A 72089-nucleotide genomic window follows, 5' to 3' on the forward strand; every position below is an offset into this window, starting at 1 on the left:
AAATAGACGTCACTGATATAGATATCATTCCTCAGAGTGATGACATCACAGACCATTACCTCATACTGTACACACTACCTGTAGAACAGACTAACTGTGTCTCACCACGTTATCGACTCGGTAGAACTATTATTCTGACCACTAAAGACAGATTCACAAATAATCTGTCTGGACAACTTACTGTACAGTTAAACACAAAATGATCTAGATGTAATGACCAACAGCATAGGTGCTTATTCACTCGCACATTAGACACTGTTGCCCCAATCAGATTAAGGAAGGTTAGAGATAAAACGCTTGCACCGTGGTATAATAGTCATACTCACACCCTCAAGAGAGAGACCCGTAACCTCGAGCGAAAGTGGAGGAAAACTAAATTAGAGGTTTTTAGAATCACGTATAAGGAAAGTATGTCCAGCTCTAAAAGCTGCCAGGGCTCTGAGCACCTGAGCAAACTCATAGGAAATAACCAGAACAATCCCAGGTTTTTATTTAGCACAGTGGCTAGATTAACAAAAAAACAGAAATCAAACTATTCCATCACAGTTCAGTTGTGAGGATTTCATGAGATTCTTCACTGATAAGATTGAAAGTATCAGGAATAAAATAGGTGATGCTCAACATACGAAAGCAACTAATGACCCAACCTCACCTAAGGCTCTAGACATACAACTACAGTGCTTTACAAGTACAGGACAGGGAGAGTTAGATAAGCTTATTACTAGAGCTAAATCAACAACTTGTTCACTAGATCCCATTCCAACTAAACTACTGAAAGAAGTGTTAAATAAAGCCGGTGAGCCTCTTCTTTATATTATTAACTCCTCGTTATCTTTAGGTTACATCCCTAAATCCTTCAAGTTGGCAGTCATTAGGCCACTCATCAAAAAACCTAATTTAGGTCCAAATGAACTATCAAATTACAGACCTATTTCACACCTTCCGTTTATGTCTAAAATACTAGAAAAGGTTGTGTCTGTTCAACTGAGCTCCTTCTTGCAGGAGAACAATATCCTCAAAAGAGTTTCAGTCAGGTTTCAGGCCCCATCATAGCACAGAAACTGCACTTGTTAAAGTTACAAATGACTTGTTCTTAGCTTTGGACCAAGACTGTATGTCACTATTAGTTCTACTTGACCTTAGTGCTGCATTCGACACTATAGATCACAACATTCTCCTAGATCGTTTACAAAATTACACAGGTATTCATGGACAGGCTTTAAGCTGGTTTAAATCCTACCTGTCTGATCGATACCATTTTGTAGAATTAGATGGTGAACCCTCCAGTTTACTACCAGTTAACCATGGGGTCCCTCAAGGATCAGTCCTAGGACCTCTGCTTTTCTTGATATACATGCTTCCATTAGGGAACATTATTAGAAGACATGGGATTAGTTTCCATTGTTATGCTGATGACACACAGTTATATATCTCATCAAAACCAGATGAAATGGCTAAAGTGTCCAAATTAACTCAATGCCTTAAAGAGATAAAAGTAATAAGAATAAAAAAAAAGTAATAAAAGTGAACTGTAATTTTCTGTTGTTAAATTCTGATAAGACAGAAATACTTCTTATAGGTCCAAAAACTAGTACACAGAAACTCTCACAATTTAACTTCCAATTAGAGGGATGTACTGTTACTAGTAGCTCGACAGTGAAAGACCTTCTGTTTATTAGACAGTAACTTGTCTTTTGAAAATCACGTCGCCCAAACCACAAAAACAGCCTTCTTTCACCTTAGAAATATTGCCAAGCTGAGAAACATCCTGTCTGTATCTGATGCTGAGAAGCTAGTTCATGCTTTCATGGCCTCTAGACTGGACTATTGTAATGCATTACTAGGTGGTTGTCCTGCATCTTTAATAAATAGGCTACAGTTAGTCCAAAATGCAGCTGCCAGAGTTCTCACTAGGACAAGAAAGTATGACCATATAACCCCAATTTTATCATCTCTACACTGGCTACCTGTTAAGTTTAGAATTGATTACAAACTGCTGCTACTTACATACAAGGATCTTAACGGTTTAGCTCCCATGTATCTAACTAGTCTTCTAACACGTTACAATCCTTCACGCTCTCTGAGATCACAAAACTCAGGACTTCTGGTAGTTCCCAGAATATCTAAGTCTACTAAAGGTGGTAGAGCGTTTTCTTATTTAGCTCCCAAACTCTGGAATAGTCTTCCTGATAGTGTTCGGGGCTCAGACACACTTTCCCAGTTCAAAAGCAGATTAAAAACTCATCTCTTTAGTCAGGCGTACACAAAATACATCCCATAATCTTGTGCACTATTACATTAGACTTGCACATTTTTATGAACAGCAGATATGTACTGTAGGCATCCAGACATTGTACTGTACCAGCTCCAATTGTCTTCCGTGCGATGAAGATCTTGGACTTCCACTGAGACAAGGCCGACTCTGTGAGAATCCTGAGATATCTACAGATCTACCAGCTCCATTTGGACTCTGTGATACTAAGAGGAGATCTGAACTCCATGTGATCCCTACACCAATACAGCATTTGTTTGACTGTATATTTATAATCACACCCCCAGTGTCACCCATATGAGGATGGGCTCCCCTTTGAGTCTGGTTCCTCTCAAGGTTTCTTCCTTACCAATTTAAAGGAGTCTTGCCATTGCTGCCTGAGTCACCTCAGACTTGCTCATTGGGGATAAATACATATACATACATACATACATACATACACACTGTGAACTATATATATCTTGAATTTTTATTATATTAATTCTTTATACTTCTTATGTTTATGTTCTGTAAAGCTGCTTTGAGACAATGTCCATTGTAAAAAGCACTATACAAATAAACTTGAATTGAACTTGAATTGATATTGTAAAAGGGCCCGAAGCACCAAGGCTCTGTAGAGTTTAAAGCAATAACCCGAGGCAGTGTGGTGTTGTCTAACAGACTGACACAGTGTTTTAAATTTAAGTTTTAAGTCCATGTGCTGTGGCTAAATAGACGGTTGGGTTTTTAATGCAAATAAACCTGATGTCATACATGTTCTAGCATTATACAAAGTCATTAGAAAGACTTTAACTGCATTAACCTCCTACGACCTGGTGTCCACATACTGTACGTGGACATCACTGCATCTAAAATGCAAGGCCAAACCAAAGCTCGGGTCTTAGGAGGTTAAAGGCTGAAAATGAGCAACTGCAATCTAGACTAGATGATGGGATAATCTCTAAAAGAGATTACCAGATTAGTCAAATACTCTGGAAAGAAGAAAGGGTTAGAATGCAGAATGAGATAGAACTAACAACAGCATGCTTAGTTCATCTGTGGAAACATTGTTCAAAGATTTGGAGGAAGCAAAGTCTGCTTGTCAATTCCTGATAAAAAATAGCACAACTGAAACTAGCACCAGTAAGACATATGTGGCATGTGGAGTAATCAAGGTCCTGAAATGCTAAACATGGATTAGAACTCGGAAAAAGATTCTCAGTAAGTCAGAAGTCAACACTCTGACTGTACAGTTAAATTTCCGATGGCTCCAGTTCACTTGACTACAACTATGCGTGCTAGTGAAGGATCGTTGGAACCAATGACCTCTACTATGGTTAGTAGTTAATTTTGGTTTAAACCCAATGAGCTAGAAGCTGTGATTAAAAGTATTGGTAAATTTGATCCTGCCAAACAAGATCCATTAGATTTTCTAAACGTTTTTGAGCAATATGCTGACATTTACAAATTTACAGAGGGTGATGTGTGTGTGTTGTTAACTGTGTGTTTGCCTGACACTTTGTCTGGAGCGTTAAATCAGAAGTCAGAACTAGAACTGCCGATAAGTTAGAGACGAATCAGGCTCTGCTTGAAGTCTTAGGTGTAATGTCAGTTGACTGGGATAAAATATGTGATGTGCACATGAGGAAAGGGGAGCATCCCATGGCATTTTCAGAGCGATTATTGGAGACATTTAAAACTTTCAGTGGCAATCCTGCAATCACTCCAAATGATGTCAGTTTTAAATCAGCTTTGATTAACAAATGTGACTCACTCACCCGTTCTGCTGTGTCGATGTTTGTAACCCATCTCTCTGATTATAATGACATCATTGCTAAAATGACACAGTTTTTGAACAACAATGCTAACTCAAAGAGATCCCATGCTGTGTCAGCAGTAGGTGTTAAAAACCTCAATAAGAATAGAGCCAGCCAGGTTTCCTGGAAAAAAGAAAACTACCCTACTGAAGTTAGAAAGGAAAGACTACCCTCTTGTAACCCTGATAACCTCCTGGTGTGTTATTCATGTTGCAAGGATCGACATATTTCACGGGAATGCAAATTTTCCCTTTAGAGAACAGCCCCCAAAATGGATTTAAACCAGTTACAGGCTACAGTAAACAGACTGAGAAAGGATCAATAATCTGTGTAACTCTGTAAAACCTGTTATTTTTCACCAAGCCACTCAACAAATTTGGCAAAGTCAGAATGCATTCTGGTCAAAATATGCACCATCACAAATTTGAAATTAGTGATGACGTTATGGTAAAGAATTAACAACATGAGGGCCCATGGTCTGCTCACTGGGTGAGACCAGGCAGAGATTCAGTTCACAAGCTCTGCCACAAAACTAAAAACCCGACAACCTGGTAATAGATCGTTCCACATAGATCCATTAATATCATAAAAATCTGTTGGCAGTCATAAGGGCCATGTAAATAGGCAAGATTCTGTTGTATGTGATTCTAATGTTTTTTTGTGTTGTGTTTATAAAAAAAAGGGAAGGGTATAAATTCATTGTGTTTTCAAGTGTTTTTCAGATCAAAAAGAAATAATGATGTGGGGATGGCAGATGGACTAGAATGGCAGATCTTATGACAGCATCAAGGATACAAGAGTGCCCAATGCTGTCCCAAAGTGCTTATCTACAATGGATCCATGTTCCAGTCTTGGTGAACCTTACAGCATGGCATCCAGACACAGTTTTACAGTAACACTGAGAGAGTGTGACAGGAATGTACAGTATAAGGTCTTCTTGACAACAGGGTTCCTGAGATCACAGTTCACAGTGCTGTTGCAACCAGTTCATCACCTCCTCAGAGAACATCTTCAAGTAAATAGTCCCAAGGAACAATTGTTTGAAAGGATTCTAAGCATGGACAATTTGGGAATATTACAGATGTTACGGGGAACTCCGGTTCCACTCGGAGGAGGGGGTACCGGGTCCGGCCCGTTATCCAAGGGAGTAGTGGATAGGAAATCAGACAAGTGGCCAGAGCAGATAGAGAAAGTGTGTTTCTGGGTAGGAAGTGATGACAGGATAGGATCAAAGCAGGGCAAATATAAACGTAATAAGTGAAGGTGGAATGCTTTTGATAGTGGAGAACACCCCAAGCAGGGCTTAATCAACGGAGTCTTTGCTCCCCAAATCATTGGACTGAACCTCTACCGTTATGCCAGGTAGACTGAACCAGCCAGAGATGAGCACAGAAGCAGTTACTCATTACTCAACAATTACCTCTCAGAACGCTATGCGCACTGATACAGATTACCACTCTGAAACAATCAAAATGCTTCTTTTCAAGGCTTTAGTCGCTATATTACCTCTCAGAGTGCTATGTGCTCTGGTACAGATTACCGTGCTGAAATACAAGTGGAAACTTTTTCCTATTTAGCTTATATATTACCTTTCAGAGCACTAAATGCTCTGATACGTATTACCATGCTGACTTTGGCACAGACTATGTCCGCACAGGTGATGTGTACAGGTGTCGCGAGCTGCGCTAATTGCGGCTACATGACTGCGTGCTGGTGGCCGCGAGTTTGCCTGACAGGCAGGACGTTACAGGCCCGGGACTTACAGTACCCCCGCCCCTAGGGACGGCCCATTACGGTCCCAGTCTCGTTGCTCGGTCCCTCCAAAAAGTCCTAACCAACTCCGGGTCCAGGATGTGTCTCACAGAGACCCATGAGCGTTCCTCCGGGCCATAGCCCTCCCAATCAACCAAAAAATAATTAATCAAACCAATGTAGCGTGGTGCCAACTTCTTGGACTCAACACGCAAGGGCAGATCTTTGATCGCCAACCAGACCCTCTGACCTTGGCGGAATGTGGGTGCTGCCCATCTCTTGCGGTTGGCCATGCGGACGCTTCTCTGAGCAGCCATGTGAAGGCACAGGCTCAGATGATGACAGCCAGAATGAGAGCGAACCTGATGACTTCAACCCACAATCTCCAGAACCACCCACACCAGAGTCCCCAGATATACATTTCCCGGTGCCTAGCAGAGGGCTCGGTGCAGAGAAGTTGTGCTGCTCCACCTGGACCTGATGGTATGCCTATATTTCCATCCTGTTAAAGTTCTCAATGGACATTTATCAAACTTGGCATTGATTAACAATAATTTACTGTTTATACTGTAAGCAACGACATGATTATGAAACTTAAAAGGTGGAATTCAGAAAGAAGTTTATATTTTTAATATTTTTTTGCGTCTCTCCAGACATTTCCCAGTTCAGAGCAGATGGTCCAGTGCAACCTGTCCTCAAGGTCTTCCCCAATACACAGCACGGGAACAGAAAGAGAGCATTCATTCATTGAGATTGGTACAAAGACATTACGTGGCTGGAGTATTCTGTCTCTAGAGACTCTGTTTTTTGCTACCCTTGTCACCACTTTTCGCTCCCAAATGCCCCAATGTCTATATTCAGGTCAAAATCAGGGTTCTCTAATTGGAAAAAAGCACTGTGCAGAAATGGTGGCTTTAGAGATCATTGCAAATCAGAACATCACAGAAGTGCTGTGTTTGCTTGGAAACAGCACAAATTAGTCATTGAAAAAAAAACCTCCATGATCGATTCAATAATCAAAGAAAGGGAAAAAAGAGTTAGAGAGAAGCAGATATATATGAAAACCATTGCTCAGGTGCTGCTCTTAACTGCTGTTCAAAAGCGTGGACACATGGAATCTGAAGGCTCGGATAACCCCGGCAATTTCTTAGCCATCTTGGATGCAACTGCACAGCACGATTCATTAATTGAGAAACGCATGAATGAAAAATACATCAGTAAGAACATTCAAAATGAAATTTTAGAAACGCTTGCAGAGATGGTTCAACTTGACATAATCAAGGAAGTTAAACAAAGCGAGGTTTTCAGCATAATCGCAGACGAAACAAAAGACCTGCAAAAGAAAGAGCAGATGTCTTTTGTTGTGAAGTATTATTATAATGGTACCATCAATGAGAGCTTTCTTGACTTTGTGAATGCCAAACAGCTTGAAGCAGCAGGTCTAAGTAGACTGATTATAAAATGCTTGGAAAAACATGGGCTGGAGTATCGTAGCAACCTCGTTGGACAGGGCTACGATGGAGCTGCTGTCATGAGTGGCAAGCACTCTGGCGTTTGCACAAGAATTCAGGAGGTAGGAAAATATGCCTTTTATGTGCATTGTAAGGCTCACTGCTTAAATCTTGTGATTGTGGATAGTGTTAAATTGGTGACTGAGCAGGTTGCTTTTTTCACTCATGCAGAAATTATATAATTTCCTATCAGGATCTTACGTGCACACAAAATGGCATGACATACAGAAAGAGAAGTATGGTGGTCACCAGGTGGGCTTTGGGGTTTGACACCAGGTGGGCTTGCAGATTTTCAGCCTGTCGCAATGTGCTTGATAGACGTCCAGCAGTGTATTGTGTTCTTCAGCAAATTGGGCAGGAAAAGGACGGTGATCGGGCAACAGATGCTCGTGTTTATTACAGTAGCTCAACTTGATGTTAGTTTCATTGGTGTTCTAGTCATATTCAACAAAGTCCTGGGACAGTCCAAATTTTTGTCGGACATGTTACAGTCCCCCTCACTGGATCTAGCAGCAGCAGTCAGTCTTGTAGAATCATTGCTGGACACATTAGAGCAATACAGGAGTGAGGCCTATTTTGAGGAAAGAGGTTGAGGAAATGGCTGTAAAATGTGACCTCAGCTTGGAAAAGACTGAGAAGAGGCAGCTAAGATGAACACACGATTGTGTGATTACATAATAACTGTAGAGTCAATAAAGATGATGGGGAAAGCTTTAAGAGACATGTGTACTACCCGGTGCTTTTTCAATGGCTGGTGAGTTGCAAAGACGGTTCTCTAAACCCAACTGCAAAATTATGAAATTATGAATTCAAATTCACTGTGGGGTCTCCTACTTGCCTGTCGCTCAGTTCGGCGTGCTCGAAGGCGATTATCAATGCGGCTGACGAGCTGGTACAAGGCCTCCAGATCCTGAGGGGAATAGCGAGCCGCTAGCTCGTCCTTCAACTGCTCAGAGAGGCCCTGCACATAGGCCTCCTGGAGGGCCTGGTCATTCCAGCCTGAGCCAGTCACCACAGTTCGGAAGTCAGTGGTGTAGCTGGCTACCGAGCGTGTGCCCTGGCGTATGCGAAGCGGGGATGAGGTCAAAGCCCCTATCCCAAAAGGGTGGTCAAGTGAGTGAGTATACAAGGAGAAAAGATACAGGGAGCTTCAGTAACTCCACTAGTATGGGTTTATTTACCTATCAGTGTGGTGAGTTACATTCAGTTCAATTTATTTATATAGCAGTTTTAACAATGGACATTGTCACAAATCAGCTTTAAAGGAATTCAGGATATAAATAATACATTTTAAAAAGTTGATTCATCCCTAATGAGCAGGTCAGAGGTGACGGTGGTGAGGAAAAACTCTCCAAGATGATAAAAGGAACAGAAGAACTCTTGAGAGGAAACAGACTGTCCTCATCTGGGTGTATAATTATAAATCATTTCCCTTCTTTCATGTACTTTAGGGGTTAAAAGGTGCAGCTGTAACCAAGAGATTCTAGTTATAACATGAAGTCTGTCTTGATGAAGTTATCAAATGTTCACTGATGGAGACTTTTCCAAAACCCCCTGTGTGGTTTCTAGGTGATACCATGTATGTCAAATCTGTCCATGTGGCCCTTCAACAGCAGCAGTGAGCAGCCTCAAGGTGAGGAGACTACAACCTGAAGAAGAAGACTTTATTCTGTCACATCTGCATTAAAGCACAGTGAAATTCTTTCTTCACATATCACAACTTTAGAATCGGAGCACAGGGTCAGACATGATACAGCACCACTGGAGCAGAAAGGGTTAAGGGCCTTGCTCAACTGATTCTCTGATCAACAACCCTGAGCCTTAATCACTTTAGCCACCAGCACCCTAGAAGTAGAGTACCAGAATGGATCAAGCAGGTTCTGAGAGCAAAAAGGTTCAGGACCACTGATGTTCTAGTGAGAGAGAGAGAGAGAGAGAGAGAGAGAGAAAGAGAGAAGGCAGGTATGCTTATTATTGTGTAAAGAAGAAGAAAGGTGAAATGTTAGAATGTGACCCACTGTCTTGTCCTGTTCCTCATGCTGCACTAAATCATAATTATGTGAATTGAACTGTACTGAGCACAACATACACACGCACATCATCTGTATGGACTGCACAGACCTACACCAAACACTCACACTGACACATCAAATTGTTTACATGCTGCTTACATCCATCAAACTGTTTACATGCTGTTTTGCACGCTATTTTGCGATTTTGCACAAACTGTCCAACATTTCAGTCGTTTTGCACATATTGTACAATATTTCAGTCGTTTGCTGTTTTTGCACAATTCTATACATTGTCTCAGGGACCTGCTTCTTAGAAACTGTGTTCATTCTAGTATTCATTCATTCATTCGTTCATTCATCTTCTACCGCTTATCCGAACTACCTCGGGTCACGGGGAGCCTGTGCCTATCTCAGGCGTCATCGGGCATCAAGGCAGGATACACCCTGGACGGAGTGCCAACCCATCACAGGGCACACACACACACACTCTCACATTCACTCACGCAATCACACACTAGGGACAATTTTCCAGAGATGCCAATCAACCTACCATGCATGTCTTTGGACCGGGGGAGGAAACCGGAGTACCCGGAGGAAACCCCCGAGGCACGGGGAGAACATGCAAACTCCACACACACAAGGCGGAGGCGGGAATCGAACCCCGACCCTGGAGGTGTGAGGCGAACGTGCTAACCACTAAGCCACCGTGCCCCCTCATTCTAGTATTACCGCAAGAAATATTTTGAACACACAGTATTTACATACAGTATTTACACTCGTCGGTCGGCACTGTTTCTGTTTACTGTTTATTGTCTTTTGTGTATTGTATTTTTTGTACTTTTTGTATTGTCTTTTTTATGCACTGTCTTTTGTCCTGCACTGTCTTGTCTGTCTTGTTTGTCTTGTCCTGCACTGTCTTGTCTGTCTTGTTTGTCTTGTCCTGCACTGTTTGCACCAGGTTGCACAGTTGCACTTTATGTGGCTAAGACTACTTACTAAGTCCTTATAGCCCTGTATTTGTTTTATGTAACACTATGATCCTGGAGAAACGTTGTCTCATTTCACTGTGTACTGCAACAGCTATATATGGTTGAAATGACAATAAAAGCTTCTTGACTTGATTTGACTTGACTTGAATTTTCACGGCTAACTGCATTGAACGGCATTCATGTTTTAACATTGTGACACGTCCTAACTCAGTGTTACACCATGTGAACATCTGAGAATCAGAGCTAAATCAATCCTGAAGAGACTGTGTAGGGTTATAACTGAGAGATTAAAGTGAAATTAAATTAACACTAAACACAGAGCTGAAGAATAACATCTGACTGAATCTTACTTTTATTTGCTATAGAACACTGAGCTTCCTTTAATAATTTCTGAAGTTCAGGAAGTTTAGACATACTAGTGTATGTGGAGACTACAAAATGAAGTCTCTCTCTCACACACACACACACACACACACACACACACACACACAAACACACACAGTGAGTATAATTTGCACTTGAAGGCATTACGCAATATGCGATATAATAAATGAAATAAACCTCTCCTGATGAATGTCTCCTGAACATGATGCTGTAGATGTTTGGTGTTGAATGAATGTTGTTATAAACCAACAAAAACAAAAGAAAGACAGTTACTCAGAATTACAGCAGGTGTCAGTGTTTACACAGGTATGTCTACACACACACACACACACACACACACACACACACACACACAGATGACACTGTGTGGTTCATGATGTACATGTTCATGGTCAGATGAAGACAGAGGAATCACAAAACATGGAGAAAACCTCAACCTGTGACTTGGAAAGGTTACTGATAAATTATTACATTATTTAAATGTGTATAATGACATGGTGTCTATTTGTTCTTTACATGAAGTTATTTACATTTAAAATGTCCAATAGAAGGTAAGATAAAGTCCATTATAACATTATTTCTACACTGAAAGATATAAATAGTCGACCTTCACAGTTTTTAAAGCATTTACACTTGAACTTTGATTAAATCCACAGTTCCATGTGAAACATATATAATAGGAGTATAAAAGGAACCACACCAAGGAGAAAGAAAAATAAAGTTAAGAAGAAGCTGAGAAAGAAGACTGATGTTATGGTTGATCACTCTCACTGGATTTAACTGAGTTGTACATTATTATAGCACAATGCTATAATCCTCTACTGCTTCAGGATCCAGTTCAGTTTCTCTATGATACTCTATAGAGTAGATACTCATACAGTCCCAAATACATCGGGGTGTCATTAACATGTTCTCTGACTATTCTGTACCTTTTTGTGTTACAGGATTAGATCAGACTGTCATGGATGGCTTGGACTATTCCATACCTGACCACCAGAGGGCATCCTGGCAGGCTTTGTTCCTGCCTCTGCACACATGTTCCTAATGTCTCCTTAATTACCTCCTTTATTTATCTCTGTGGGCTTGTGTCTGTATTTGTTACTGAGTTCTCGTTGTTTCTAGGGTTCCTTCTGTCTTGTGCTCTTCATTTTTCTTGTATCCTGTTTTTCCCCCAGATGTTTCCCTGAGTTTGGTTAGTTGTTATTTATTTTAATAAAACCTGTCTGTTTGCAATCCCTGCATGTGGGTCTGGATTTTTTACCCCTCTGAGGTGACAGAATGGGTTTTGTTGCCCTGCTCTGTCTGTGGGCCTTAAGCACACAACCTCCAGGTGCTTTAAACCCAGTCACCTGTCATGATGTTTTGGCCCGTGTCTAAATCACTCACCCATTTTCCCCACATCCAACACTGTGACTATGAGAACTGAGTGTTCACTCTTTAATACCCCAGACCATGGCAGGTGTAGTTCTTATGACATAATCAGTGTTCTCTGGGGCAGGGTAACAAAACCCATCCCATCTGATCCAAACTAACTGATACACCAAAGACAGATTGTTTGTACGTGTAAAACCCACAGGACCCACAGGCAGTAAACTGATTCTGATCCTGATTCTAACTTTGAGTTGTTAATGTTTAGTTTATTTAATGTAAAGTCACTAAAAGTTTGTAAAAACTCACATTTTAACAGAAACTTATTTACGTGAGAGAAATATTTTATGCAGTTTTTTGTAATAAAATACGATAACATTATTTGTTAGTAATAATTTTGTCTATGAAAGAACAATAAAGGGGTTTTTTGTTGTTGTTTTATATTTTATACATAATTTTATATTATTTATAGGTGATTTGTCTATGAGTTATTGAGGCTTGTCATAAGGCCTGATGTTAAAGTCTTGATTTCATAATTATTACCAACATCGGGCAGGAAACAGGAGGCAAATGCAGGTCTGAGTGCAGAAATTTTACTGAAGGAAATATAAAAGGTAAAACATGAGCTATAAACATGAGACAGACCCACAGGAAACAGGGGATTAACCACTGAGGTGCTGGACCAGGACACGTGATGTGCTGGGGCTGATGGGTAACGTAGTTCTACACTGTTACTGACACTAACATGAGATTATCATCCAGGTAAGAGATTAAATTAGCACTGTTCATTAATAAGAAGAATTACAACTAGGTGAAAGAGATAAATCACTCCATCAGTGTGGAAACATGCAGTTTACAGCTTTCTATAATTAAATTAATTTAGTTTAGTTATGTATCACATTTAACAGTGAACATTTATCACACAGAAATCTGGATATACAGTAGATTAAGAGTTAGATCGGAGGTGAGCGAAAACTTGAGAGGAACCAGACAAAGAACTGAACCCTGTCAATCACCATACTGAGTCATTCATGTTGTTTTTTCTAGCATATTTGCATTGGGCATAAAGGCCAAAGGTGTCAGATCTTATCCACACAGGGCAGGTGTGTGTGTGCAGGTATTTCATACCTATAAAGCAGACACACACCTGATTCCATCTGTTTAATCAGCTGATCTTGGCTTTCACTAAACTCAGGTGTGGCTTCTGTTTGGTTAGAATGAAAACCTGCACCAACATCAACACTTTATGGATAAGATTGGACAAAAACTTGCTGACACAGAGAACATGTGCTTCATAATACTGATTAAAATAATAATAAAAGAGATGAAGTTAATATAAAACTCCAGGCACATTCAGGTACAATAGGTCAGCAGAAATCCCCAGAGTTCCAACATAAACACACACACACACACACACACACACACACACACACACTTTCTAAACTTCCTAAAATCAGTGGAAGTGAAAAGGATCATAAAGCTGTTTACTGTTAATTGCGTCTCACTGTAGAAATAAAACAAGTTATTTAAATTTCTATTGTGTTTTAAATGATATGTTCATGTGTCAGTGATGTCAGAGTCCACATATGACTGAAACAGTGTGGGTAGAGTTCTATAATTTATTTTATTATTTTATATATATATATATATATATATATATATAATGTGTGTGTGTGTGTGTATATATATATATTTTTTTTTCTCTCTTATAAATTGCTCTCTAATTTCTATGTAAAGCACTTTGAATGACCTCTGTGTATGAAATGTGCTATACAAATAAACTTGCCTTGCCTTATTATTTATTTATTTTAATAAGCTAGTAACATGGACAAAGTGACAACCAGAATGAATCCAGAGCATAAAACCTGTTCAGCTTGTGAGCCAATCAGAGCGCAGGATCACTGTTACATATTCAGTATCTGAGGAAAGACATTCTGAACAGTCACATGTACTGAATTATGTTTAAGTGTATTTAATGATTTATGATCCTTAACATTATTAACATTATTATTTATACCTGTTTCCACCATCCTGAAGCCTGTAAACTGCTTCTGATTAATTATAAGCTTTTTGTACTGTATGACATCAGAACAAAGCTAACGCTCGTATTTAATTCTGTTAATTAATTCTATGTCACTTTACTGAGTGATTCTACAGTTAATATATAAGAAATATTTATTGTGCAGGATTTCGGTTAAATTTCTGCTCTTTCAGTATAAATGATATATTTATTATATATTATATATTATATATATATGAGTTTATTCCTTCAGAAAGTGTCCCAGCAGGTTAGAAGTGTGGAGTCTCCTTGTGTAGAGTTAGACACGTGATACACAGACTTGACAAACTGCATAGATTTTGCTCTGTGTTTTAGTGTCAATAATAAAATCTGCTGAAATAAATTAGTCTTCTATTTTTTTAATCCCAAAACAATGACAAATAGAAATAAAAACATTAAACAGCCTTTAACTAAGTGTCAAATCTAATACATTACAAGTCAATTTAATAATAAAATAAATAATAATAATAATAATAATAATAATAATCATTAAAACTGGGGGGGTCACGGTGGCTTAGTGTTTAGCACGTTCGCCTCACACCTCCAGGGTCGGGGTTCGATTCCCACCTCCACCTTGTGTGTGTGGAGTTTGCATGTTCTCCCCGTGCCTCGGGGGTTTCCTCCGGGTACTCCGGTTTCCTCCCCCGGTCCAAAGACATGCATGGTAGGTTGATTGGCATCTCTGGAAAATTGTCCCTAGTGTGTGATTGTGTGAGTGAATGAGAGTGTGTGTGTGTGCCCTGTGATGGGTTGGCACTCCGTCCAGGGTGTATCCTGCCTTGATGCCCAATGACGCCTGAGATAGGCACAGGCTCCCCGTGACCCGAGGTAGTTCGGATAAGCGGTAGAAGATGAATGAATGAATGAATTAAAACGTGATTGAAATGCAAATAAATAGAAACAGAAACCAGCAAATAAATACTGGTTTATACAGTAAAACTTCAGACACTTGGGGAAAAACTCTGCTTGTTAAATCTTTTAGTTAAAATGTAGAAAGTTTAGATGCAAATTTTCACATTTATTGTTAAAACATTAAAATAGTAAAATACTTTCCCAGAATATGAAGAAAGGAAGCGAACAACATGTCGACGTCTTAACTTAACACAGAAGATCCACAGACCTTTAACACCTGTCTCCAGATGTTAAAATGTTCAGTGTTAACTCTGAGTCTGAGGACTGATTAAATAATCACATGTGGAAGATTAACATCAGGAGCATTCTGTATCTGTATCTGTGTTTCATCTCATTAATACGATTTTCTGTCTGAAACTAATGAAGAGAAATGAGTGTGTTTTAATTTCTGCCGATATTCTGATGATGTAATCTGGTCTGGAGGAGACGGTTTTTATTCTAATCCACACACATCTGAGGTGGAACATGTGAACTAGACAGTTTACTAAATGATGATGAAACCAAACAGTTAGTTAGAAGGTCTTATGATGAATATTTACTTTATCACATTTAAGATGATGTCAGAAGAAGAACTTCTGAGTAGGACTGAGAGTTTAAAATCATCTCCATTAAACACACACAATAGAAAAGTCTCTAAATTCCTGAAGACACTTTCACACATGAACCATTTACAGCGCAGGAACATTATGATGTCATCAGTAACCAGAGGAAGACATTATTGAAAGAACTGGAACAAAACATGAGCTCTGTTCAAGATTTAGGAGAAAAATCAGTAAAATCTTACAGTTAAATAAAATTAGATGGTGAAACACAGCGCAGTTTATCTCCTGTATACAAGAAGAACTTTTATATTTACAGAAGACAGAAATAAATAATTAAATCATCACTAGTAACTCAGTATGTAAAGTTAATTAGATAAATCTGTACTAAATTCCATCCATTGGTTTATGTTTTATATCATCATATTAGCCCGATGCTAACACACAGTATAACAGTTAGCAGTGTGATGATCTGATACCGAGCAGCCAGAGGACACTGAAAGATCACGAGCTCTGAGTCTTTATTACTTTATTTAAATCTGATGTCTCATTACGTGATGTTACGAACTCTGTTTAATTTATTTAGATAAAACAAGTCAGACTTTTACTGCAGTAAGAACCAGACACTGAAATCCCTTTACACCCTCATGTACTGTATGTGTATGTAAATGTCATGGTCCAGTTCACATGGAACGTCTCCTACGTCTGGAGTCTGGTGTGTGTTTGGTGTCTGGAGTCTGATGACTGGGTCACACTGGTTCATGTTCTGAACAGAATGGAGACATGGAGAGATCTTCAGGTGTGATGTTATGGGTGTGATCATCAGTACAAGGCTGAGGGTCTTCATTTAGATGGAAATATGGAAGGATTCATGTTTTTTTTAGAGAAATGTAGAGCAGGAGATAAAGGACGAGTCAGAACCAGTGACGGGACTGGTGTTGATCAGTGGGTGAAGCTGTGGGTTCAAGTCCCAAAGCTACCTATCTATCTATCTATCTATCTATCTGTCTGTCTGTCTGTCTGTCTGTCTGTCTGTCTGTCTGTCTGTCTGTCTGTCTGTCTTGTCTGTCTGTCTTGTCTGTCTGTCTGTCTGTCTGTCTATCTATCTATCTATCTCTTTACATGTTACCTGCTTGACAGGAAGTCAGTGTCGGTCTGTAAATATATCTGTTCATCTGTTTATCTCTCCTTCATGTTGTGTCTCACTCGTTTACTTCAATTAACGGTTTCTACCAAAATAATAAATATTCTGTAATACAAGAAAATAAATCGAATCATTGTGTTGATCCTCTGGTGCTGAAGGTCACAAAGACGTTTAGAAGCAAATTAATTCAAATGATTAAAATAATTTAATAAAGTCTCAATGATCTCAATTATTATTATTATTATTATTATTATTATTATTATTATTATTATTATTAATAGCTCTTTTGTTCTGAACCTCAGACTCATCTGATTCTCACACAATAAAATAATTAGGATGAAATGTTGACTAATAAAATCTGACATTATTTCAGCTGTAGAATTGATGCAAAGTGAAATCTGTTGAAAGTTTTTCATGTATTCAGATTTATTTAATTCAGTTTTAAAGATTCAGCAAACAAACAGAATCAAAAACAATTCAAATGAAACTGAAGTGACTGATGATCAGAAACAGAAAAGTACAGATGAGTGTTAGTATAAACTGATAATAAACAGTCACTAAACCTGTAGAAGTGAGTCAGAGTTAAACAGACTGTAGGGGGCGCTAAAGATTTAATAATGAAAAGTTTCAGGTTCATTTTAAAACCTTCATTTCTACATGTTCTGAAATCTGGATGTGTCTAAACTCAGTTTGTTTATTTTCTACTGAATAATTTTTATAAAGCTTAAAATCAAGATATTTAACACGAGTTTTATTAAAGTCTTAAAAGCTAAAAGTAAGTGATAACAAACAGAAGAACACATTAATGTCTCAGTAAGATCTCACTGTTAGGAATAAAGCAGGTGTTTATCTGATGAGGTTCCAGTAAACACTCCAGTGTTCCTCCTCCTGAAGACCTGAGAAGATGAAGATTCATGTGTAAGATATTAGTGTAGCTGAAGATAAACACAGAGCATTCTGGGTAAATAAATATAAACTAACTCCAGACTCGTACCTGTGTTTATGTCGGGACCAGGATCCGTCCTGAGAACAACAAACAGACAGATGAAGATCAGACATCAGGTTCAATGGTTTATTATTAATAGATTTTATTTATGATCTAATCCACAGATGTTCTAGATGATTCCTTGAGGTTCAGTCACTGACCTGAGGATTTCTTCCTGTAGTAGATGAATCCAGCAGCTGAAAGCACGACCCCCAGAACCAGACCTGACGCTCCGATAGCAATCTTACTCTTATCAGGTTCAGACATGGACGGATCTGAGACATCCACAGGGATTTAATTAATATAAAACAGAAATATATTATTATTACTGATGTAACATCAGGGCTTATTTTTCTGATGACTTGTTAAAAGTCAATTTCTCAGTTTTGTGGACTTAGACATGTAGATCAGACTGTAGATCAGATTGTTGACCAGACTGTAGACCAGACTGTAGATCGGACTGTAGATCAGACAGTGCTGATGAGACTCACCCCATTTATAGCTCATGGGTTTTTTGAAGCTGGCGTGTTCCACCACACAGGAGATCTCCTCTCCAGACTCAGGTGTGTACTCCAGGTGTGAGTGGATCTGATAGTACCAGTCTCCATCAGCCATCTCCTCAGTGGACGTCTGACCTCCTTTAACCTCCTTACCGTTCCTCAGCCAGGTCACTTTGATGAGTGGAGGATAAAATCTGTAAGCGCTGCACATCAACACAGCAGGATGAGAGCCGTCTGATTTCTTCACCAACTTCACTTTAACTTTGGGCTCAACTGCAGAAATAAACCAAAGCAACATTCACTTAAAAATACAAAATAAACTAAAATAAAATAAAATAATACAGTATGTAACTGGTTACAGATGAGCAGCTCAGTGATTAAATTTTATTTATTTTAATGTGTAAAATTAAACATGAGATAATAGTGTAAATATTACAGAATGAAAGTTTTTATGTTAGTAAAATAATCTCACCTGTTTTACTCAGAACATCGCTGGAGTAAATCTCAGCATTATATTTACAGAAATTTTCTAAATCAGCTTTTCGTCTTTGCAGCACTGCAGTGTCTTTGTTCAGTCTATCTGCGTTACTGATGCCTAACTTTGTGTATCCCACATACTTCCCCAGAGTGCTGTTAAACTCAAAGTAGTTAATCTTGTTGAAGATGTAAGACAGTATGAGCTCTGCATCACTGAGATCATCTTTATTCCAGTAACACCGAAATGGCGTTGACATCACATGTCCATCTGAGAGAAAATAACAACAAAACATTCACACTGCTGAAACAAAGTAAACCAGCTTTATTTAACATTTAACGCTAAATCTGTCTTTAAATCTGCCTTTTTAACAAAAGTATAAATAAATAAATAAATCTCAGCTTCTGTAAAAGTTTCAGTGTTAAATGTAATTAACACAATTTACTTCTAAACATTCATTTCTATCACGCTGTTTGTTTGAGGTTCTTTATTTAAACAGAGCTGTAATGTTTTTCATTCTATTCTGAACATTGATTCATTCATCTTCTACCGCTTATCCGAACTACCTCGGGTCACGGGGAGCCTGTGCCTATCTCAGGCGTCATAGGGCATCAAGACAGGATACACCCTGGACGGAGTGCCAACCCATCACAGGGCACACACACACACACTCTCATTCACTCACGCAATCACACACTACGGACAATTTTCCAGAGATGCCAATCAACCTACCATGCATGTCTTTGGACCGGGGGAGGAAACCGGAGTACCCGGAGGAAACCCCCGAGGCACGGGGAGAACATGCAAACTCCACACACACAAGGTGGAGGCGGGAATCGAACCCCCAACCCTGGAGGTGTGAGGCGAACGTGCTAACCACTAAGACACCGTGCCCCCCATTCTGAACATAAACAAAGTAAAAATATTATTTCATTAACATTATTACAGTAAGATTATTTCATTAACATTATTACAGTAAACACTCACTGGCTGTGTTCAGGACCGCAAACTGGACGATGGACAGAATCAGCAGCCTGAACATTGTTTCTTCTCTGAGTCTCAGATCTGACTGAGGAAAGTACAGAAGATCTACTGTAATACACACACACACACACACACACACACACACCAATCCTACACCACACACGCCCACACAGTCACATGTTACCAGGCAGAATTTATACCAATTTTATTCTCTCTAAAAACTGCACAGGGGCAAAAGTGTGACAAATAAACAACAAGAACAACAACAACTATTATTATTATTATTATTATTATTATTATATTTATTTAATATTTATATTTATTTATTATTATTATTATTATATGTATTTAATAAAAAAGTTTAAATTAGAATTAAATGTTTATGTTCACAAAATTTGAGTTTTCTACATATTCATATATTTTTTACATTTACACACACACACACACACACACACACACACACACACACAGTAGAAACATAATTTCAAAAAACCTGAAAAATTGTGTTAATCATTTAATTAACATTTAATTTTATATTTTATTTATTTAATGTAATCTGCAGTGTGTAATAAATAGTTGTAAAATATTATCACATTTCTCAACCACCCTTTCTGTTTATTTTATTATATATGTTGTATATTTGCTCTATTTAACTATGTGCTATTTCTAATAGCCACGATGCTAAAGGACTTTTATGTCTCTAATAAAACTGTTATAATGTTCTCAGCTCTAATACAGCAGTGTTTGGGTCTAAACACTACAGAAAGCTGGAAAAGCAAAGAAATAAACACAAATATGCTGATTCAGTTTCATGTTTGTTGATTAATTTATAAAGAAGACAAGAAAAAAAAAATGAAAAGCTGTATTCAACCTGAACACAACAAACCTTTTATTAAGTCACTACTGTGTAAAATTAGTGTTCAGCCTGCAGATAAATCCACAGGGTGAAACATTTATATTAATATTTATGTTAACTTTGTAGAAGCCAACATTCTGTTTTCCTATTTAAGCTTAGACAAAAATTTATCAAGAGTAACTCCTCCTATGACGTTTCTAAGCGATCCGAGTACCAGTACTTCCGGTACTGGGTCTCAAAGTGGCCTTTTTTCCCATAGACTCCCATTATAAACTTTGGAGGTTTATAACTCAGCAAGCTTTCGAACTCTCTACACCAAACTCGACCAGCTCCTTTAGGGTGATACTCTGAACAAACTTTTACATTGGTGTACCGACTGGCCTTTGAGTTGTCCCGCAGCCCCGCCCCCAAAATATGCAAAATCAAAAAACCTTTTACAGCATGGACATGTGACATATCAAAACACTCAGAACAATGAGGGGAACTTCCTCACAGGTATTCTGATGATGTCACGTGATGTCACATTATGTCACGTGAAAGTTAAAAATTAGCACAACATGGAAAAGTGACATATCAAAACACTCAGCCCAATGAGGGGAACTTCCTCAGGAGTATTTGGATGATGTCACCTGCTTGACTCCACTTGCCTCCAAATGTTTTGGCACCCTATCTTTTTGTCCACTTGCCTACAAAAGTAACACTAACCATTATGTCCACTTGCCTCCAAAAAGCACCATCCTTTTGCGAATACTTGCATCGTCAAAGCCAACATTAAAGTTTGTCGCAACGAACTTTACAAATCTAGTTTACACTCAAACTTATTCTGATTTGATGAGACACTGTTCAATGCAAGAGAACAAGCTCAAGAATCTTAGACATGAATAAAAATAATAATATACAGAATAAAAACATTAGACATTTTGTTGTTTGCTCTAAACTCAAGTATTTGTTTGTCTATTCAGAGAAAATCTGCAGTCTAATGCTGTGTCTGTTCCTCTGAGGTTTACTGTGTTAAAGTAGAACTGGTCTCTAAGAGAAAATATGAGGACATAAGATCACTGATTGATCATTTTATTTAGTAGCTGAAGGTGTTTACATGATTAGATTTATAACTTTCAAAACTTTACAAAAATTTTAAATCACATTAACAGTATAAGAGTTTTATATCCTTCTGTTTCACACATGCAGCTCGTGTGTTTTTATTTTCAGGATTAGTTTATTTTCACATTTTATTATTTTTTTTTTTTCATGTGTATTTTTCTCACATGGATAATTGTTTTGTTTTATATATAAAGGTTAAATGTGTGTCTTTTGCATTTTGCATGTGATCACATTATTCACATAAAACATATTACATGTGATGTGTGATGTACAAGTCTTCATATGTGTTATTGTTCAACCTGGTGCAGCTTGATACTGAATGTAGCCTCTGTGTAAAAAAATCACCCGATTGTTTATAAAGTTCATTTCTTTTATTATTTTAAGCACTCATATTCCTGTTCATTTGCATTTTCTCATCTAACATCAATTTTTGGAAAATAAATTTAATAGATTTGTGCAGTAAGTAAAGAAAGTGTACAGTGGAACAGATAAACATTTCAGTGCTCTAACAGATGAAATACACTATGAGTTAATGTACAGTTTATTTTGTGAAATGAAAAATTTTCTTCTCAGGAATCTGATGCGTCTCTTCACCTCTGTCTGAAACACAGAGACAGGTTTGTGTCAGCGCTGTACACTTTATCAGATATAATACATGTGATGTTTAATTGTTTCAGTTACCTGAAGCTTCAGTTACACTGGTTTCCTTTAACCAGGAAGAAAGTTCCAGTAGCGACTCCGAGCAAACCTACAAACAGACCAACACCACAAAACACAGACGGACCAACACTGGGAAGTTCAACATTCACCTCTACACACACACACACACACACACACACACACATACAGATACACACACACAAACACAGATACACATACATACACACAGATATACACACACACACACACGCACGCATATACACACACACACACACACACACACACACACACACACACAGAGGGTTATGTCTGTTCTTAATAAAGACAGAATCAGTATTAAACACTCCTCATGTCTCACCCCATGTCCTGGTGTCAGGTGAATCCAGCGCCTTGTGCTCCACTGTGCAGGTGTAAATGTCTCCTTCCTGTGGGGTGAAGGACAGGTGAGAGAACTGGTTGAAGGTGTTGTCCTTATTCAGGTAGAACTGACTGAGTGTGGATTTGTCCGACACGTCTTCACCGTTCTTGGTCCAGCGCACAGTAACATGTGGAGGGAAGAAACGCATGAAGTGACAGATGAGTGTGTTCTGTGCTCCCAGCTGTACATCATCTCTAGTATAGATGGAGTTCTGTGGGGCATCTGGGCAGAAATATAAACCACACAATCATCAGTGTAACTGTGTTTATTATTTAACTTCTAATCACTAATAGATCTGGAATATTTTAAACATAATGTGTTTTAAGGACATCTTTCTTACAGGTTTATTATTATTAATTATTTATTGACAAATCAACACTTCTGATTGTGTTCAGTACTCAGTAATGTGTTAAGTGTTCTCACTGACTCTGAGCAAAAAGTCTCAACATCTTGCAAACTCTAGACTAGACACTAAACTCTACTGTTAGTAGTGTCAGTGTTTATTCTGTAGGTTTCAGTATATTAATGTCTTTATGATGTAATTATTAAAGTTTACTGACACTTTAAATACTCAGGAACTTCAGAACAGTCAAATCTACAACAAATATAAGAGATTTATGTAAATTATTTTATATTAAAGGTATAAAAGCTCCTTTGTGTACAGTGAGTTACTCACCCTGAGGCACAGGCTGGTCTTTAAAGGCTTTTGTCATCACGTCTAAGTTGTGTTTACAGATGTCCATGGCACCCTTGGCGAACTCGTATCCTGTGGGGTATTCGATAGGATCAGAGAATTGAGGCATCATATTCACTAACTTCTTCTGTTTAAAATCTGCATAAAACACCTCCTCTCCATTCACCCCAAACATTACCTCCTCATCAGTGTCTGAACAAGCGGTTATTCTCAGATGGTTGTGTTTAACTGAAATTCACACCGAAACAGAATCATGTTTAAACATCAGATTATTACAGATTCATTAAACTTTATCATTTATAAAACATTGTGATCTGAAACAACGTGTTTAATATAAATCCAGTTAAAACTCCGACATTATGATGATTTAATATCATTAATAAATATTTACATGAATAAACTGACTTACAGCCTGCTTCAGTGTCCGTCACACACATGAGTGTGAAGAAGATCAACAATAACTTCATCCTGGATTGTGAGTAAATCAGCAGCTCAGATGAACCTCACTGAACACTGACTGAACACTCAGACTGAATACAGACAGAAATACAGAGGAGTGAAGAGTCAAGCAGAATTCATCCAATCACAGCGTCCCATCACTCACACGTCATCAGTGTCCAGGCAGAGACTCAGATGAGTTTTACACACTGAGGAGGACTGATGTCTAAAACACAAACAGGGAAAGAACAGAAATGTTGTGAGAAAAAACAAACAAACAAACTGTTACACAACAGGTCCTCACAGACCCGCTGTCAGGCGTGACTGGGTTTCCAAAGGAAAATAACAAAGAAAAATGATGGCAATACTCGCAAGGATGGAAAAGTGTAAAAGTGCTGTTTAATTTACAGTGCCTTAGAGGTGAAAACCGACCCAACACTATTTACAAAAATAACCAAGGAAACACCCGAAAAAAAAACAAAAAGGAAAGAAAATATAAATATATATAAAGTCCACTACTTTCAGACAGAATAAATCGCTTACGGCACCACACTTGCACGCTCGCTAGCCAGGTAAACTGACCCAGATCTCTCTCTGGGGCACCTTCTTATAGGCCAAGCCCCGCCCCTTTTTGGACCATCATTCACACCGGAGGTAAGTAAACAGGTAAGTATTTACATTCACCCCACACAACATAATTATATATATAGACATATACCAACTAAAAAGTTCTAGAACCCAAAATCAAAAGGTAATCAAAATAAACACAAAAGATAAACAATAATAATAAAAACACAGAACATTAATATCAAACTTAATTATTCCCCCTGTAGCAAACAGTATAATGGTCAAGCCGGCTTCCGGCTGCCCCACGCCGACACGCCCACTCACAGCGGATCCGGCGCTATTTATCCAGGCCGCTGGTGGCGCTCGGGTTCGACCGGCCGATGATGTAGAGGCAACGCGGAAGACCGGCAACACAGACGCTGACAAACACTCACAACAGGTAAGAAGAGGCACAACAACAGGACAAAACATCGAACGAAAAACAAAGCTAATGTGTGTGTGTGTGTGTGTGTGTGTGTGTGTGTGTGTGCTGCACGGACCAACGGGCATAGGGATAGGTCACTCTGTCACACAAACAAACAAACAAACAGATTGTTTTTAATGAAAGCAGGAAAATGAACTCTAACATTAATTGAAGAACAAGAGAGAAGGCAATGAATTACTTACAATTTACTAAATATTCTTTAAATGAACATAATATTTAAAAAAGTTTAAGAAAATAAAGGTTTTATAGAAATAAGCAATTCCTAAAATTTTGCTCAGTGTTTTTCTTTTTTTTTGTTCTTGATATAAAAATGGCGTCTAAAGAAAAAAAGTCGTGTCATATTTTATGTTTTTATTATTAATTTTATGCAGAAATATTCTAATAAGATTAAAATCTAAGGATGTATTTATTCTATAAGCGACAGATTTAAGTAGTTTATCAGTAAACACGTCTCTGTGTCTCTTTTCCTGTGGATTAATCTAACTGTGTTCTATAACATTCACCTGAGATCTAAAGCACATGTCGTGTGTCACAGCCGTGTAGTTTAACTATGGCAGGTTTTTATTTATTTATAATCTGCAAATTAAAGCATTTTAAATTTCCCCAAAAGTATAAAATGACATTTAGTTATTTAACTCCACTGAAGGACTGATGAGGTCCAATCAGACGACGACATCCTCCATGATGTAAACATGATGTAAACAGTGTCTGTGTGATCCTGAGAAGAGTCGACTGAATCAGAACACAGTGAGTCCAGAAAATCCCATAATGCAGTGCGTCAGAGTTCTGACCCTTCTGACTCCAACAGATTTAATATTTAAGAATTATTTGTGATGGTTTGTAAATTGTTTGCAGTTGTTTGTTGCTAAAATCAGCAAGCTAATACAGAATCATTTATATACTAGTGCAGCTAATTAATAGTGTGTCAATCGAGTGTCAATCAGCCTTCATAAAGGGTAGAAATATACATAACCATACTAGGTTATTACTAGACATGCTTGATTATCGAGACTTTATTAATACTGATGCTTTTATTTTATTTCTTGACTTTTACAAGGCATTTGATAGTGTTGAACATACATTTTTTATACTGACATATATAATTCTGTATCCCTGAATCCTAGTATAACTCCTAGGTTTGAAGTGCTCCACGGTATTAGGCAGGGATGCCCAATTTCTCCCAAACTGTTTATTCTAGCCACTCAATCACTTATATCGCTCATTAATCATAATCCCAATTTGCATGGGATCTCAATATTTGACAAGGAATTTAAAATTAGTCAATTTGCAGATGACACAGCAATCCTTTTAAAGAATAAATTCATGGTTGATGTTGCCCTAAATTCAGTCTTGATTTTCTCTAAAGCTTCAGGATTAACTCTCAATATTAAAAAATGTGAGCTACTTCCCATTCACTCATCAATGGACTCTATCATCTCTTCAATTAAAGTTAAAGTCGAAGTGAAATATTTAGGAATAATTTTATCTAAAAATGCTATTAGAAGAGAAGACGTTAACTTTTCTAACCGGTTAATAGATATGAGGAAATCTTTGAGCCGCTGGCTTACCAGAGATTTTTGGTAGAGTCACTCTGTCTAAATCGGAGGGTATTTCCAAAATAATCTATCCATGCCTCTCCCTGTATGTTTCTACAGATAATGTTAAGAAAGCTAATTCGATTGTTTTCCAATTTCTGTGGAAAAACAAAACTCATTATATTAAGAAATCACAGCTGGTGATATGGGTGGTATTAAAGCATTGGATTTTGAAGCAATGTTTGGGACATTTAAGATTAACTGGTTGAAAACATATCTATCACAACCAGATTCTATGTGGTTTCACATACCTAAAAATCTATTTAAACAAGTAGGAGGGCTTGATTTTCTTTTGCATTGTGTTTTTGAGGTGACCAAAATTCTTGTTAAGTTGTCAAAATTCCACAAACAAGTTTTTCTGCGTGAGCATGGCAAAAGACTGAAATGAGTGACTGTCACTCTCAAAGTGTGACACCTGACAGCCCTGTGTTGTATATTTGCTGTATTTAACTATGTGCTAATTCTAATAGTTACAATGCTAAATGACTTTTATGTCTCTAATAAAACTGTTATAATGTTCTCAGCTCTGATACAGCAGTGTTTGAGTCTAAACACTACAGAAAGTTGACAAAAACAAAGAAATAAACACAAATATGCTGATTAAATGTAAGTTGATTCAGTTTCATGTTTGTTGACTAATTTACAAAGAAGACAAGAGGAATGAAAAGCCGTGTTTAACTTGAACACAATCCTGTCATTAACTCACTACTGTGTAAAATTAGTGTTCAGCCTGCAGTTAAATCCACAGGTTGAAACATTTATATTAACATTTTACACTCAGACTTATTCTGATTTGATGAGACACTGTTTAAAGTAAGAGAATGAGCACAAGAACCCTGGACATGAATAAAAATAATAATATACAGAATAAAAACATTCCACATTTTGTTGTTTGCTTTACAGAGAGCAGGTCGTCTAAACTCGTCTGTTTGTCTAATCAGAGAAAATCTCCAGACTAATGCTGTGTCTGTTCCTCTGAGGTTTACTGTGTTAAAGTCTCTAAGAGAAAAGGTCCGTGTATCTTTTGGTCATTCGACTTTCCATTTAGAAACGGGTATTAAAAAACAAAAAAAAGTGGCTATTTGATTTTCGTTTTAAAATACAAAAATTACAATTGAAATACAACACGTTTTTCTTTTTCATGGTCAAAAACGGATGAGTAAAATTTTAAAAATGGTTTGATTTTCATTTTAGATTTCGAATAACAAAAAAATAAAATCACCAGAAAACAGAAACGAAAAAGGCCCGTTTTTTTATATTCCGAGACCGGATGTGGTCATTTACATGACAAGAGCGCCAAATTTGAGATTGTGCCAATGTTGCTTTAGCCCAGACTAAAATGTCTTTGGAACCGTACTCAGTTATGATATTAGATATGGCAAAACAAGGCCTGTCATCTGCAGAAATCTTTGTGCGGATATCACACGAAAGTGGGGGAGCAAGAGGATGTTCTGCAAGAAATGTGAGGAGATTTTGTGCTGAAAATGGCTTAAGTTTGATGGGACTTCCCGACGCGCATTTGGAGTTAGAGGTGGCAAAAGCTATAACCGAGGTATATCTCCCCGTTTTTAGTGTGTGTGTGTGTGTGTGAAAGAAAGAGTGTGAGAACTAACATGTAGGCCTATATGCACACACATATGTCCTGCATCCCCAAAGGGTCTTCAACTGGCATCTTGTATGCCCGGTTATTACAAATAGTAAATAAATCACACTAAATAGCCTCAGCCTACCATTATTTGTAAGTAATCGCTGTCAACATAATCCTTACAACACTGACAAATCCCTTAACACAGACATACACATGCTGCACTGTCTAATGGCATGATAAACATATATCAGCTGGTATGATTTTGGAAACTGGAAATCATGTTAATTTGTTATAATCTAGACGGGACCTACATATGGAAGAAGGATGATAAGGGGGTATCTCGACATGAAAGGAGTGCATGCTGCAGAGACTCGAATTGGAACAGTGCGTAGAACTATGCATCATTCTTACCATGAAGCAAGACATTAGGTATGTATTGTCTCAACATTAATATTTTACATGATCAAAATTCCAATTTATGTTTAACTATGAGCTAATGTGTATTTTTATATGGTTGTTTAGCTGCAGATACTTAAAAAAAAACTTACACAATTTTATAGTATAATCAAACCAAATACCCTAATTTTTATTGTATTTATTCATTATAATTATTTATATTAATTTATTTGACAGGGACAACACAAATAGGCATCGTTACATTTATAAATCCTGCAACCGATGCAGTGTATAAAGGACTAATGGGATTTTGTATATGAAATAGCTTCAGTACATTGTTTATCTATTTTTTTTTCAGGGTGCCCACAATCTCAACCCCATACCATATCAAGCTGGTTACATGGGCCATAAGATACATATGGACCAAAACAAAAAACTGGCTATGTTTGGGGTCACCCATGTTTTAGCCATTGATGGCTTCAGCAAAAAGGTTGTTGCTCATTCTACAATGCCTATAAAAAACAACCTTGCCATCTATGAAGATGTTTTCAGGTCTTGTTGTGGACACTAAAGGGATTGCATACACACGGCTAAGAACGTGACTAACCTGTTGAACACCTACATTGTTATGAACCATATTATACAGAAAATAACTGATTTGGAACAGTTACGTTTAAAAAGTTTATTAAAATTGACTTTTTCATCCAATAGGCCTGCAGTACTTGAATATGGTATATGGGACCAGGTGCGAGTAGATCATGGCAAGGAGTTTTATTTGACACTCTTCATGCAGGGAGCTACTGACATCTCATCGCCATAATCAGGAGAGAAGGCCTTATTTACAGACTTCATCCACAAGGGTACAGTTCAGTAGTTTTTGTGGATGCTTCAGCTGCACACTACTTGTATGCCTGCTTTTATTATTACTATTATTGTTTGCTTCAGCAGAATACTGTTTACTTGCATACATGACATAAACTGTCTTTACATTTCTATGCTTTCTGAATTTTAGGGTAAACATCCCATTAAGTTAAAATCAAAATTAACCTTGGCCAATAACAGATTTTTTTTTAATCTGGTTACATCTTAACATTAAACAACTGCTGAAAGAAAAAAAAACACTGGACTTTATTCAGTACTTTAAATTCTAGTTACATTGTTTTTTTAATGTTACATTCCATTTGGGAAAATGGTCCTTAAGCAGAGGACCAGGTGTAAATGTGCATAATGACTGCTGGGTTGATACATTTACAGATTTACTGTGAATTCTGCATAATTATTTTTCCCCAAATGGGTCATAACATATTTTTCATTAACCACCACAACAGATTGACTGATGAACCTTTGTTGCAAATTCAGAATCATATAGTTGAACGAATCTGGCCTGAAGTCAACAGTCGTGTCAACTATCCACTGAAGACAGCTCTTCTTCAGTTGGTGGATCAAGTCAAGTCAAGTCAAGAAGCTTTTATTGTCATTTCAACCATATATAGCTGTTGCAGTACACAGTGAAATGAGAACGTTTCTCCAGGATCAAGGTGCTACATAAAACCAAGACAGGGCTAAAGACTTGTAAGTAGTCTTAGCCACATAAAGTGCAACTGTGCAACCTGGTGCAAACATTGCAGGACAAGACAGACAAGACAGTGCAGGACAAAAGACAGTACAGGACAAAAGACAGTGCAGGACAAGAGACAGTGCAGGACAAGAGACAGTGCAGACACAAAGTTACAAGACAATACAAAAAGTACAAAAAATGCAATACACAAAGGATAATAAATAGTAAACAGTAACAGAAACAGCGCTGACCGAATGGTGTATATACTGTATGTGAACGCTGAATGTTCAAACAATATTTCGTGCAGTAACATTAGAATGAACACAGTTTCTTAGCAGCAGGTCCTTGGGATAATATATAGAATTGTGCAAAAAACAGCAAGTGTCTGAAATATTATATAGTATGTGCGAAATGGCTGAGATATTGTACAACATGTGCAAAAACGGCTGAAATGTTGGGACAGTTTGTGCAAGAACAGCAGAAAAGGTGTGCAAAGCAGCATGTAAACAGTTTGCTGGATTGTAAGCAGCATGTAAACAGCATGTTGTGTCAGTGTGTGTGTTTTGTGAGGGTCTATGCAGTCCATACAGATGATGTGTGTGTATGTTGTGCTCAGTGCAGTACAGTTCAGTTGTTGAGAAGTCTGATGGCTTGTGGGAAGAAACTGTTACACAGTCTGGTCGTGAGGGCCCGAATGCTTCGGTACCTTTTTCCAGATGGCAGGAGGGTGAAGAGTGTGTGTGAGGGGTGTGTGGGGTCATCCACAATGCTGTTGGCTTTGCGGATGCAGCGTGTGGTGTAAGTGACTGTGATAGAGGGAAGAGAGACTCCAATGATCTTCTCCGCTGTCCTCACAATCCGCTGCAGGGTCTTGCGATCTGAGATGGTGCAGTTCCCGAACCAGACAGTGATGCAGCTGCTCAGGATGCTCTCAATGGTCCCTCTGGGGAACATGGTCAGGATGGGGGGAGGGAGATGTGCCTTTCTCAGCCTTCGTAGGAAGTAGAGACGCTGCAGGGCTTTCCTGGTGATGGCGCTGGTGTTGAGTGACCAGGTGAGGTTCTCCGCTAGATGAACACCAAGAAATTTGGTGCTCTTGACGATCTCTACAGATGATCCGTCGATGTTCAGCAGAGAGTAGTCACTCTGTGCTCTCCTGAAGTCCACAACCATCTTCAGTTTTATCCACATTCAGAGAAAGGTTGTTGGCTCTACACCAGGCAGTTAGTTGTTGCACCTCCTCCCTGTATGCTGACTCGTCGTTCTTGTTGATGAGACCCACCATGGTCGTGTCATCGGCGAACTTGATAATATAATTTGATCTGTGCGTTGCTGCACAGTCATGAGTCAGCAAGGTGAACAGCAGTGGACTGAGCATGCAGCCCTGAGGGGCTCCAGTGTTCAGTGTGGTGGTGCTGGAGATGCTGTTCCCGATCCGGACTGACTGAGGTCTCCCAGTCAGGAAGTCCAGGATCCAGTTGCAGAGGGAGGTGTTTAGTCCCAGCAGGCTCAGCTTCCCAATCAGGTGCTGAGGGATGATTGTATTGAATGCTGAACTAAAGTCTATGAACAGCTTTCGTACATAAGTGTCTTTATTGTCCAGGTGGGTGAGGGCTAAGTGGAGGGCTGTGGCAATGGCATCGTCTGTCGAGCGGTTTGGACGATACACGAACTGTAAGGGGTCCAGTGAGGGTGGTAGCTGGGTCTTGATGTGCCTCATGACGAGCTTCTCGAAGCACTTCATAACTATGGGTGTGAGTGCAACGGGACGATAGTCATTGAGGCAGGACACTGTAGACTTCTTTGGGACAGGAACAATGGTGGTAGTTTTGAGGCACGTAGGAACAACGGCGCTGCTCAGGGAAATGTTGAAGATGTCCGTAAAGACATCCGCTAGCTGTTCTGCACATTCTCTGAGCACCCTGCCAGGAATGTTGTCTGGTCCAGCAGCCTTCCGTGGGTTAACTCTGCATAGAGATCTCCTCATGTCGGCCGTGGATATACAGAGTACCTGGTCGTCGGGGGGAGGGATGGACTTCCTCGGCGTTACGTTGTTCTGTACCTCGAACCGAGCGTAGAAATCGTTCAACGCGTCTGGGAGGGAGGCATCGCTATCACAAGCAGGTGAAGCTGTCTTGTAGTTTGTGATCGCCTGTATGCCCTGCCATATGCGCCGGGTGTCTCCGCTGTCCTGGAAGTGGCTGTGGATTGTCTGGGCATGTGCGCGCTTTGCCTCTCTGATGGCTCGGGACAGTTTGGCCCTTGCTGTTCTTAGGGCCGCCCTGTCCCCTGTTCTGAAGGCTAGGTCTCTAGTCCTCAGCAGAGCACGCACATTAGCAGTCATCCACGGCTGTAGTGATGGTCTTGGAGATGGTCACGTCATCAATGCACTTGCCGATGTAACTGGTCACTGATGACGCGTACTCCTCCAGGTTGACAGAGTCACCGTTGGTTGCAGCCTCCCTGAAGATATTCCAGTCAGTGCACTCAAAGCAGTCCTGAAGAGCAGAGGTGGCTCCTGCTGGCCAGGTTTTCACCTGCTTCATAACCGGTTTTGAGCGTCTGACGAGTGGTCTGTATGCTGGAATTAGCATAACAGTGATGTGGTCTGAGTAGCCGAGGTGGGGGCGGGGCTCCGCACGGTACGCGCCGGGAATGTTTGTGTAAACAAGATCCAGCGTGTTTTCACCTCTCGTAGCAAAGTCCACATGTTGATGGAATTTAAGGAGCACTGACTTGAGATTTGCATGGTTGAAATCTCCGGCGATGATAAAAAGTCCGCTGGGGTGAACATTCTGTAGGTCGCTAATAGCTCCGTATAGCTCACTTAGCGCCTCTTTAGCATTAGCGCTAGGAGGAATGTAAACTCTGACAATGTAAACAGTAGTAAATTCCCGTGGTAAATAAAATGGTCTGCATCTAACAGTCACAAACTCCACTGATGATGAGCAGTAAGTAGAAACAAGCACAGAGTTCTTGCACCAATCCGTGTTGATATAAACACACACACCACCACCGCGAGTCTTACCGCACAGAGCTGCATTTCTGTCGGCTCTAAATGAAGTTAGCCCGTCCAGTTGAACGGCGGCGTCCGGAACTCTGTCGCTGAGCCACGTCTCCGTGAAAACAAACACGCAGCGATTTCTAATCTCTCTCCGTGTAGAGCGTTCGAGTCGAATGTAGTCCAGTTTATCGTCCAGGGAGCAAACGTTGGCTAGTAGAATGGAGAGCCGGCCGGCTAGGGTTTGTTTTTAGCCTAGCACGGACACCCGCCCGCTTACCGCGCTTCCGCTTCTTCGCGCACCGCTTTCGGCGTCCCCTCTCCTGATCTCTGGTATCAGGCAGTACCGGGGACTGGAGGCCTGGTCCCCGCAGCAAGCCGAGTTCACGTAGCCTATACAGTACATCATCGTGCAGGTTGGTTGTTACACGATTTCTGTACTTTATTAGGTCCTGATGGTTGTATACATGAACACCGCTGTCCCTGGGATCCAGGTAGAAGCAACGGTCGGGCTAAAAACCGTAAATAAAAACTTTGCGTGCTACTGCCACGCCGCCATCTTGGATTGGAGAAAGAGGAAATAGACATGAACGACAGCCTTGTGAGATACTGTGTGTCAAACCTGACTGGCCAGTTGTGCCAGATTGGTCTTACAAGGCTGGTGGAGTCATGGAATGCTCACCGAATTCCAGGTGAAATAAAACAGTGTTGCAAAGATTACAATAATCACAATAAGCATTCATAAGTTAAGACCAACAGTCTGTTCTTTATTTTACAGGTAAAGGTGTACCAAATGACTTGGCTGGCTGTGGATGTCCCAAAAAAATCCCACAGGAGCTGCTGCCTCATTCAGTTGATGCAGCAGACCTTTACAGCCAACAGCTGGGATCCTTACTGACCACACATTCAACTTTTGGAGTTGATCCATTTTCAACTGAACAGGACAAACTTAGAGTTGAGAATCAGTTTGCTGAGCAATATTCAGACATTTCAGACTTGTTCTCTAGAGCAGTGAACAGTGACTTGGCTCCGTACAAACAGGCATTGCTCTGTCTTATAACCACAACTCAGCGCAATGTGTGAAAAGCAGATTGCTCTGTTTGAACAGAATGTAAATTTGTAACAAGAACAATGAACACCAATCACATCAACCAGCCTAAACATGTAAATAAATTAACATTACAAATGAATTTTTGAATCAATAAAACAAAGTCAAATACAACATGCCTATTTGTGAGTATAAAAGTGCAAAATGCTACTCCTCTTCAAAAAGAGATCTCAGAACAGAAAATGCTTCTGACAAACCAGTCATTTCAAATATGTTGTTGCCTGTGGTGTTCCCTCTACATTTTGCACAGTACACAGAGGTCTCCTGCCACTGTTCCACACATGTTTTGCAGCCAATAATGCTCCTTTTATATCTGAATCCCACTGATGTTGCCATATTTTCAGAATATTATTTTTGATTATTGATTTAATTTCGTTCTATGGCCTTTTTGCTAAAACATCTGCCTTTTCATTTCCTCTTAAGCCAATGAGCCGGAAGCCACAAAAACTCGACTTTTATATTATTTTGATTCAGTGAATATAATTCTTGAATAATCTCTATTACCAAGTCTTGTCTAGTTTCTGACTTCTGCTCATTCAGACCTATTAAGACTGAACTAGAATCTGAACATATAATTGCCTTGGATATTTTAACTTCACTAATCCACTTTATTGCCATAATTATTGCAAACATCTCCCCCGGTCCAAAGACATGCATGGTAGGTTGATTGGCATCTCTGGAAAATTGTCCCTAGTGTGTGAGTGCGTGAGTGAATGAGTGTGTGTGTGTGTGCCCTGTGATGGGTTGGCACTCCGTCCAGGGTGTATCCTGCCTTGATGCCCGATGACGCCTGAGATAGGCACAGGCTCCCCGTGACCCGAGGTAGTTCAGATAAGCGGTAGAAGATGAGTGAATGAATGAATGAATAGTCGTATGTTAGCCTATATTAAACTGATTAATGATAATATACTAAACCATCCTTTAATATATTGGCAGTAGCCTATTCCACCTTAAGCTCGCGCATAAAGCAATTGCCTCAAAGTACCAGCAAATTGATTATGAATGCGTCAGGGGAAAAGACATTTTAATTATTTATTAAGTGCTTTCTGAGTGACGATCGGCTGAAAAGATGAAGATGCCGAATGCCGACGCTGACTCGCCATGGGACGTGCACATTTTCATACAGACTAGCCTAAATAATTAGAGAATATTACCAAATCGAGTGAGCGAGTTTTATTTTATTATTCATATTAAAAAAATAATAACCTGTATATTAATCCCCCTCAGCACCTCCCATCAAAATTCTCTGGCACCGCCCCTGTGCTCTTGTCATATAAATGACCACATCCGGTCTCGGAATATAAAAAACGGGCCTTTTTTCGTTTCTGTTTTCTGGTGATTTTATTTTTTTGTTATTCGAAATCTAAAATGAAAATCAAACCATTTTTAAAATTTTACTCATCCGTTTTTGACCATGAAAAAGAAAAATGCGTTGTATTTCAATTGTAATTTTTGTATTTTAAAACGAAAAGCCACTCTTTTTTTGTTTTTTAATACCCGTTTCTAAATGGAAAGTCGAATGACCAAAAGACACACGGACCAGAAAAAATAAGGACATAAAATCCCTGATTAATCATTTTATTTAGTAGTTGAAGGTGTTTACAGGATTAGACATAACTTCTTTACAAAACTGAAAAATCACCATTTCAACGGAGTTTCAGTGAGTTTATAGTAACTTCACCTGTGAAGAATCATATGGAACATTAACAGCTTAAGAGTTTTATATCCTCCTGTTTCACACATGTAGCTCATGTGTTTTTATTTTCAGGATTAGTTTATTTTCACATTTTTATTTTTATTTTTTTTAGGTGTATTTTTCCCACATGGATAATTGTTTTGTTTTATACATAAGATTAATTGTGTGTCTTGTGCATTTTGCATGTGATCACATTATTCACATCTGAAAAACATATTACATGTGACGTGTGATGCACATGTCATCATATGTGTTATTGTTCAAACTGGTGCAGCTTGATACTGAATGTAGCCTGTGTAAAAAAAATCACCTGATTGTTTATAAAGCTAACATCAATTTTTGGAAAATTAATTTAATAGATTTGTGCAGTAAGTAAAGAAAAACACACAGTTGTACAGAGGAACAGATAAACACTTCAGTGCTCTAACAGATGACTGAAACTTTAGTTGATGGCAGGAATCTAATGCGTCTCTTCACCTCTGTCTGAAACACAGAGACAGGTTTGTGTCAGCGCTGTACACTTTATCAGATATAATACATGTGATGTTTAATTGTTTCAGTTACCTGAAGCTTCAGTTACACTGGTTTCCTTTAACCGGGAAGAAAGTTCCAGTAGCGACTCCGAGCAAACCTACAAACAGACCAACACCACAAAACACAGACAGACCAACACTGGGAAGTTCAACATTCACCTCTACACACACACACACACACACACACACACACACACACACACACGGTTATTTCTGTACTTAATAAAGACAGAATCAGTATTAAACACTCCTCACGTCTCACCCCATGTCCTGGTGTCAGGTGAATCCAGCGCCTTGTGCTCCACTGTGCAGGCGTAAATGTCTCCTTCCTGTGGGGTGAAGGACAGGTGAGAGAACTGGTTGAAAGTTTTGTCTTCATTCGGGTAGAACTGACTGAGTGTGGATTTGTCCGTCACGTCTACACCGTTCTTGGTCCAGTGCACAGTAACATGTGGAGGGAAGAAACGTGTGAAGTGACAGATGAGTGTGTTCTGTGCACCCATCTGTACATCATCACTAGTATAGATGGAGTTCTGTGGGGCATCTGGACAGAAATATAAACCACACAGTGTTATAACTCTGTTTATTATTTTACTATTATTTAACTTCTAATCACTAATAGATCTTGAATATTTAGATCTTGAATATGTTTTAAGGACATCTTTATTACAGGTTTATTATTATTAATTATTTATTGACAAATCAACACTTCTGATTGTGTTCAGTACTCAGTAATGTGTTAAGTGTTCTCACTGACTCTAAGCAAAAAGTCTCATCATCTCACAAACACTAGACTAGGCACTAAACTCTACTGTTAGCAGTATAACTCATACTGCAGTGTGTGTGTGTGTGTGTGTGTGTGTGTGTGTGTGTGTGTGTGTGTGTGTGTGTGAGAGAGAGAGAGAGAGAGAGAGAGAGAGAATCATGTTTGAAAGTCTATTTATTTTTAGACATCAGTTCTCTGTCAGTTTAAACTACATTTCTCTATAAATAAATCTAATTAAATAAATATTTGATGTTCCAGATCAGATAACTGTATTAATGATGTGATTCACTGTGTGATGTTTTATTAAAGACTAAACTGAATATAAACCCTGTACTATAACTGTACTGTAGTGTCAGTGTTTATTCTGTAGGTTTCAGTATATTAATGTCTTTATGATGTAATTATTAAAGTTTACCGACAGTTTAAATACTCAGGAACTTCACAACAGTCAAATCTACAACAAATATAAGAGATTTATGTAAATTATTTTATATTAAATGTATAAAAGCTCCTTTGTGTACACTGAGTTACTCACCCTGAGGCACAGGCTGGTCTTTAAAGGCTTTTTTTACACAAGTCTAAGTTGTTTTTACAGATGTCCATGTTACCCTCGGCGCCCGCGTACGCTCCGGGGAATTCGTAAGGATCAGCGAATGGAGGCAGCGCTTTCTCTAACTTCTTCTGTTTAAAATCTGCATAAAACGCCTCCTCTCCATCGAACCCCCACATTACCTCCTCATCAGTGTCTGAACAAGCGGTTATTTGCAGATCCTGGTGTGTAACTGAAATTCACACAGAAACAGAATCATGTTTAAACATCAGATTATTAACAGATTCATTAAACTTTATCATCATTTATAAAACATTGTTGTAATGAACACGGAACAGAAGCGGACCCAAACGCAGGATAGCATAAATAAACAGGGTTTAATGACCGAACACAAAACAGGAACACAGACTCGAGACGGGACTAAACAGAACTAAGACCACAGTAGATGCCGCACTGCACGAGGCAACGCGGCACAGTTAAATACAAAAAAGCACAATGACACAATAAGGATCAGGTGTGACGACAGGGAGGAGCAGACGAAGGCGGGGCAGACACGTGACGAGAAACGTAAACAAACGCATGTGGCCAGAGTCCGGGCAGAGTCCTTACAATTGTGATGATCTGAAACAACGTGTTTAATATAAATCCAGTTAAAACACCGACATTATGATGATTTAATATCATTAATAAATATTTACATGAATAAACTCTGACTTACAGCCTGCTTCAGTGTCCGTCACACACATGAGTGTGAAGAAGATCAACAATAACTTCATCCAGATTTGTGAGTAAATCAGCAGCTCAGATGAACCTCACTGAACACTGACTGAACACTCAGACTGAATACAGACAGAAATACAGAGGAGTGAAGAGTCAAGCAGAAATCATCCAATCACAGCGTCCCATCACTCACACGTCATCAGTGTCCAGGCAGAGACTCAGATGAGTTTTACACACTGAGGAGAATGATGACTAAAACACAAACAGGAAAGAACAGAAATGTTGTGAGAAAAAACAAACAAACAAACAAACAAACAAACAGATTGTTTTTACTGAAAGCAGGAAAATGAACTCTAACATTAATTGAAGAACAAGAGAGAAGGCAATGAATTAGTTACAATTTACTAAATATTCTTTAAATTAACATAATATTTAAAAAAGTTTAAGAAAATAAAGGTTTTATAGAAATAAGCAATTCCTAAAATTTTGCTCAGTGTTTTTCTTTTTTTTTGTTCTTGATATAAAAATGGCGTCTAAAGAAAAAAAATCGTGTCATATTTTATGTTTTTATTATTAATTTTATGCAGAAATATTCTAATAAGATTAAAATCTAAGGATGTATTTATTCTATAAGCGACAGATTTAAGTAGTTTATCAGTAAACACGTCTCTGTGTCTCTTTTCCTGTGGATTAATCTAACTGTGTTCTATAACAATCACCTGAGATCTAAAGCACATGTCGTGTGTCACAGCCCTGTAGTTTAACTATGGCATGTTTTTATTTATTTATAATCTGCAAATTAAAGCATTTTAAATTTCCCCAAAAGTATAAAATGACATTTAGTTATTTAACTCCACTGAAGGACTGATGAGGTCCAATCAGACGACGACATCCTCCATGATGTAAACATGATGTAAACAGTGTCTGTGTGATCCTGAGAAGAGTCGACTGAATCAGAACACCGTGTCTCATGTGTCCTGAAAATCCCATAATGCAGTGCGTCAGAGTTCTGACCCTTCTGACTCCAACAGATTTAATATTTAAGAATTATTTGTGATGGTTTGTAAATTGTCTGCAGTTGTTTGTTGCTAAAATCAGCGAGCTAATACAGAATCATTTATATACTAGTGCAGCTAATTAATAGCCAGTGAGCTAACAGATAATCTCTTTAATGTGGTGGATTTTTATAACTTTGACCTGTGAGTGTACGACAGCATGAATTAATACAGACAAACATACGGCTGCTGAAGTCTCTCATTGTTACTACTCCAATAATTTAGTATATATTAAAGAGTGATTACATAAGAACACATATATTATGTCTGTTTATTTTTTGTTGTTTATTTGTTTGTTTTTCCTTTAATGGTTTGTTCCATAGATGTTTGTTATATGTGGAAAAGCAATAAAAATTTGATCACAAAAAACGTGGATGTATTTTATTTTAACTGTCCTGAGTTCAGTGTCTGTGTTTTATCTCGTGAACAGTTTATTACAGTGCTGAAGATAAGAGGGCTCTCAAGTTTTGAAGACAGGCAAGAGTGCCATATTTTAAATATGTCTAGCCCCCTGGCACCATCTCAGGGCCCCCAGATTGAGAACTACTGGCCTAGACTACTTGTTCTGAGCAGGTGTCAGTGAACCGGGCCCCTTGGCACCATCTCTGCTTTTTTTATTGGTTGTTGCGTCAAAAGACCGAAATGAGTGACTGTCGCGCTCAATGTGTGATACTTGAGAGCTCTGCTAGTAAAGTTAATTAGATAAATCTTTAATAAATTCCATCCATTGGTTTATGTTTTATATCATCATATTAGCCCGACGCTAACACACAGTATAACAGTTAGCAGTGTGATGATCTGATACCGAGCAGCCAGAGGACACTGAAAGATCTCGAGCTCTGAGTCTTTATTACTTTATTTAAATCTGATGTCTCATTACGTGATGTTACGAACTCTGTTTAATTTATTTAGATGAAACGAGTCAGACTTTTACTGCAATAAGAAACAGACACTGAAATCCCTTTACACCCTCATGTACTGTATGTGTATGTAAATGTCATGGTCCAGTTCACATGGAACGTCTCCTACGTCTGGAGTCTGGTGTGTGTTTGGTGTCTGGAGTCTGATGACTGGGTCACACTGGTTCATGTTCTGAACAGAATGGAGACATGGAGAGATCTTCAGGTGTGATGTTATGGGTGTGATCATCAGTACAAGGCTGAGGGTCTTCATTTAGATGGAAATATGGAAGGATTCATGTTTTTTTAGATTTTGAGAAATATTTAGAGAAATGTAGAGCAGGAGATAAAGGACGAGTCAGAACCAGAGACGGGACTGGTGTTGATCAGTGGGTGAAGCTGTGGGTTCAAGTCCCAAATCTATCTATCTATCTATCTATCTATCTATCTATCTATCTATCTATCTATCTATCTATCTATCTACTTGTTTATTAATGTCACATCTCTTTTTTTCTCAAAGCCTAAAGAATTTGTAGATTTTATAGATTTTATCTGATCTGAAGGTTATGAGATCAAATCCCACAGCTGAGTGGAAGTCAGTGTCGGTCTGTAAATATATCTGTTTATCTGTTCATCTCTCCTTCATGTTGTGTCTCACTCGTTTACTTCAATTAACGGTTTCTACCAAAATAATAAATATTCTGTAATACAAGAGAAAATAAATCGATTCATTGTGTTGATCCTCTGGTGCTGAAGGTCACAAAGACGTTTAGAAGCAAATTAAATCAAATGATTAAAATAATTTAATAAAGTCTCAATGATCTCAATTATTATTGTTATGATGTTGATGATGATGATGATGATGATTATTATTATTATTATTATTATTATTATTATTATTATTATTATTATTAATAGCTCTTTTGTTCTGAACCTCAGACTCATCTGATTCTCCACACAATAAAATAATTCGGATGAAATGTTGACTAATAAAATCTGACATTATTTCAGCTGTAGAATTGATGCAAAGTGAAATCTGTCTAAAGTTTTTCATGTATTCAGATTTATTTAATTCAGTTTTAAAGATTCAGCAAACAAACAGAATCAAAAACAATTTAAATTAAACTGAAGTGACTGATGATCAGAAACAGAAATGTACAGATGAGTGTTAGTATAAACTGATAATAAACAGTCACTAAACCTGTAGAAGTGAGTCAGAGTTAAACAGACTGTAGGGGGCGCTAAAGATTTAATACTGAAAACTTCATTTCTAAACACAGGTACAACTCCAGACTCGTACCTGTGTTTATGTCGGGACCAGGATCCGTCCTGAGAACAACAACCAGACAGATGAAGATCAGACATCAGGTTCAATGGTTTATTATTAATAGATTTTATTTATGATCTGATCCACAGATGTTCTAGATGATTCCTGGAGGTTCAGTCACTGACCTGAGGATTTCTTCCTGTAGTAGATGAATCCAGCAGCTGAAAGCACGACCCCCAGAACCAGACCTGACGCTCCGATAGCAATCTTACTCTTATCAGGTTCAGATCTGAGACATCCACAGGGATTTAATTAATATATAACAGAAATATATTATTATTACTGATATAACATCAGGTCTTATTTTTCTGATGACTTGTTAAAAGTCAATTTCTCAGATTCGTGGACATGTAGATCGGACTGTAGATCAGACTGTAGATCAGACTGTAGATTAGACTGTAGATCAGACTGTAGATCAGACAGTGGTAATGAGACACCCCATTTATAGCTCATGGGTTTTTTGAAGCTGGCGTGTTCCACCACACAGGAGATCTCCTCTCCAGACTCAGGTGTGTACTCCAGGTGTGAGTGGATCTGATAGTACCAGTCTCCATCAGCCATCTCCTCAGTGGACGTCTGACCTCCTTTAACCTCCTTACCGTTCCTCAGCCAGGTCACTTTAATGAGTGGAGGGTAGAAGCTGTAAGCGCTGCACATCAACACAGCAGGATGAGAGCCGTCTGGTTTCTTCACCTGTATCACTTCAACCTGCGGCTCAACTGTAGAAATAAACCACAGATAATAATAATAATAATAATAATAATAATAATAATAATAATAATAATAATAATAATAATAATAATAGTGTGACTGATCACCAGTTGTATTAGTATATAAGAAGCTACAGATGAGCAGCTCAGTGAATAAAATCTATTTATTTTAATGTGTGAAATTAATCAATTGTAAAATAAAGATAAATGTGTTTCAGGGATACAGAAAGAGGAAATAGTGTAAATATTACAGAATAAAAGTTTTTATGGTTGTAAAATAATCTCACTTGTTTTACTCAGAACAGCACTGTAGTAAATCTGCCGCTCTGACACCAGTCTCAGTGTATCCCACAAACTTCTCCAGAGTGCTGTTAAACTCAGCGTATTTAATCTTGTTCATGATGTAGCGATTTTGGCTCGCGAACAAGGTAAATATTTATAAGTAATTATAACATGTTATAGTGACTCCTAAATATTTTAACCTTTAAGTTGAAATTGACGGTAATGGAATTAAAGTTACACTTATTTGGAACAGACCGTGTAATCTTTATAAAATCTATGAAGGAGGTGTCTTCCCGGCCAAGAAAGATTCACTTCCCTTTTACTTTATACTGTAATTTAAATTAAATTAACTTAATAGAGCATGTAGTTCAGACCAGATGTTGCAGGTACCTTAAGTTTGTGAGCGATACTCAGAGACAATCACTTGTGGAACGAAAATATGGCGTTTAATGAACGAGACAAACACAAGATAAAGCTAACTACACAAACAAACAAAAGAAATAGAGAAAACAAAGATGAAAATAAAACACATAAAAGAAATTGAAATTGGGGAAAGGGAGGAAGAGACTGGAAAAGAAGAAATTAGAAAGGAAGGAAAGGAATGGCAAGCTTAGACTCCAAAATTAATCACACCCTGACTGGGAAATCGTCACAGAAACTTAAATTTACCTTACGATTCAATGCGAGGTTCCTACTTAAAATACGCATCTAAATTGATTGGTAGAGGAAACGGTTACTTGCATTGGCTTGCGGCACAAGAGTCTGGATGTAACGGAGAAATCTCAGTCAGGATGGGGTCAGACATTCTTCCTGAGGATGGTTCTGGGAAGTGGGGCTTGCCTGAAGTTCTATGAAGGAAGATGGAGTCGTCTCTGTTCCCGAAAATCTGACCAAGGATTGGTGGTGTTTGTGATATTTTAAAGGTCCGGAACTCCACCCATCTTTGGGGAGATGGCCAATACTATGGCCCGGATTTCGGAGGGAAAAACTCTCTTTGTTTCAGGTGTCTGTGGGCGTAGTTTAGCTATAAAACTTTCAGATGACTTTAAAGTTTTATCCAAGGTGTATTAAGACGGTATGGCGCCTTTCGTGCTCAAATAAAATACATCATTGTTCGAAAAATGAGTAGCTGATAATTTTGTGGTCATTTGGATACTAAACATGAAGGGGAATGACGGTATAAAGGCAGCGGTACATTACATACACAGATCAGTAATCAAAGTGTAACTGATGTTACTACGATATTGTGTTCTGATAAAGGCAAAGAAACAAAAATGAAACAGAAAACAAAAATGCACTTTCATTAGGGAAGTGAAAAACAGATAATTCTGTATACCTTCTGACATAAGACCTTAAGAGGACATACAGCCTTAGAACAGGTATACATTAACATGCCAGGGTCGGTAATTAAAGTATAACTGATGTTAATACAGTGTTGTGTTCTGACACATGAATAAAATACACCCTTGTCAGGAAAGTAAGGAGCAAATAATTTTAAGTCATGCAAGCCTTAACAGAAGAAACACATTACAACAGGTTACAAGAATAAGAATCTTAGAGTATCATTATAATTGGGGAGGAGATGCATACGAGTATGGGTTAATGCCGTGGGATGTGGGGCATTTTATTTACTCGTTTTATTAGTAAAAGGAATGTCCCATTGTGTTGTGTGTGTGTGTGTGTGTGTGTGTGTGTGTGTGTGTGTGTGTGTGTGTGTATGCGTTTGCAGGTGAGTGTGTGTGTTCTGGTTGAGGGCCCCTATGAGTTCAATCAGAGAAGCGGCATGGGGTTATCTGGTCTTTGTGTAGGATCCAGACCTTCTGGAGCCAGTTGTGTGTGTGTGACACTGTGGAATTCTTCTTCTTCTTTCGGCTTTTCCCTTCAGGGGTCGCCACAGCGAATCATCTCTCTCCACCTATCCCTATCTTCTGCATCCTCAACACTTGCACCCACTAGCTTCAAATCCTCATTCATTACATCCATATACCTCCTCTTTGGCCTTCCTCTTTGCCTCCTGCCTGGCAGCTCCATGTCCAACATTCTCCTACCAATATACTCACTCTCCCTCCTCTGAACATGTCCAAACCATCTTAATCTTGCCTCCCTAACTTTGTCCCCCAAACGTCCAACATGGGCTGTCCCTCTGATGTACTCGTTCCTAATCCTGTCCAATCTTGTCACTCCCAAAGAAAACCTCAACATCTTCAGTTCGGCTACCTCTAGCTCCGACTCCTGTCTCTTCTTCAGTGACACTGTCTCTAAACCATACAGCATGGCCGGTCTCACCACTGTCCTGTACACCTTCCCCTTGATTCTTGCTGACACTTTCCTATCACACAGAACTCCTGACACCTTTCTCCACCCACTCCAACCTGCCTGCACTCGCTTCTTTACTTCTTTCCCACTCTCTCCATTACTCTGGACTGTTGACCCCAAGTACTTAAACTCCTGTACCTTCTTCACCTCTTCACACTGTAACCTTACTGTTCCACTTCCCTCCCGTTCATTCACACACATGTACTCAGTCTTACTACGACTGACTTTCATTCCTCTTCTCTCCAGTGCAAACCTCCACCTCTCCAGGTTTTCCTCCACCTGCTCCCTGCTCTCACTACAGATCACAATGTCATCTGCAAACATCATCGTCCAAGGAGACTCCTGTCTGACCTCCTCTGACAACTGGTCCATCACTGTAGCAAACAGGAAGGGGCTCAGAGCCGATCCCTGATGCAGTCCCACCTCCACTGTGAACTCCTCTGTCTGACCTACAGCACACCTCACCACTGTCCTGCTCCTCTCATACATGTCCTGCACCACTCTGACATACTTCTCTGCTACTCCTGACTTCCTCATACAGGACCACAGCTCTTCTCTTGGCACCCTGTCATACGCTTTCTCTAAGTCTACAAACACACAGTGCAACTCCCTCTGACCATCCCTATACTTCTCCATCAACATTCTCAGAGCAAAAATTGCATCTGTTGTGCTCTTTCTGGGCATGAAGCCATACTGCTGCTCACAAATTTTCACCACCTTCCTTAACCTAGCTTCCACTACTCTTTCCCACAACTTCATTGTATGGCTCATCAACTTTATCCCCCTATATTTACTGCAACTCTGCACGTCACCCTTATTCTTAAAGATCGGCACTAACACACTCCTTCTCCATTCCTCAGGCATCCTCTAACTTTCTAATACCCTGTTGAACAAACTAGTTAAAAATTCCACTGCTGCCTCTCCTAGACACTTCCAGACCTCTACCGGGATGTCGTCAGGACCAACTGCCTTTCCACTTTTCATCCTCTTCAAAGCCTTCCTGACTTCATCCTTTCTAATCTTATCTACTTCCTGTTCCACAGAGTTCACCCCTTCTACTCTTTTTTCCCTCTGATTTTCCTCATTCATCAGCTCCTCAAAGTATTCCTTCCATCTTCTCTGTACACTCTCCTCACTTGTGAGCACCCTTCCATCTCTATCCTTAATAATTCTAACTTGCTGCACATCCTTCCCATCTCGATCCCTCTGTCTAGCTAACCTGTACAAGTCCTTCTCTCCTTCTCTAGTGTCTAACCTAGTGTACAACTCGTCATATGCCTTCTGCTTGGCCTTAGACACTTCCCTCTTCACTCTGCGCTGTAACTCCTTGTATTCCTGTCTATTCTCTTCAGTCCTGTCCATATCCCACTTCTTCTTGGCTAATCTCTTCCTCTGGATACTATCCTGAACTTCCTCATTCCACCACCAAGTCTCCTTATCTTCTTTCCTCCTTCCAGATGACACACCCAGCACCTTTCTCCCTGTCTCCCTGATCACTTCTGCTGTAGTTTCCCAGTCATCTGGCAGCACTACCTGACCACCCAGAGCCTGCCTCAACTTCTGTCTAAATTCCTCACAACATTCCTCCTTTCTCAGCTTCCACCACTTAGTTTTCTTCTCTATCTTTGACCTCTTCCTCTTACAGACCATCAGAGTCATCCTACACACCACCATCCTATGCTGTCTGGCTACACTCTCTCCCACTACCACTTTACAGTCACTAATCTCTTTCAGATTGCCTCTTCTACAAAGGATGTAGTCTACCTGTGTTCTCCTACCTCCACTCTTGTAAGTCACTCTATGTTCCTCCCTCTTCTGAAAATAAGTGTTAACCACAGCCATGTCCATCCTCTTAGCAAAGTCTACTACCATCTGTCCTTCAAGGTTCCTTTCCTTAACTCCAAACTTGCCCATCACTTCCTCATCACCTGTGTTCCCCTCACCAACATGTCCATTAAAATCCGCTCCTATCACCACTCTCTCACCCTTGGGAATACTCTCAATCACCTCATCGAATTCACACCAGAATCTCTCTTTCTCCTCTAACTCACAACCTACCTGTGGGGCATAACCACTAACAACATTCAACATCACCCCTTCAATCTCTAACTTCAGACTCATCACCCTGTCTGACACTCTCTTCACCTCCAGAACATTCCTCACAAACTCCTCCTTCAGGACCACACCTACCCCATTTCTCTTACTATCCACACCATAATAAAACAGCTTGAATCCTGCTCCTATACTACGAGCCTTGCTACCCTTCCACTTGGTCTCCTGTACACACAGTATATCCACCTTCCTTCTCTCCATCATATCAGCCAGCTCTCTACCTTTCCCTGTCATAGTACCAACATTCAGAGTCCCTATTCTCAGTCCTACACTCTTACCTTTCCTCTTCTCTCTCTGTCTGTGCACTCTCCTCCCTCCTCTATTTCTTCGACCAACAGTAGCCCAATTTCCACCGGCGCCCCGTAGGTCAACGGCGCCGATGGCGGTCGTTGTTAACCCGGGCCTCGACCGATCCGGTATGAAATTCTTACTGACAATTCGCATGTTTAGATTTGGCAATGTTTTATGCCGGATGCCCTTCCTGACGCAACCCTCTCTATTTATCCGGGCTTGGGACCGGCACAGAAGTCACTGGACTGTGACCCCCATGGCTAGATTGTGTGACACTGTGGAATGTAGCCCTCAATAAAATCGTAAAACTGGGTTGCTCATCGGTTGAATGAAGAGTAGATGCCGAAGTTTAGGGTGCCTGGGACATGAAATCTAAATGACCTGTACCAGATGCTACAATGATGTAAGGCTCTATTTACTCCATATCACTGAGATCATCTTTATTCCAGTAACACCAACCTGGAACTGACATCTCCATCTGAGAGAAAATAACAACAGAACATTCACACTGCTGAAACAAAGTAAACCAGCTTTATTTAACATTTAACACTAAATCTGTCTTTAAAACTGCCATTAAACACAATTATAAATAAATAAATCTCTGCTTCTGTAAAAGGTTCAGTGTTAAATGTAATTACAGTAATATCAGTTTTCTTCTAAAGATTCAGGTCTTTTAGCAATGTTTGTTTGAGGGTCTTTATTTTAAACAGAGCTGTAAATGTTTTCATTCTTTTCTGAACAATAAACAAAATAAATCATTATTTCATTAACGTTATATCATTAACATTATTACGTTAACATTACTACAGTAAGATCATATCATTAACATTATATAATTGACATTATTACAGTAAGATTATTACATTAACAATATTCCGTAAGATTATTTCATTAACATTATTTCATTAACATTATTACAGCAAACACTCACTGGCTGTGTTCAGGACCGCCGACTGGACGATGAACAGAATCAGGAGCCTGAACATTGTTTCTTCTCTGAGTCTCAGATCTGACTGAGGAAAGTACAGATCTACTGTAATAGACACACACACACACACACACACACACACACACACACACACACACACAGGCACCAATCCTACACCACACACTCACACAGTCACAAAAGTGTAACAAATAAACAACAACAATAATAACTAGATTTGTAAAGTTTGTTGCGACAAACTTTGATGTTGGCTTTGACGATGCAAGTATTCGCAAAGGCCGGTGCTTTTTGGAGGTCTACAACATATCCGAATTTGGTGCATGTGGCTCAAAAGCCCTTGGAGGAGTTACTCTTGATAAATTTTTGTCTAAGCTTAAATAGGAAAACAGAATGTTGGCTTCTACAAAGTCAACATAATTAATTAAATAACAACAACAACAACAACAACAACAACAACAATAATAATAATAATAATGGTGTGATGTTTATGTCCTTGTTAATTGTTAAATTATCAGTAAAAATAGTTTGTATCACAGTTTTTGTGTTTGAATTGTTTTTTCTTTCTTCTTAAGAGTTTCTGCATAACAATAACAGACAGTTTCACACACATGGACATTAAAATAATATCAAATCAATAATCAATGACTTTTATTCTGACACCTGCCCTTTTCCCTCTCACGGACCTTTTTTCCTGTGACCTCACTCCTTCTTATACCTTGGTTTTTGACACAGATATAAGATGAGATCATGACTTACTCTGTGCTCAAAGTGATGCTGAACAATTCCGGGATCTGCTTTTTTTTTCATTGTTTGTTTCGTTACAATAGTGCTATTTTTCCCTCAAGAGAATTCTGAAATGCTTTTCTTTTTCTTATAATCATGTATTCTCCTGTAATAGAGTTGATTAGATTAATATTGTTTATTTTACTGTAAACTTAGATGAAAAAGCTGTTTCTAGTCGTGAAAGCTTATGAAGCCTTCTGTGTATTCGCTGGGAGTAATCTGCACGCGTAGTGTTTTATAGCTTGCTGTCGAATTCCACGTCGAGAGAAAGCTTCAGTCCTGTATAATCACAGTCTGACAAGTTGCAGGAAGTTAACTGCAACCATATAACCATATATAGAAGTGTTAACCTTGAGAATAGAGAAAAAAGACATTAGTAGTGCACACAGAGACACCGGTGAGATATGTTTGGGAAAACAGTAGATGGTAGCCGTCTAGAAGGCACAAAGCCGACCAAACCCAACAGCCAAATCCAACTGGCAACAGTAATTATAAAGAATGTATAAAAGCCCACCTTGAATCACATTGTCTGCATTCTAATGTAGACAGCCTTAGTGCATATTCTTTTTATTTTACATATATTACACACATCTATCTTTATTACACTACTTTTAATAAAAAACAAGGCCTCCCATTGTGAGGATCCTGAAAAGAGAAAAATGTCTAAGTCTGACTCCTTTATTTAAAGATTCAAACAATACATTAGGTAAAAGAACTTGAAGAGGATCCTCTGTTAGAAGACCGATGGACTTTGAAGGACACCTGCGTTCAAGGTAAGACCAACTTTGATAGCTGATCTTGTGTTCCCTTTCGAGGGAACTCGACGCTGCGTCAGTGCTGACGCTATGGGAACGCTTCTGTGAGGAAGTTGTGTCTGAAGCTCTGTGTGCACACACGCCATTTTAATGGCTCGGGAAGGACACGTGACGGAGTGATTACGCGCCAGCAAGTCCATATAAGGGCATCTACGTCACACTACTCCAGCTTCTTTGTCTTCAGGAAGCGCTCTGTGTATGTGTGTCAATTGTTTGTCCTGTCTGTCTAGTACAGGGAGAGAAAAAATTATTTTAGGGAAAGCTAGGCAAGGAAAATAATATGTTGCAAACTAAGCATTTTAAGAGATGCGTGCATCCGTGCCCCCGCTTTGTCACGGGGGACGACGCGCGCTCTCTTTGCGTCGTTTGTTTGGTGGAGAAGCATGCGCGGTCGGCTCTCGAGGGAGCCGGCTGCGTGCATGGTGAGGGATTCCCTCGGCATATTCTCCGTTCTCGCCTAGCTGAGTTAGTGGAGACGGAGCAAGAGACGAGTTCCCTTTCTCTTTCCCTCTCCCCTAACACCCTTCGCTTGGTTTCGGTTTCGGGAGCTCGCGCTGCGATTTCTCCCGACCCGGAAGTGAGCATGCCGCTTTCCGCGTCGAGCTCTGAGGAGCTCGATGTGGGCGTGGGGGAGCTTCCCCTCTCCGAACAGCCGACAAAATCAGCGGCGTTCGGGGAGCTCCTCAAGGCGGTGACGCGCGCTGTGTCTAGATTAAAATTAGATTGGCCGGAAGAGGAAGTTAGTGTCGTCCGTTCTAAGCTAGACGACTACTTTCTGAGTTCAGGCCATAGGCCACCTTCACGCAGGCGGCTGCCATTTTTCACAGACCTCCATGCTGAGGTGTCGAGGTCGTGGAGAAGTCCATTTTCAGCGCGTGTTTTTTCCCCTGCCATGTCTGACCTTTCGGCCATTATAGGGCTTGAAAGCCATGGGTATGGGGCGATGGCAAGTTTGTAGAGACGCTTGCGGGCTATCTCTCACTTACATCAACTGCATGGCGGAAGCCTGCCCTTCCATCCAAGCCATGTAGAACCACTTCAGCCCTTATGGGTAAGGCCTACGTGGCAGCAGGCCAAGCATGTGCGGCCCTGCACACCATGGCGGTTTTGCAGGCCTACCAAGCTGACCTGCTTACAGACCTCGACGGTGGCGAGGGATTGGAACCTCAGGTGGTGTCTGAGCTACCGCCGAGCCACTGACATTGTGCTCCCCCGCCGCTGCGAGCAGCCTGGGCCATCTTCCAAGGCGGGGACCTTAGGTCCATCATCTCGGCCAGGCGGGCTACAAAGGAGCCCTGATGCTTGAGGGCTGGGGTTCCTAGGAGCATCCTATTCAGGAAGGCCCCTCTACTGCCTGCCCCGCCGCCTCTGGCGTTTCGGGGAGCAGTAAGGTCTGTGCCCGCTCCTCTTCCTTGCACAGAGCTCCCTGAGTTGGCACCTGCCAGTTTCAGGGCACTTGGGAGGTCTGCACAAGGTTGACACCACTATCAGACGGCCAGGCAGCGTGAAAACTTCTGCCAGGTGTGTCTCAGTGGGTTCTGGATACCGTAGGAAAAGGCTACAGCATCCGGTCCTCCTCTCGTCCCCCGCGCTTCGAAGGTGTGCTGCCCACGGTTGTTGGCAGGCACCAGGCGGTGTTCCTCCAAGAGGGACGTCTCTCACTTCTGAGGAAAGGGGCCTTAGAGTTTTTTCCCCTCCCAGAGCGGGACTCCGGCTTCTACAGCCGATATTTTGTTGTCCCCAAGGAGGACGGGGGGCTGTGTCCAATTTTGGACCTCCGGGCTCTGAACTGTACTCTGAAGACGTACAAGTTCGGGATGCTCACGCTCAAGGTTATCGTGTCCCAGATCAGGTCCAAAGACTGATTGGTGACGATTGACCTCGTGGACGCTTATTTTTACATAGGTGTCCTGCCAGAGCACAGGAAGTTCCTCGGGTTCACTTTTGGAGGCGAAGTGTACCAGTATTGTGTTCTTCCTTTTGGCCTAGCTCTTTCCACCACACACATTAACAAGGTGCATGGACGCTGCCCGGGCACTGTTTTGTCTCCGGGGCATCCGTGTACTGAATTACCTGGACGACTGGCTCATTCTGGCCCAGTCAAAGGCTGTGGCGGCCAGTCATCGAGATGTTGTGCTTGCCTATATGAGGTCTCTAGGCCTCAGGTTGGACCCAGATAAGGGTGTGCTTTCTCCTTTTAGAGAACCACCTTTCTGGGGCTAGTTTGGTACTCCCCCACGATGCGGGCACATCTGTTTCCCGCTTGGGTGGCTTCCGTCTTACCAACGGTGAAAGCTATTTGGCTAGGCCAGGGCCTCTCTGTCGCTGAGGCGCAGAGGGTGCTCAGCCTCATGTTGGAAGCAGCCAACGTTATCCCTTTGGGTCTGCTTCACATGAGGCCACTCTGGCTCTGGCTCAGGGGTGCGGGCTTTCATCCTCGCGGACATCCCCTGAGGGTTATAAGGGTTACGCGCTGTGGGCTTCATACCCTTCTTATGTGGTAAGACCCCGGTTTCTGGCCTTGGGTCCCACTCTAGGGGCGTGTCACCATCGCAGGACTCTTTCGATGGACGCCTCGCTTTCGGGCTGGGGAGCGGCCTAGGATGGCCAGGGTCTATGGGAGGGCCCTTATCTCTCGTGGCACATAAACTGCCTGGAGATGAGGGCTGTGTTTCTAACAGTTCCTTCCACACCTCAGGGGCTGCCATGTCTTAGTACAGACAGACAGCACTGCGGTGGTTCCCCATATCAATCATCAGGGCGGTCTGCGTTGTGCCCCCGTTTCAGGTTGGCACAGCAGATTCTGCTCTGAGCAGAGACCAGGTTCCTTTCGCTGAGAGCGATTTTCATCCCAGGGCATGTAAATCTGGAGGCAGACTTCCTGTCGAGGCAGGTGCTGCGGCCCGGGGAGGGACGTCTCCACCCCACGCGTTGGAGCGAAATTGGTATGGACGTGGCCGAGGCTCCGCCCGTACGCCTCCCCCCGGTAGCTCTGCTCCCGCAAGTCCTAGCCTGAGTGCGCCACGACCGGGTCAACCTACTCCTAGTTGCCCCTCGTTGGCCCTCTCCAGTTTGATTCACGGTCTTAGCCTCCCTCCTGAACGGCACTCTATGGAGGTTCCCGTCAGGGAGGACCCTCTCTCTCAGGGGCAGGGGGTAATCCCATACCCCCGCCCCGAGATGTGGATGCTTCGGGTCTGGCCCCCGAGGGGGACCAGTTCCTAGAGGCAGCCCTCTTATGAGGTGACCGAGTCTCTACTGAATGCTGGGACTCCCTCCATTAGGAAGCTATATGCTCTGAAGTGGAGGCTTTTTCGCCTCTGGGACGATGAACACTGTCAGGGTCCAGTTCACTGCCTGGTTGGTACAGTGCTGGAGTTTCTGCAGTCCTGCTTTTCTCGGGGCCTGTCCCACCCTACTTTAAAGGTGTACGTGGCCGCCATCGCTGCGAGCCACGAGCCTGTCCTCGGGGCCTCCTGGGTAGGCACCCTCTGGTCTCTCGCTTTCTGCGTGGTGCCAGGCAGCTGAGGCCTTCCTGCAGACCACGTTTTTCTTCCTGGGACCTCTCTGTGGTCCTGGAGGGGCTGCTGGTAGCCCCCTTTGAGCCCAGGGAGTCAGCCTCTGAGTAGTTTCTGGCCCTAAAGTTGGCTCTGCTCCTAGCCTTGGCCTCTCTCGAGAGAGTGGGGGATTCTCAGGCTTTGTCCTGGGGCAGGATATGTCCCTAAGGTGCCCAGGATGGCTGGCTGTCCAGTCATACTGCTGGCCAACTGTCCCTCGCCCCATGAGTCGGCGGGACAGGAGAGGCTGCATTTGCTTTGCCCACTGAGGGCCTTGAGGACTTATGTCCACCGCTCTAGCTCGTGGAGTAACTCCTCCGCCCCTTTTTGTCCGTCCTGGGCCGGAATAAGGGTCATCCGGTTTCCAAGCAGCACCTGGTGTACTGGGTAGTGGAGGCCACTAGCTCAGGCCTATGAGGTGCGCGGTCTTGCCTCGCCTCTCGGCATCAGGGCTAACTCCGCTAGGGGTATTGCCTCATCCAGTGCCTTGGCCAGGGGTGTTCCCTTTGAAGGTGTTTGTGTTGCGGCAGGTTGGTCCTCTCCGCCCACCTTTATCTGGATCTATAACCTGGTCTTGGACCCTACTCCAGGGTCCCAGGTCCTGCAGGGCCTTGATGGTCTGTTCCCAGTCTGCTCGTGCTCTCTCACGGCTTCTGGCACAGTCATCAACCGGTGCGTGGCGACGTGGGTATTGGCGTTCCCATAGCGTCAGCACTGACGCAGCGTCGAGTTCCCTCGAAAGGGAACTACACCAGGTTACGTATGTAACCCGGTTCCCTGAGAAGGGAACGAGACGCTGCGTCGCTGGCCACGCTCCGGGCATCCTCTCGCGCTTCCTTCAGACAAATAGAAGCTGGAGTAGTGTGACGTAGATGCCCTTATATGGACTTGCTGGCGCGTAATCACTCCGTCACGTGTCCTTCCCGAGCCATTAAAATGGCGTGTGTGCACACAGAGCTTCAGACACAACTTCCTCACAGAAGCGTTCCCATAGCGTCAGCACTGACGCAGCGTCTCGTTCCCTTCTCAGGGAACCGGGTTACATACGTAACCTGGTGTAGTTTTCAACACTAACCCGTGCAAACTAGGACACCTCTTAGTGGGAGGGCGGAAGGGTTTCCTACGCAATCCAAAAACATGTGTCACTAAGGGACAAGTACGTCAGTATAATTACTTCAGGGTTATGGTTATGGTTAGGGTTATGGTTAGGGTTATGGTTAGGGTTATGGTTAGGGTTATGGTTAGCCACTGTGCAGAACTTGTATCTGTCCTACCGCAGAGGTTTTTCAGTTTCATTTTCCAACACCAACAGGGACATCTAGTGGAGAAACTGAAGTATCTCCTTCAGGCAATATGTGTACCAGCACAGTACAGGAATAACACAATGGGCAACATTAATAAGTCTTGTAATATAGTTTTGTGTAAATGTTGTTACACACAAGATGAACCAAATATTTCTGTAGATTTACAGAAGATTTGATGTTGCTAAAATCGATCAGTCATAAGTGGATTGAAAGATTTATATTTATTGTCTCTCAAACAAAACTCCATGAAAAACATTGCTCACAAAGTTCTAAAAACAATAAAACAGCAACCGAAATTTAAATCAGATTCTCCCAAGTGTGAGTGTGTGCACTAATCTTCCACTAACGCAGCTCAGCCACTGCAGCACATCAGCTACCTTCGACAAACACTAACTCTCTCCTGTTATAGGATGACATTATTTCCATCCTAATTTAACTGCTTATTATAATTGTCGGTTTATGTAGCATTTTCCTAAATATGTGGAATTTTTAATGAACACTGCATTTCCTGTCTAAACACCCCGGACAATTAATGACAAATAAATTTATTCATATCCAACATGCATTAACTTAAGAAAGAATATAAATAATAGCCATTTTTGACATTTTAGATTTAGACACGGGGGCTTCAGAACTATGTTAAATATATTATATTATTGTTATTAGAAATATATAATATTTAATATCCACTGTTTTGATTGCAGAGACACATTTATACATTTGACACAAGTGTCTTAGCTTTGTGTTTGTTAAAAACAGAAATAACTAGAAGTGAGAATTTAAAACAAGAAGAGTTTTATATTATATATTATATGACTACATAGTAAGCCAAAAGTTATGGTATTATTTAAAATGGCAAAAGTGGACACCAAAATTTTATGCATGATGTAATGATGTCAGTCTTGAATCAGATCAGTTCATGTATGTGTGCATTCTCTACAAACAGTGTGTCCAATGACACTACAGCCACACACACAAATCTGTGTACATTAAGTTCACTACTATAGCAGAAACATGCAGTAGTAGTACAACTTTTTATAAACAAACTTTTACTTGTGGGATGACATAAAATACATCCTCACAATACTGTACATACATTTTAAAAGAAATTGTTTCACTCACTCACTCATTCATCTTCTACCGCTTATCCGAACTACCTCGGGTCACGGGGAGCCTGTGCCTATCTCAGTCGTCATCGGGCATCAAGGCAGGATACACCCTGGACGGAGTGCCAATCCATCGCAGGGCAGGAAATGTCTCCAATTAAATAATGAAAACTACTATAGTGGGCTTATAGTAATATGTTTTCATTTGAAAAACATGCTTTGTGGGAAAAACACACACAAAACACAACCTTGCAAACAATTTGAACACAAATAGCATAACATTGTACAACCTCATGAGTGCCAAATGTGAAAATTCTTTAAAGTTAACAGAGCTGTCAAGTGTCACACATTGAGAGTGAACAGTCACTCATTTGGGTCTTTTGTCACACGCTCCCGCCACACATTGTATTTCTCACGCAGAAAAACTTACTATTTATCATATATTTAATAAGCCGCAGCGCCCAAAATGTATCAGTCCGCACCGCTGTCTCTATGGAACAGGGCAGGAATCAAGCGCGTCTCCTTTGGAGCTCTTAGTCGAGCCTGACACTTATCAGCCAATCAAAAAAAGAGGACACACAACAGCCAATCAGAAAATAGCACTATTGTATCTGGGTAAGATTTAACGCAACAACCAATTAAAAAAAAAACATATTCATTAGAGAGGCTATTTTCGATGGTCGGTTTGAACAAAACTTCAACATGAAACAGTTTGTCTCTGGACGGGACATTGTCCTCAATCATGACCCTAAAAATGTCTGGGCTTGTGCCGAACTGTTTTATATGGGAGCAACATTACACATGATAAAGGAGTCCAAAAAGGCAACAAACACATTTTAAGTACAAGATAAAAGAGTGAGGATGCAATTGTTAAGAGACAGACCTCACTGTAGAAAGGGCAATACAAATTTGCCAGTCCTCAGAAAGCACAAGTTAAAGACTTTTAGCGAGCAAAAAGAGACAGCAGAAGTGGATACAGTTCGACATGCTAAAGACAGAGTAATGTCAAAGAAGAAAATGCAAAGTCACAAAAGCAAAGGTGGCGGAAAGTGTGGAAATAAACATGCACTGAGAAAATGGCCAGCTTTTGGAAAAGACTGCAGAAATTGGATAGATGGATTGATAAAGAGAGACCATGTCATATACAAGGAAATGACAACTCAGAAGAGGAGATAAGAAGAAACTACAGAAGGAATTACTCAGAAATACGAGATAAAAGAATACAAAGAAGTTTTCAAAGAAATAAGAAAATTACCAGGAAAACACAAAATAAAGCTGAAGTAGAATGCAAAACCGGTCATACATCCGGCAAGAAAAGTGCCAGTAGCATTAAAAGAAAGACTGAGAGAGAAAATAGAAGTTCTGATAAAGGAAGGAATAATCAGAAAAATAGAAGAACCTACAGAATGGGTGAATTCTCTCGTACTAGTAGAAAAAACAGATAGAGATCTAAGACTCTGTATAGATCCAAAAGACTTAAACAAGGCGATCCAACGTGAGCGCTACAGACTTCCTACAAAGTCAGACATTACTAGTGCAATAAATTTAACATGTTATTTCTCCTAACTGGATGCTTCGTCGGGATTTTACCAGATAGTGCTAGATGAGGAAAGCTCAAAATTATGCACCTTCAACACACTGTTTGGCATCAGCTCAGCACCAGAAGTATTCCACAAAACTGTGCAACAACTTTTTGATGGAATAGAAGGAGTCGGAGTCTTCATTGATGATGTCGTGAAGGGGTGGCCAACCAGTCAGAGACCAAGAGCCACATTTTTTACCATGTTACCGCAAAGAGCCACATTATACACATTAGCACACATGAACATTGCCTTTTTTCCCGGCCAAATTGTTTACTCAAATGATCTTGTCCTACTGGGACACTTTGAGGTATTTTCATCCCACTCACATGCGCGTTTGACGAAAATACCGTATTGAACTCAAGCGAAGTGAACACGCACATTAAAAAGACACAAATACAAACTTCGATATGAATGTAAGAGCCGCATGAAACTGGGCAAAGAGCCGCGGCTCGTGGTTGGCCACCCCTGATGTAGTGGTATGGGTTATGCATGTGTGTCTGTCTGTGTGTGTATCTGTGTTTGTGTGTGTATCTGTGTGTATACTGTATGTGTGTGTATGTATGTGTGTCTGTGTGTGTGTATCTGTGTGTATATCTGTGTGCGTGTGTGTGTGTATATATGTGTGTGTGTGTGTGTGTGTGTGTGTGTGTAGAGGTGAATGTTGAACTTCCCAGTGTTGGTCCGTCTGTGTTTTGTGGTGTTGGTCTGTTTGTCGGTTTGCTCGGAGTCGCTACTGGAACTTTCTTCCTGGTTAAAGGAAACAGATGTAACTGAAGATTAGAGCTCAATAAATTCCTGCTGAAGAACAACAACAATCTCACTAAAGTTCTGTAATTTTCCTGAACTGTATATAATACAGTTAAAATCTCCATTTTGTGTCTGTTTTTTTCTTTCTATACAAAGTTGTGCTTTCAACTTAGTAACAATAATTTGAGGATGAACCACATGTGGGTCGGTTTGTCAGGTGTCCACATACTAGCCATAAAGACTGAAATAATGTTTCATTAAATTTAATAAATCGTCGCTGTCAGACGGAATCCTCGTATCTCCAAAACCGTTATTTTTCAGGAAATTAAAAAAACGCCGTACCTTATCTGCAGTGCACAGGGTTTAGTCCGCGTTGCAGTGGATTATCTTGCGCTAAATTCCTGTCCTCAGACGAGCACCAGTATTATTTATTTTTACAAGTTTATTTTTACAGTTATTTTTACAAGTTTACAATAACTTGTAAAAATAACAGACCCATAGCACCATAGGGACTGACCAATAGCATCGATATGTGAAAAAATATGAAACTGACCAAATTTGGACATACGAGGTTTCCGCCCGACAGCGACGATATGCAACAAATAGGGAAAGAAGTTCTAGTTGAAGTGTTTCCTGAATAAGTAGGTCTTTGTAAGAAATTACAGATAAATGCACCCAGATTCCACTCCAAGATACACATCGAAAAGAGCTCATTCCAAAAAAGGCTTACGTATCATAACGTAATACGTTTAAAACTCAAAATGAATAAATTTGATTCAATTGTTAGTATATGGGAGCGGCAGCAGGACATCAAGGATCGCCACTAACAAAGGGTCTACGTGGCCGCGATTACCATTTAAAGTGACCATTTGGTTGATAACAATACCAAGCCAAGGTGTACGTGACCATGATTAACATTTAAAGACATCCAGCTAAACAACTAGGTGTATCCCAGCCATTTGGGAGACACTCAGTTCTTACACTCAATACACATTTAAAGCAGAAACTCATTTAAACTACAAAAAGGGAAAACAGTATAAAATGCTTGAACATGATTTGTCCGGGGTTCTTACGGACTCTGATGAACCCAAACTACTTCATGTATTTTGTCACTTCTATGCTGGAATAAACATCTTGTTCTTCATAAGATCTTCACCCTCATCGTTTTATTTTCATGCATTTATTATTTCTTACATTGGTGAGCCACCCAGCGAGGGATTCCAAAAAAAAGTGTGGAAAGGTAAGAAAAGTGGATTTTTTTACGCTGTTTGTGATTCAGGGAACCCCTTCGTTTAAAAAACTTAGCAAAGAAATGTTTTAGTGTATAATAGAAAATAGAGTAGAGTTTATTGATCATAAGCAGGAGGAGTTTGTACATTTTAACGGAACTGAATTAACCCAACGCAGTGTGGTGACAGAGTTGTGTGTGAATCGTTGTTTCTAAAGTAACTGAAGCAAAGTGCTTAAGTTGATAGGTTTCATAGGTGAAACAGTGATAACAGTGAGATCCTCTCAGACCACATCTCCAGGGCGCTGCACACCTACTGACTGGTAAACTACGCTTTAAATCCAATATTCTATAGCCATCCTTCACCTCAACACACTGACACAAATGCACACATCCAATAGAAACTGTGTCCGTTCCCCGAGTAGTGAGATCAAAAAATAAATACGTGAGAAATTCTCAAAATAATCTTACTGCAATCAGACCAGAAAAATACCAAAGAAACATACAAAATCAGTTCCTAAAGTTTGTGCTCCTGAACATTAGACCACTTGCACCCAAAGCCCTTATTGTAAAGGAAATAATCTCTGAAAATAGCCTTACTGCACTCTGCCTTACCGAAACTTGGATTAAGCCAAATGACTACATTGGTCTAAATGAGTCTACACCATCAGGATATATCTATAAGCATGAGCCTCGTCAGACTGGTCGTGGAGGTGGTGTTGCTGCTATCTTCAGTGATTTTCTCACCGTTACTCAGAGAACACAGTATAGATTTAATTCCTTTGAAGTGCTTGTCCTTAATGTTACACTATCGCACATGCACACTAAAAAAATCCCTGATGTCTCTTGCGCTAGTGACCGTGTATAGACCCCCAGGGCCCTACACCGATTTTCTTAGAGAATTCGCAGATTTTCTTTCTGACCTATTGGTTAGCATTGATAAAGCGTTAATTGCAGGAGATTTTAACATTCACGTTGACGACACAAACGATGCGCTAGGACTCACATTTATGGACTTACTAAACTCACTTGGGCTTAAACAAAACATCACTAGAGCAACTCATCATCTTAATCATACACTAGATTTAATAATATCACACAAAATAGACGTCACTGATGTAGATATCATACCTCAAAGTGATGACATCACAGACCATTACCTCATACTGTACACACTACCTGTAGAACAGACTAACTGTGTCTCACCACGTTATCGACTCGGTAGAACTATTATTCTGACCACTAAAGACAGATTCACAAATAACCTGCCTGATCTGTCTGGACAACTTACTGTACAGTTAGACACAAACGATCTAGATGTAATGACCAACAGCATAGGCGCTTCATTCACTAGCACATTAGACACTGTTGCCCCATCAGATTACAGAAGGTTAGAGATAAAACGCTTGCACCGTGGTATAATAGTCATACTCACACCCTCAAGAGAGAGACCCGTAACCTCGAGCGAAAGTGGAGAAAAACTAAATTAGAGGTTTTTAGAATCGTGTATAAGGACAGTATGTCCAGCTCTAAAAGCTGCCAGGGCTCTGAGCACCTGAGCAAACTCATAGGAAATAACCAGAACAATCCCAGGTTTTTATTTAGCACAGTGACTAGATTAACAAAAAAACAGAAATCTGAACAAACTATTCCATCACAGTTCATTTGTGAGGATTTCATGAGATTCTTCACTGATAAGATTGAAAGTATCAGGAATAAAATAGGTGATGCTCAACATACGAAAGCAACTAATGACCCAGCCTCACTTAAGGCTCTAGACACACAACTACAGTGTTTTATAAGCACAGGACAGGGAGAGTTAGATAAACTTATTACTACAGCTAAATCAACAACTTGTTCACTAGATCCCATTCCAACTAAATTACTGAAAGAAGTGTTAAATAAAGCTGGTGAGCCTCTCCTTAATATTATTAACTCCTCGTTATCTTTAGGTTACGTCCCTAAATCCTTCAAGTTTGCAGTCATTAGGCCACTCATCAAAAAACCTAATTTAGATCCTAATGAACTTTCAAATTACAGACCTATTTCACACCTTCCATTTATGTCTAAAATACTAGAAAAGTTTGTGTCTGTTCAACTGAGCTCCTTCCTACAGGAGAACTACATCCTCGAAGAGTTTCAATCAGGTTTCAGGCCCCATCATAGCACAGAAACTGCACTTGTAAAAGTCACAAATGACCTGTTCTTAGCTTTGGACCAAGACTGTATGTCACTATTAGTCCTACTTGACCTTAGTGCTGCATTCGACTCTATAGATCACAACATTCTTCTAGATCGCTTACAAAATCACACAGGTATTCATGGACAAGCTTTAAGTTGGTTTATATCCTACCTGTCTGATCGATACCATTTTGTAGAATTAAATGGTGAATCCTCCAGTTTACTACCAGTTAACCATGGGGTCCCTCAAGGATCAGTTCTAGGACCTCTGCTTTTCTCGATATACATGCTTCCATTAGGGATCATCATTAGAAGACATGGGATTAGTTTCCATTGTTATGCTGACGACACACAGTTATACATCTCAGCAAAACCAGATGAAATAGCTAAAGTGTCCAAATTAACTCAATGCCTTAAAGAGATAAAAGACTGGATGAGCTGCAATTTTCTGTTGTTAAATTCTGATAAGACAGAAATACTAATTATAGGTCCAAAAACCAGTACACAGAAACTCTCACAATTTAACTTCCATTTAGAGGGATGTACTGTTACTAGTAGCTCGACAGTGAAAGACCTGGTGTTTATTAGACAGTAACTTGTCTTTTAAAAATCACATCTCCCATACTACAAAAACAGCCTTCTTCCACCTTAGAAATATCGCCAAGCTGAGAAACATCCTGTCTCTATCTGATGCTGAGAAGCTAGTTCACGCTTTCATGACCTCTAGACTGGACTATTGTAATGCATTACTAGGTGGTTGTCCTGCATCTTTAATAAATAGGCTACAGTTAGTCCAAAATGCAGCTGCCAGAGTTCTCACTAGGACAAGAAAGTATGACCATATAACCCCAATTTTATCATCTCTACACTGGCTACCTGTTAAGTTTAGAATTGATTACAAACTGCTGCTACTTACATACAAGGATCTTAACGGTTTAGCGCCCATGTATCTAACTAGTCTTCTAACACGTTACAATCCTTCACGCTCTCTGAGATCACAAAACTCAGGACTTCTGGTAGTTCCCAGAATATCTAAGTCTACTAAAGGTGGTAGAGCGTTTTCTTATTTAGCTCCCAAACTCTGGAATAGTCTTCCTGATAGTGTTCGGGGCTCAGACACACTTTCCCAGTTCAAAAGCAGATTAAAAACTCATCTCTTTAGTCAGGCGTACACAAAATACATCCCATAATCTTGTGCACTATTACATTAGACTTGCACATTTTTATGAACAGCAGATATGTACTGTAGGCATCCAGACATTGTACTGTACCAGCTCCAATTGTCTTCCGTGCGATGAAGATCTTGGACTTCCACTGAGACAAGGCCGACTCTGTGAGAATCCTGAGATATCTACAGATCTACCAGCTCCATTTGGACTCTGTGATACTAAGAGGAGATCTGAACTCCATGTGATCCCTACACCAATACAGCATTTGTTTGACTGTATATTTATAATCACACCCCCAGTGTCACCCATATGAGGATGGGCTCCCCTTTGAGTCTGGTTCCTCTCAAGGTTTCTTCCTTACCAATTTAAAGGAGTCTTGCCATTGCTGCCTGAGTCACCTCAGACTTGCTCATTGGGGATAAATACATATACATACGTACATACATACATACATACATACATACATACTGTGAACTATATATATCTTGAATTTTTATTATATTAATTCTTTATACTTCTCATGTTTACGTTCTGTAAAGCTGCTTTGAGACAATGTCCATTGTAAAAAGCACTATACAAATAAACTTGAATTGAACTTGAATTGATATTGTAAAAGGGCCCGAAGCACCAAGGCTCTGTAGAGTTTAAAGCAATAACCCGAGACAGTGTGGTGTTGTCTAACAGACTGAGACAGTGTTTTAAATTTAAGTTTTAAGTCCATGTGCTGTGGCTAAATAGACGGTTGGGTTTTTAATGCAAATAAACCTGATGTCATACATGTTCTAGCATTATACAAAGTCATTAGAAAGACTTTAACTGCATTAACCTCCTACGACCTGGTGTCCACATACGTGGACATCACTGCATCTAAAATGCAAGGCCAAACCAAAGCTCGGGTCTTAGGAGGTTAAAGGCTGAAAATGAGCAACTGCAATCTAGACTAGATGATGGGATAATCTCTAAAAGAGATTACCAGATTAGTCAAATACTCTGGAAAGAAGAAAGGGTTAGGATGCAGAATGAGATAGAACTAACAACAGCATGCTTAGTTCATCTGTGGAAATATTGTTCAAAGATTTGGAGGAAGCAAAGTCTGCTTGTCAATTCCTGATAAAAAATGGCATAACTGAAACTAGCACCAGTAAGACATCTGTATGTGGCATGTGGAGTAATCAAGGTCCTGAAATGCTAAACATGGATTAGAACTCAGAAAAAGATTCTCAGTCAGTCAGAAGTCAACATTCTGACTGTACGGTTAAATTTCCTATGGCTCCAGTTCACTTGACTACAACTATGCGTGCTAGTGAAGGAGCGTTGGAACCAATGACCTCTGCTATGGTTAGTAGTTAATTTTGGTTTAAATCCAATGAGCTAGAAGCTGTGATTAAACGTATTGGTAAATTTGATCCTGCCAAACAAGATCCATTAAGATTTTCTAAAGGTTTTTGAGCAATATGCTGACATTTACAATACATTTACAGGGTGATGCGTGTGTGTTGTTAACTGTGTGTTTGCCTGACACTTTGTCTGGAGCGTTAAATCAGAAAGTCAAAACTAGAACTGCCGATAAGTTAGAGAGGAATCAGGCTCTGCTTGAAGTCTTAGGTGTAATGTCAGTTGACTGGGATAAAATATGTGATGTGCACATGAGGAAAGGGGAGCATCCCATGGCATTTTCAGAGCGATTATTGGAGACATTTAAAACTTTCAGTGGCAATCCTGCAATCACTCCAAATGATGTCAGTTTTAAATCTGCTTTGATTAACAAATGTGACTCACTCACCCGTTCTGCTGTGTCGATGTTTGTAACCCATCTCTCTGATTATAATGACATCATTGCTAAAATGACACAGTTTTTGAACAGCAATGCTAACTCAAAGAGATCCCATGCTGTGTCAGCAGTAGGTGTTAAAAACCTCAATAAGAATAGAGCCAGCCAGGTTTCCTGGAAAAAAGAAAACTACCCTACTGAAGTTAGAAAGGAAAGACTACCCTCTCGTAACCCTGATAACCTCCTGGTGTGTTATTCATGTGGCAAGGATCAACATATTTCAAGGGAATGCAAATTTTCCCTTTAGAGAACAGCCCCCAAAATGGATTTAAACCAGTTACAGGCTACAGTAAACAGACTGAGAAAGGATCAATAATCTGTGTAACTCGTTGCCTGTTATTTTTCACCAAGCCACTCAACAAATTTGGCAAAGTCAGAATGCATTCTGGTCAAAATGTGCACCATCACAAATTTGAAATTAGTGATGACATTATGGTAAAGAATTAACAACATGAGGGCCCATGGTCTGCTCACTGGGTGAGACCATGCAGAGATTCAGTTCACAAGCTCTGCCACAAAAACCGATAACCTGGTAATAGATCGTTCCACATACAGTAGATCCATTAATATCATAAAAATCTGTTGGCAGTCATAAGGGCCATGTAAATAGGCAAGATTCTGTTGTATGTGATTCTAATGTTTTTTTGTTGTGTTTATAAAAAAAGTGAAGGGTATAAATTCATTGTGTTTTCAAGTGTTTTTCAGATCAAAAAGAAATAAACATGTGGGGATGGACTAGAATGGCAGCTCTTGTGACAGCATCAAGGATACAAGAGTGCCCAATGCTGTCCCAAAGTGCTTATCTACAATGGATCCATGTTCCAGTCTTGGTGAACCTTACAGCATGGCATCCAGACACAGTTTTACAGTAACACTGAGAGAGTGTGACAGGAATGTATAAGGTCTTCTTGACAACAGGGTTCCTGAGATCACAGTTCACAGTGCTGTTGCAACCAGTTCATCACCTCCTCAGAGAACATCTTCAAGTAAATAGTCCCAAGGAACAATTGTTTGAAAGGATTCTAAGCATGGACAATTTGGGAATATTACAGATGTTACGGGGGAACTCCGGTTCCACTCGGAGGAGGGGGTACCGGGTCCGGCCCGTTATCCAAGGGAGTAGTGGATAGGAAATCAGACAAGTGGCCAGAGCAGATAGAGAAAGTGTGTTTCTTGGTAGGAAGTGATGACAGGATAGGATCAAAGCAGGGCAAATATAAACGTAACAAGTGAAGGTGGAATGCTTTTGATAGTGGAGAACACCCCAAGCAGGGCTTGATCCATGGAGTCTTTGCTCCCCAAATCGTTGGACTGAACCTCTACCGTTATGCCAGGAAGGCACGAAAGAACCAGCCAGAGATGAGCACAGAAGCAGTTACTCATTATTCAACAATTACCTCTCAGAACGCTATGCGCACTGATACAGATTACCACTCTGAAACAATCAAAATGCTTCTTTTCAAGCCTTTAGTTGCTATATTACCTCTCAGAGTGCTATGTGCTCTGGTACAGATTACCGTGCTGAAATACAAGTGGAAACTTTTTCCTATTTAGCTTATATATTACCTTTCAGAGCACTAAACGCTCTGATACGTATTACCACGCTGACTTTGGCACAGACTATGTCCGCACAGGTGATGTGCACAGGTGTCGCAAGCTGCGCTAATTGCGGCTACATGACTGCGTGCTGGTGGCCGCGAGTTTGCCTGACAGGCAGGACGTTACAGGCCCGGGACGTTACAGTACCCCCGCCCCTAGGGACGGCCCATTACGGTCCCAGGCTCGTTGCTCGGTCCCTCCAAAAAGTCCTAACCAACTCCGGGTCCAGGATGTGTCTCACAGAGACCCATGAGCGTTCCTCCGGGCCATAGCCCTCCCAATCAACCAAAAAATAATGAATCAAACCAATGTAGCGTGGTGCCAACTTCTTGGACTCAACACGCAAGGGCAGATCTTTGATCGCCAACCAGACCCTCTGACCTTGGCGGAATGTGGGTGCTGCCCATCTCTTGCGGTTGGCCATGTGGACGCTTCTCTGAGCAGCCATGTGAAGGCACAGGCTCAGATGATGACAGCCAGAATGAGAGCGAACCTGATGACTTCAACCCACAATCTCCAGAACCACCCACAACAGAGTCCCCAGACAGTGCTGCTTCCAACAGTAAGCTACATTTCCCGGTGCCTAGCAGAGGGCTCGGTGCAGAGAAGTTGTGCTGCTCCACCTGGACCTGATGGTATGCCTATATTTTCATCCTGTTAAAGTTCTCAATGGACATTTATCAAACTTGGCATTGATTAACAATAATTTACTGTTTATAAGCAACGACATGATTATGAAACTTAAAAGGTGGAATTCAGAAAGAAGTTTATATTTTTAATATTTTTTTGCTTCTCTCCAGACATTTCCCAGTCCAGAGCAGATGGTCCAGTGCAACCTGTCCTCAAGGTCTTCCCCAAGACACAGCACAGGAACAGAAAGAGAGCATTCATTCATTCATTGAGATTGGTACAAAGACATTACGTGGCTGGAGTATTCTGTCTCTAGAGACTCTGTTTTTTGCTACCCTTGTCGCCACTTTTCGCTCCCAAATGCCCCAATGTCTATATTCAGGTCAAAATCAGGGTTCTCTAATTGGAAAAAAGCACTGTGCAGAAATGGTGGCTTTAGAGATCATTGCAAATCAGAACATCACAGAAGTGCTGTGTTTGCTTGGAAACAGCACAAATTAGTCATTGAAAAAAAAACCCCTCCATGATCGATTCAATAATCAAAGAAAGGGAAAAAAGAGTTAGAGAGAAGCAGATATATATCAAAACCATTGCTCAGGTGCTGCTCTTAACTGCTGTTCAAAAGCGTGGACACATGGAATCTGAAGGTTCGGATAACCCCGGCAATTTCTTAGCCATCTTGGATGCAATTGCACAGCACGATTCATTAATTGAGAAACGCATGAATGCAAAATACATCAGTAAGAACATTCAAAATGAAATTTTAGAAACGCTTGCAGAGATGGTTCAACTTGACATAATCAAGGAAGTTAAACAAAGCGAGGTTTTCAGCATAATCGCAGACGAAACAAAAGACCTGCAAAAGAAAGAGCAGATGTCTTTTGTTGTGAGCTATTATTATAATGGTACCATCAATGAGAGCTTTCTTGACTTTGTGAATGCCAAACAGCTTGAAGCAGCAGGTCTAAGTAGACTGATTATAAAATGCTTGGAAAAACATGGGCTGGAGTATCGTAGCAACCTCGTTGGACAGGGCTACGATGGAGCTGCCGTCATGAGTGGCAAGCACTCTGGCGTTTGCACAAGAATTCAGGAGGTAGGAAAATATGCCTTTTATGTGCATTGTAAGGCTCACTGCTAGCGAACGGCCTAGATTTCATGATTTTCGCCTAAATGACGTACCCAAATAAAAACTGTTACAGCTCCCACATACTTTGACACTCAGGGGTGTGTAGGGTCTCATTGGAAAGAAGACAATCTCTAGCTTCAGATACAAGTGTAAGGGTGATTCTAGGCCTTACTGGCACAGAGTTACGGAGGCTAGAATGGAGGGTTTCATTTCCGCCCAAATCATTTTTCTGTAAACTGACTAAAATACACTACTGTAAACACGTCAGGAGCTAAAGACAACTCACGGTCATAGCCACATGTCTTAGCTTTCACCAGAAAAAGTTTGAAGTCAAAAGACTCAAAAATGGATTTTATATGGATTTTTTTCTACAGATATGTCTGTGCGTTTTTGTTTTTTTGCCCTTTTTTTGCCCCCAAATAAACCTTGTTTACAAGAGTAAACAAGAGATTCAAAGGCCTATAACCTTTTAACCCCTTTGACTAAACCACTAGGCAGTAGTATCTGCTCAAAAAAAACAGGAATTTTGTGTGTGTGTGTGTGTGTGTGTGTGTGTGTGTGTGTGTGCTCTAGGATTGCGCAATACAGCTCGAGAATTGCGTAATGACTCTTTTCACACGGCTCTAGCTGGCACCTCCCCCTTGCCAGATGGCCCATGTCGTACCCCGTTGGAATCGTCTCCTTATTGGCTAAAGAGATATCAGGGTCCCGGATCATGAAATTGCTACTGGCTGGAACAACTGTCAAACAAACGGAGGGTGTTCCGAATAGAATAGAGAGCCATCATTGGCTTCTAAGCTGTCTATCTCTGCTCTACGGGCACCGATTGGCTCATGTGAGAGCTTGTTTGATTGGTCAGAGTCTGGACTACAAATTTGACACCCAAGTGTAGTTTTCTAAGCCTCCAATGAGAAGTGAGAGCCGAAAGAATGGACGGAAGTGAACTACTGTTTACAGTTTTCGGTCAGAAAAGTAATTATTGTGAGGCGAGCAAAGCGTTTTGGATTAAAAGGCTTAGATATTCCATTTCCTTGGACTCTTGGGGATTTATGAAAAATATTTGTTTTGGAGAATATTACCCCAGTGAAGAAAGTGAAGAGTTTAAAGGTAAGTAAACAAACTGGACTAGCGCCGCCTAGTTCAGGTGACTATCAACTTGATTACATTTATATGACTGCTATAAATCATATTATGCTTTGTGTGTGGGCTTAATAAAATCCTGAGAGTCTAAGCTTTCAAACAATATATAACATGACCGTATATTTATAGGATTTAATGCTTAAAAGTTACAATGAAGTTGATGCAGCCTCGGCTCAGGGGGCGTGTGTGCCGTGGACGGCACAGTGTTCGCTTTTTTCACTCATGCAGAAATGACATAATTTCCTATCAGGATCTTACGTGCACACAAAATGGCATCACATACAGAAAGAGAAGTTTGGTGGTCATCAGGTGGGCTTTGGGGTTTGACACCAGGTGGGCTTGCAGATTTTCAGCCTGTCGCAATGTGCTTGATAGACGTCCAGCAGTGTATTGTGTTCTTCAGCAAATTGGGCAGGAAAAGGACGGTGATCAGGCAACAGATGCTTGTGGTTTATTAGCTCTACATGATGTTAGTTTCATTGCTGTTCTAGTGACATTCAACAAAGTCCTGGGACAGTCCAAATTTTTGTTGGACATGTTACAGTCCCCCTCACTGGATCTAGCAGCAGCAGTCAGTCTTGTAGAATCATTGCTGGACACATTAGAGCAATACAGGAGTGAGGCCTATTTTGAGAAAAGAGGTTGAGGAAATGGCTGTAAAATGTGACCTCAGCTTGGAAAAGACTGAGAAGAGGCAGCTAAGATGAACACACGATTGTGTGATTACATAATAACTGTAGAGTCAATAAAGATGATGGGGAAAGCTTTAAGAGACATGTGTACTACCCGGTGCTTGATTCAATGGCTGGTGAGTTGCAAAGACGGTTCTCTAAACCCAAGTACAAAATTATGAAGGGAATTCAAGCACTTCACCCACAAAGTGTTAAATTTTTACAGGAAGAGACTCTTTTTTTTTCCTTTGCAAAGATTTTTTGACTCAAATGTTGAGGACTTGTCAAATGAGCTGTATCAGATCGAGAGAGTGCTGGATAGGAAAGAGAAAAGTGGACTGCAGAGATTGACCACGCTCCTTGAGTTCGTTGCTTTTCTGGAGCCTTTCGAAGAGGTGTTCCATGAGCTTCTCAGGCTTTGCAAGATTGCTGTAGTAATACCAATAATCAGTGCTTCTTGTGAGAGAAGCTTTTCAGCTTTAGCACTTATAAAAAACCACTTGAGGACAACCATGAGTGATGCCTGTTTGAGTCACTTGGGTGTCCTAAGTGTGGAAATCCTGACGGGCCAGGTCATTAGATTTGGATGAATTTGTCAGGCGTTTCAGCTTCAAGCATAGCAATCGGATAATCCTTCTTTTTTGAGGTGTGTGTATATGTGTGAATGAGCAAGTGAAAGAATTGAGTGAGAGAAAGATAAAGAGAGAGAGATGTTTATGCTGGGAGGTGCTAGTTGTTTCTCCCATGGGCGTAAATTTCATTTAACAGTGGGGGGACGACAATAAATATAAAATTTCTCATGAGCAATTTTTGAAGGGGGACACAAATAATACAGTCTACTTGTACTTATAAAGACATGTCCCCACAGTGACAAACTTTGCTTTTATCATTATTATTGTAGCATGGAGCATCATTAAGGTTGTTTTTATAAAGTTTTTCTCGACGGCTTTGGCGTGTTCGTTACAGTGCACTATGCAACAAGCTCTTGTAAACAAGCTAACGTTAACTAGATAAGTAATATTTTAATCGCTAATATAGCAGATTCATGGAAAATTACATCGGTAATCAGCATTTTTGCCGCAACTAATGTATGAATGAGTCTGAATCAACTACATTAAAGAGAATCACTTTATTTAAAGTGAATAAAATCCCCTACTTAATGGAGCTCAACATTAATTGAGCCGCACACACACACCTTGACTCGTGTGCAGAGTAGGTGAGATGATCTGGGAAAGCAGGCAGTGGGTCAAACCACTGTGAGGGAGGGGAGGGGGAACTCAACTGTTTATAAATGCTTTTTTTGCAGGGGGTTTTTCTACTTACACGATTATTTAGGTATACATACATATACTTTTCACAATAGAGAGTGAGATATTTTTAAATAATTTTTTTTGGGGGGGACAATCCTCCGACGGGGGGGACATGTCCCCTCTGTCCCCTTCGGGATTTACCCCCATGGTTGCTCCTACAGTATGTTAATGCTGCTTTGCATGTTCAAAATTGTTTATCTCATCAAAAAAGGGCTTAATTTGTAATTTGTTTTTCTGACAATATGTGAAAAAGATGAGAAATAAGAAACAAATGTTTAGGTAAATATATCCACACTGTGAACTGTATTGTGTTTGGAAACAGTGTTATGTTAACATACAGTACGTACATGTTAAAATAACTCTTTGTTTGTTCTGAATTTGTTCTGCTGCACTTTACCTTATTAGAGTGTACTGTATGAGATGATCAATTAATGACTGTGCTGTACTTTTGTGTGTGTGTGTGTGTGTGTGATGCATTGTGTTCTTTATGCACAGTATAAATAAATGAAAAAAATCATTAAGAACTTTACTGGCTCATAATTTTTTATTAGAGCGTTTGAAAAAGGAATGACTGCCGAAATGTATTTGCACCATACTGAATAAAACTTGGCCCCTGAATGTAACATGTGACCCCTTAATGGCCCCTGTTACAGAAAAATCCTAGAACCGCCACTGGATTATATGCACTGTGGAGCTCAAGTTTAGAGAATATTCTGGCCTGTTGCAGCTGGTCAAAAGCTGAGTTCATCAGGGGAAGGGGGCATCACCGTTATCGCCTTTAAGCACCTGTAGTCAATACAGGGGCGCAGACTCCCATCCTTCTTCTTAACAAAGAAGAAGCCTGCACCCGCTGGTGATGTGGATGGGCGAATGTGTCCCAAGAACAAGCCTCTTGTACATATTGATCTATGGTCCTATGCTCCGGCAGGAAAAGGGAAAAGAGTCTGCCCCTGGGAG

General features: G+C 40.4%; 2 protein-coding genes and 1 pseudogene across 4 annotated transcripts; all 3 read right to left on the bottom strand.

Annotated features, from left to right (window-relative positions):
- Positions 1-17139: 17139 nt before the first annotated feature.
- Positions 17140-19755, bottom strand: LOC132854020 (HLA class II histocompatibility antigen, DR beta 4 chain-like). Of its 2 annotated transcripts, none has more exons than XM_060882134.1 (6): positions 19686-19755; positions 18696-18968; positions 18215-18496; positions 17885-17998; positions 17733-17761; positions 17140-17634 (listed from the first exon to the last, which is right to left on the bottom strand). In XM_060882134.1, the coding sequence occupies exons 1-5, from the start codon at positions 19738-19740 to the stop codon at positions 17739-17741; spliced, it is 747 nt and encodes a 248-aa protein (XP_060738117.1). In that variant the 5' UTR covers positions 19741-19755; the 3' UTR covers positions 17140-17634; positions 17733-17738. The 2 variants fall into 2 exon arrangements, with proteins under 2 accessions (XP_060738117.1, XP_060738118.1); XM_060882135.1 differs by lacking the exon at positions 19686-19755 and adding an exon at positions 19431-19452.
- Positions 19756-21988: 2233 nt separating this feature from the next.
- Positions 21989-23538, bottom strand: LOC132854023 (H-2 class II histocompatibility antigen, A-R alpha chain-like). Of its 2 annotated transcripts, none has more exons than XM_060882140.1 (4): positions 23394-23538; positions 22658-22939; positions 22321-22450; positions 21989-22235 (listed from the first exon to the last, which is right to left on the bottom strand). In XM_060882140.1, exons 1-3 carry the CDS (start codon positions 23521-23523, stop codon positions 22329-22331), a joined length of 534 nt encoding a protein of 177 aa, XP_060738123.1. In that variant the 5' UTR covers positions 23524-23538; the 3' UTR covers positions 21989-22235; positions 22321-22328. The 2 variants fall into 2 exon arrangements, with proteins under 2 accessions (XP_060738123.1, XP_060738122.1); XM_060882139.1 differs by having other exon boundaries at positions 21989-22239.
- Positions 23539-35710: 12172 nt separating this feature from the next.
- Positions 35711-38543, bottom strand: LOC132853500 (H-2 class II histocompatibility antigen, A-U alpha chain-like; annotated as a pseudogene).
- Between the last annotated feature and the right edge of the window lie 33546 nt (positions 38544-72089).

The sequence above is a fragment of the Tachysurus vachellii genome, chromosome 11 (assembly GCF_030014155.1).
Source record: "Tachysurus vachellii isolate PV-2020 chromosome 11, HZAU_Pvac_v1, whole genome shotgun sequence".
NCBI classification, from domain to species: domain Eukaryota; kingdom Metazoa; phylum Chordata; class Actinopteri; order Siluriformes; family Bagridae; genus Tachysurus; species Tachysurus vachellii.

Bases quoted from the DNA above. Each gene is read 5' to 3' on its own strand.
- LOC132854020 (XM_060882134.1), bottom strand. From the start codon at position 19,740: ATGTTCAGGCTGCTGATTCTGTCCATCGTCCAGTTTGCGGTCCTGAAC. The intron at 18,497-18,695 runs GTGAGATTATTT...TTATTTCTGCAG, and splicing joins CGATGTTCTGAGTAAAACAG to TTGAGCCCAAAGTTAAAGTG. The intron at 17,762-17,884 runs GTCAGTGACTGA...TGTTGTTCTCAG, and splicing joins CTACAGGAAGAAATCCTCAG to GACGGATCCTGGTCCCGACA.
- LOC132854023 (XM_060882140.1), bottom strand. From the start codon at position 23,523: ATGATGCCTCAATTCTCTGATCCTATCGAATACCCCACAGGATACGAG. The intron at 22,940-23,393 runs GTGAGTAACTCA...ATTTCTGCCCAG, and splicing joins AGACCAGCCTGTGCCTCAGG to ATGCCCCACAGAACTCCATC. The intron at 22,451-22,657 runs GTGAGACATGAG...GTGTGTGTGTAG, and splicing joins ACCTGACACCAGGACATGGG to AGGTGAATGTTGAACTTCCC.